Below are 68143 nucleotides of genomic sequence, written 5' to 3'. Positions count from 1 at the left end.
GTTTAACTGTCGGCAGTCTGTATTGTATGTGCGTCTCGAACACCCATAGTGAACACCACATGTATACGGCGCCGGGTTATTTCTGTTTGATGCTCATTTTATCAGAATTTTATCAGATCTGTTTTTTGCCGTAAAGCAATTCGTTACCTTGCGAGACCTGATATCACACGATACTTCCTAACAGTTGCAAGGGTGGTTTTGCGGCTCACAGGCACCAGGGGGGTGCGAGACGACCACCATTCAACACGAAATCAGTAATATAAACATAACAATGACTCCAAAGCTGTTCGGTTAAGGTAAAAAAGTTACTTAGTTCACCTTTAAGTTAAAAAAATCTGTTAAATGCGTCTATTTATGCTTGAATGTTCACGAATAACACAATACATTGTGATTGTATCATGAATAAGGCCAACAATAAATCCAGGTGTAAAAGGTTGGGTGGGGGGGGGGGGGGGGGGGGGGAAGAAATTGGGGGGGGGGGAAGAAATTGGGGGGGGGGAAGAAATTTGAAAGAAATTAATAATTTTATTTCGCTAAGACGCATTAAATTAATCAAAAGTGACAGTAAATATATGTTACAAAATATTTATTTCAAAGAAATACTGTTCTTTTAACTTTTCTATTCATCAAATACTGAAAACATTTTCAGTACAAGGATCTTGTCACTGAAGACTGGAGTAATGATGCTGAAAATTCAGCTTTGCATCACAGGAATAAATTTTTAAAATATAATCAAATAGAAAACAGTTGTTTTAAACAAGTTGTTTTTCACAATATTACTGTTTTACTGTATTTTTTAGTAAATAAATGGCTCACCAGCCTTGATGGGCATAAGAGATTTCTTTCGATGATATAAAAAAAAATCTTACAGACCCCAAACTTTAAATGTTAGGATATTTATTTACGACACTGGACAGATGTCTTCTTTATTCGTCTCACTTGCTTCTTTCTTCACAACAAGAATATAATACATTTTCATATTCTTCAACCATCATATGTCTTTAAAACATGACACATATCCAAGTTAATGAAGTTATAACTTGTGAAAGACAAACAAGCTCAAGCGGAGGAAGCTGCTTGGTGAGTCAGTTTTTCGCCCACAGAAAGGGAATAATTTGAATAACTTTTTGGTTAATAATAATAATAATAATGGTTATTGATGTCAAGTATAATATGAGTTAGAGGAAGCAGGTTTAAAGTCAGTGAAGGGGTACTTAACCTTTATGATGGGGGATACAAAAGACAAAAAGTTCGGGAATCACTGTTTTAATATTCCATGCTTCCTATAGTATCATGTGAGTTGTCCTTGATCCAGATGGTTATTCCTGAGATCATCACCCACCTTCCCCCATAACAAACACAAGCTTCACCTGAGTCATCCATCTATTGACATGTGGTGATGTACGGCATAGAGGACAGCTGTATGATAACTTCATGTTTCGTCTGTATCTGCCACTCACTAGGGGTGCACTGCAAACGTTTAAAAAACAGTCTCCTCTGGGGTTTTGTTCCATGTGTTGATCGCTCCAATGTGTCCTACTGTCAGTCTAATCTGACTCTCTAATAGTCTGTCTGTCTGTTTCACAGTCTGTCATGTCTGACAATTGATGAGGTGTCGACTTCACACCGTAACTCAAGGTGACTTTTCTGTTTCTCTGTTTTTTGTTGTTGTTGTTTTTTGTGGTATAATCATGAAATTGATGGCTAAATAAAGGCCGCTATTCACTGGGATGTGTCTTCAATGTCACATGATCCTTCAGAAATCATTCTAATATGCTGATTAGGAAGTAATACACATTTGTTCTTATTATCAATGTTGAAAACACTTTTTTTTTTTCAGGATTATTTTATGAATAAAGAGTTAAAAAGAAGATTATTCATTTGAAATGGAAAGCTTTTATAACATTGGTAACATTATACATGTCTATATATATATAAAAACTCTGACCCCAAAATTTTGAATGCTGTGTATTATGCACAAAAACTAACTAAAAAAATCCTCCTCAATCCAGAAAGACCTTTCTTTCTTCTTCTTTTTTAAATCATGCTGCAAATATGACTGAAATCTTGGTTCTGAAATCTCTCTATTTAACACTAGAACGGCCACGGCGGTCATTTTGACCGTTTTGAATTTTATATCTGCAATAACTTTGTTGAAAAAATAAATAAAATCCTTCTGGTACCTGACTTTTCCTAAAAGTGTCTGTATTTTCATTTAAAATGTTTTTAATATAAATGACTAAATGCAAAATGGATGAACACTTGCAGACATTGACCCAGCAACCTTTATTTGGTCGGACAACTATTTGGTGTTCAGGAACTTGGCTCACCATAGTCATACAATAAGATGAAGTAGGTTCATAATCTTACTTCAAAATAAGAAGATTCTGTTGTTCACGTGAGTATATGTAACTGTAAATAATGTTTGTGAACATATAGATGACTTCAAAGTCAACATGAAAATCAAAACTGACCATATTTGCTTTCTTACACATTCCTGCTCTTATTATGATCATCAGTGCACATTGAAAAATGAATACAAATAAAATGTTTGATCCAAGCAGTTCCAACATAACAAAGGCCCATCCAGATCACACTATACATTCTGTATCCACATTACAGAAGTAAAATGTGTTGTGAATCTCAGGCTGACTAAATATAAAAACAGCCTGTTTAATTCTAAGAGCTGGAAAGAGGGTGAGGAAAAAAGAGACAATGATATCTATAGAGCTCTGATTTAAAGGTATGAGTATTAACAGGATGCTCAGATGTTCAACCCACTGGGTTTTCCTCTAAATTCCTCAGGGAATCATTGAGAGGAGGGAACATTAATGCTGACTGTGTCTGATCTCCAGAGCACTTCAGAGTCTGATTAGAGCGCAGGATTCCAGCACAGAAGAGCTGATGCTGCTGCAGCCATCGCCCAGTTATAGTGAGAGTTTCATACACTGTAAGAAAATGACATGATCAATAAGTAATGACAACATATGTTTTTAACATTGCTTTAACTCATCAAAATAAGTTAAGCAATTTTCAACTTTTGTTGATTTTGTTTTCAAGTTAAATAAGGCAACTTTTTTTTACAGTGTTTGTGGGGTCCAAAAGTCCGATTTATCCTAAATTTTCAATTAGATATTACTGTATATTGATGGCATGTTTGTTTTAAAATTCTAAAACATTAATTTTATTTCCAGGTTTAAATTAGACTTTGAATTCTCGAAAGTTGTGCTGGCTGAATAATCAATCCATCAAATCTAGATGTTTCATGTAGTAAATTAAACACATTTATGCTCACTAAATGTGACATTAATTTCCATGACTTTTCTAGACCTTTTCTAGAAATTTTAGCAGTGGTCAACTGATATGGGTATGGCTGTTGTATACACACACACACTAAAGTTTGAGGTCAGAACCATTACTTCTCATATTTTATTCAGCAAGGATGAGAATAAGAGACAATAATGACTTTAAAATTGTCACACACACACAAATATATATATATATATATATTTCACATTAATGCTGTAGTTTGAACTTTCTATCATGGTTCCCACAAAAAAATATTAAGCAGCACAACTGTATGGAGCTAATAATATGACAAAATGATTTGAATTTGAATTGTGTAAATTTGAATTATTTGCAAGTGTAATCTAACAAAATTGAATTTTAGGTGGTAGTTTAAATAGTTCTGAATTTGATTTTTTTAAACGAATATTGAACATTTGAAATTTAACAAATTGAAAGGTTTTTATGGCTGAATTTTATAGACATGTATTTTCAAACAGCTAGTTTTTTTTGTTCTGAATTCAAATACTGCAAATATTCAGTTTAAAAAAATACAGATTCAAGTTTTCAAGATGAAGAAATTCGGAACTTCAAATTCAGTTTTCTAAAATTCAATCTCAAAAATTCAAACTCAAAAATTCAGGTCTTACAGAAAGTAGGTCACAGGTCATCCACAGGGAAGAGTAGATGATCTCAGAAAAGTCGAACAGAGCATTTTGGTCCATTAGGGACTGCAGAAGGTTTCTTAAACATGAATGATTTTGTGTTTGTTAGCGTTCTCATCACGTGAGACATTTGTCTAAGCAGTCTCTGGAGTTTGTTTTAAAGTATATTTTGTGTAAAATTGATTAGAACGCCACTGTGTCACCTACAAAGACAGGACGCGAGCGGCGCGGCGCGGCGCAACACAGTGCTTGAAGCGACTGTTGCAAAGAGCTGAGACTAGGTCACAAATAGGATGGGGAATCCGTGTGCTGTTGGGGATTTCACGGGTCGCGTCGCTGCGCTCGCGTCTGGTCTAGACTGCGTCGTACATGTAGCCTAGTAAGCATAAGGTACGAGTGTGAATTAGCCATTAAATGTCTTACAATAAGCCAACCTACCTAATGCAATTGTCCTTCAATATCTTCTCTACTGATTGATGACTGACTCAGTAATAAAGACGGTCTTTGCCGCCATCTAAAATTACAGGTGAAATATTTTAACTTATGCTGCTGTTCACGGCCAGGGACTATTTTTTTTTCAAGCGGAATGTAGGCTTTTGGTGATTTTATTCATGAAAGTTGCACTAATATATATATATATATATTTTAACTTTAATATGATCATTGAGTGGTAATCGCTTTAGAAAACAATAAGGTACTCAAGGCTAGTGCTGTCTCGTGAATAAGTCACGTCTGACGGCCGTTTCACACCGCATGCGTGAGCAGCGCGTATTTCTTTCGGCGTGCATGAGTGCATCCACACCGGGAGCAGAAGTATGGAAAGCCAAAAGGGTCAAATTTCGCCACTATCCAAACGCGTTTCATTCTCAGAACGCCGGTATTTACGGCGTTTAAGACGAAAAGACGCCGCAAATTACGGCGTCCTGTGGTACAAACGCCGCAAATTACGGCGTTTACAAAGCCAATTTGCCGTCATTTTCGGCGTTTTTTTTATCCAGGCAATGACGCCGTTTCTGACGCCGGAGGCCACCCACAGTGCGCCGTTATTTGCGGCGCTTCTGTCTGACAAAGACGGCGTAAAAAGCGGCGTTTTGTATAATATTATAAGCAGCCCCACCCTTTTCTTCAAAGTTCAGCCCATCTAATGGATGGAAAGACAAATGTAGTAGATTGTCGATCTGAATAGCGATCCGTCTTTAAGGTTCTGTTTTTGGAATGTTATCCTGTCAAATTTTTATTTCTTCATTGGGCATGTGTAGGCTATCGCTTTTTTCCTTTATCGTATGTAAATATATAGTATGATCCAAGCCTCTGTTTACATTCATGTCTGTGAAATACATTCTGCGTGCACGGCAGTCAATGTCGTTTTGCTCTTAGTGACAGAGGTTCGACTCCCAGGTTCGACCCTATTTTTATCTGCTTCGTTTCTTTTGTATTGGTCTGTTGTATGTCTTTTAAATTTCGAAAGACTACCCGATAGCTGACAACTGACTGAGTAAATGACAGCAGCAGCTGTTTTAAGCCCGCTTATAGTGGCTGCTGATGTGGGTCCCTTTATTGCACTGATTATAATGAGATGGGCAGATGCTTCACGATATAGTCCATTTCGCTTTTTAAGATCAATAAGACTTAAGATCATAAGAAGCAGTTCCCAGGATACACGAAAGGAGGTAGAGCCTTCCTAAACGATTCAACTATAAAACAAGAGATGACGCTCCAGCCCAAGCGCGGACTACCGCTGCTATCGACCATCATACAAGACAGGCTATTTCACATATAAATTATTTATTATCACGCTGCCCTTGTCTTAAAATAGACACTCATATTTGCTAACGGTGAATAATAGGCTATATTTTGAACTACCATTCATTCTGATGTGATATAACGATTATATGACGGGTTTTTTATTTTTATTTTAGTCTTTGCTGCCACATACATATTATTTTCTCGTAATAACGAGATCTTATTTTGTTAAAAACGAATTTTTTTCGCGTAATAACAAGATGTTATGTCGTTGAAACTGCATATTTTCTTGGCCTTGTGAGGACATGAGTCATGGCTACAAAATATGCCTTATCCACATTTTATTATCCACATAAAATGTATAGCCTATCACGCCTCTATCACACTTCTACGTTCAAAAAGCTTAAGCAAATAGTAGCAGCCCCAATCAGAGGCGAACACTGAATAGGAGCCCTAGGCAAAATTAATAAATGAGCCGCTTTTTAAAAATGTATATTTTATATGCTATACGTTTTCTACATGTGTATTATGTATGTGTATATATATATATATATATATATATATATATATATGTGTGTGTGTGTGTGTGTGTGTGTGTGTGTGTGTGTGTGTGAATAGACTATCTTCATTACCTGATATAATTAAACAAAAAATAGGCCTAGTCGAAACACACACAGCCTAAGTTGTTTATTTTTTACAACATTGTGTTCTTATTTTGTTAAACGAAATGTCAATCTTCGTCTTTATAACAGATCAATACAATTCAATATAAATAATCTTCAAGATACAGCCTACAATCTTACATGTAAAGAATTGTCGCCTTTGTCATTTGTGTGGTGGAATCAGCAATGCTACCTATATAGAAATGTATCTTAATTTAAACCTTATTTTATTAGTTCATATAACTATGTCAACTAGTAAAGAGCTGGAAATGTATTAAATAATGTCAAATATTAAATGTAGGATATTAAATTGTGCACCCCTTCTACAGATGTAGGCTTCATATTTGATTTGCTATTTGGTATGTATTGTTTTTTATCATGGTGTTGTTGAAGAAAATGAAACGTTTTTGTTCCTCGTTTTTACGAAGTTCTGCAGGCTAAGTTTGTATGATGTAGGCCTACTATACTTCTGTAATACGGGATCTTATTGTTTTGGTGAGAAGTCTGTTTCTGCAGGTTATGCAAAAAAAAAAAAAAAAAAAAATTAAAAATAAGTTTGTGGTATTCACACCCACTCGAGCGATTTATTTGCTAAAAAGAAGCTATTGAGTATCGTCGAGAATTGGATTCGATTAAACTCGCCAATAGCGCGCAAGGTGGATAAGCCGGTTTGTGATTGGTTCCCGCAAATCTGTAAAGGAAGCAGCAGATATAAATGTACAGGTTTCCAACCTGTCCCGAGATTTACTGTCTACGGTCTTGAGCGGCAGGGCGAAATCAAATGGCCGGCAGATAAGACTGGTTCTACCATTTTACTAATATGCTTATTAAAAAGAATCATTAGCCTATTAATAAATTAAATTGGCTTCTAATCTATTTCTAAAGCCGTTTTCACAATTTTTGTATCATGGCAATTAGCATTCCAATTTTGATACTGGTAGGTGGAATTAATTGTCAACAAAGCAAACTATTTGAGTAAAAGTGTGAACAGTGTACACTACTAACTGCTCAAAATATTCATTTATGGAGACAAAGATGGAGGATTTAATATTACAGCTTTGATAAGAGTTTGGTTAAATTATCCCAATAACAAACAAACAGTCTTTTCTTTTCCTCAGTTGCATACATTTATTTAACCAGCTGTAGCCTAGATGAAGTCTCTAATGCTTAATATAAGTAAAACAACATAAAATAAAAGTACGGACAAGCCAGGTTACAATTAAACACATTTATGGTCAAATAAACTGCAGAACAACAATTTTCTCCCAGAGAAACCATATGAAAAAAAAAAAAAAAAAAATACCTGAAAGGGACAACCACATGTCTTCATAGACATTGACACATTTTGCCATAGCCTCAGTAAAGCCAGAACTCTTTGGAGTATGGGTATTCCCAGCGAACCTCTGTCCTCACCAAGAGTTGCTGCAAACAATTTTGCTCTAGTTCAAACACTGTATCAGGAACATGCACTCTTTCCTGCCACTGGAACAGAGAAACCATATAAAAAATAAAAAATAAAGAATACCTGAAAGGACAACGACATGTCTTCATAGACATTATGACACATTTTGCCGTAGACTACATGCATTATTGCCTCGGGAAAGCTAATCAGACTTTTCCAAAGCCCACAGAACCTTTAATGGACATCTGCATTAAGTCTTTAAAAATGGCCTCTTCTGTAATGCCTCTTGGCAGATACAAAATGAGGGCACAGGTGGAAGAGAATGGAAATCGCTGGCTTCCAGGTTCTTGATCATAAAATTGTATTTCACAGTTGTGTGGAAAACCCAGTGGGGGCACAGAATCTGCTCCGGTAACAAAGATGAGTAGGTCCTCCAAAGTAACATCTAGCTCGTTATCTATATAAACAGAAAAATACAAATGTTACTTTGACCTGGGTTAGAATCGTGAAGGAAAATGAGTAGCTAAACTGGAGAGCATGTAGATGTGAATTTGAGAACTTGTTAACAGCAAATTAGTGTTTTATTGGTTGGCGCCTGGCCAATGAAATGGGACTTTTGTGCGGGATGGTGTCACGACACCCATGCCTCTGGGAAGTTCTAAAACGCTAACATGGCTTAGTGCATCAGTTATATTACACAAGATGTAAATGGTATTCTAAAGATCAGTAAACACCAAATTAAAACAGCATATGTACAGAAAAGCCGTATTTCACTTTCACACAGTTGCTAAAATATATTACTTTGCGCACTTCATATTGCGGTCCTGCAAAGATGACAAAGAATTTACTCACATTGGCCCTCATTTATCATTCTTGCGTAGAAACGGGCGTATATGTTGGCATAAGATTATGCTTACACTCCTCTCACCGCCTGATTTATGAAGCTGTACGTGCGTACCTTTGAAATCCAGGTGTGCGTTCAATTTCGAATCATGTCACATGTATTGGGATGTACAATAGTGATGATGATGATGTGATGTGGAGTACCATTCATTCACATTAATAATTGTATGACAATTTGTAATATTCTTATTATTATTATTTGTATTAATGACGCTTGTTATTATTTAGAAGAAAAATGTTGTTATTTTTATTTGTATTATTATTATTATTATTTAAAAGAAGAAGAATGTATTATTTATTTTTTTGTCAGTCTGAATTTTTTTTTGGTCATTGAAAGCCTTTCATTACCGAACCCAGTCCGTGCGCACCTGCCGGGGATAATCCTGAAACGCCAGTTAAAGCGCACAGGCTCGCAACTGAAGGAATAGGCAGCAGGCTACATATGGCTATAAATTAAAAATTGTTGGTGAAGGCACACAAATTAAACACTGATGTCCACGTTGCACAAAAATAAACACTGAAGTTTATAATTACTATGTTTGTGGGTTTTAGTGTGCTGTTTTAGTTTGGTGTTTATTGAGTTTTATAATATCATTTACTTCTTTTAAATCACTTTCTTAATGCATTAAGCAACATTAACATTTTAGAATGTACCTGAGGTGGGGTGTTGTGATACAAAAAAAGTCCCATTTCATTGGCTAGGTGCTAACCAATAAAACGACTCCTCTGAGCCTAGGTTTGTGACATTTTTCTGCAAGTGCGAATCTCAACACTTAACATTTCACATTGGAGCTAAGTTGTGTAAATTGTAGCGTACAAGTACGAATATCTACTGTAAAAGTTTTCAAATTCACATCTACATGCTCTCAAGTTAAGCTACCCATTTTCCTTCATAATTTAATAGTTTATTGCAACATTTGCATAATACATTTTACACAAATGACTTACTTTCAATTGACATCAACCACCACTCCCAAAGAAAGATGGTGTCCTCCTCTTGGTCTCTTTTGTTGCTGCCTTGCAAACTCCATTTAATGTCAAAGAGTCCTCGCACATCATTCCGTGACAGCTTTTTAGATGTGTGAGTGAAGAGTGGTGCAAACGTTTCCCAGTTTTTCTGCACAACTTGCCACATGTTGCCACAAGCATTCATTCCGGCGATGAACTGCTGTATCATGCTGGAAACCCTAAAATGAAAACCATTATCTGTAACACTTTATTTTACGGTGCCGTGATACAGAGTAATTACTTAATTAATTGCTTAGTAGTAAACATTGTAATAACATGTAACAAAATGTAATTAACATGTAACTAAGTTATGGAACAGCCTTTACTTACAGATTGTAATTACACTCATGTAATAGGCAGCTACTGTTACACATGTGTAACAGGCCGAGTCAGTTACATACGTGTTACCGACTTGGTACAATGTAACATGTACTTAAATATGTTACTAAGGTAAAACGCCTGCAGTTACACATGGTCATTCTGTACCTTCTAAAATAAAGTGTATCAAGTACTTAAGTGCACTTCATGAGTATCTACATACCTTATCCATCTGAATTAACCCACTAGTTCACAGCTTAAATACATACATTATCTTCTTAATTACATTCACTTTACATAATATTACACAGGTATAAGCTACATAAAATAAAGTGTATCAAGATTGTACTTAAGTGTACTTCATGTGTATCTACAAACCTAATCTATATGTAGTTTAGTATAAATTAGGCTTAACTCCCTCGTTCACAGCATAAATGCATGCGGTAGCTTCCTAATTACATTGCAATTACATAATATTACACAGGGATAAGCTACGTAAAATAAAGTGTATCAAGATTGTACTTAAGTGTAATACATGTGTATCTACATACCTTATACACATGAAGTACAATTAATACACTATTTTAGAAGGTACAAAATGAACATGTGGAACTGCAGGCTTTTTTCACACCTTAGTAACATATTCAAATACTTGTTGTTACATTGAGTAGTACAATATACTTTTTTATATAATTACATTGTACAGTACCAAGTCGGTAATACGTATGCAACCGACTCGGCCTGTTACACATGTGTAACAGTATCTGCCTATTAATTACAATCTGTAAGTACAGGCTGTTCCATAACTTTGTTACATGTTAATTACATTTCGTTACATTGTGTTACATGTTATTACAGCGTCTACTACTAAGTAATTAATTAAGTAATTACTCTGTATCACGGACACCGTAAAATAAAGTGTTACCCAATTATCTTTTAAGGTGTTGGTATTTAATTGCATTTCAAACATCTTTTTTTGTGATAATACCAGAAAATGTGTGTTCTTATAAAAAAAATTGTGGCTAATATGACATAATTAATGACATTTGAAGAACTCTTACCATTGGCAGTGACATGAAGTTGTCAAAATGCGCTTTTCTCAAAACTAGTATTTTTTAATAATTAGCGAACCGTATAAATAATTAAAATAATTAAAATGCATAACCTGTGGTACATGTAGTGGGTGATTATTTGTTGGTAGATAGCAGGGAAATCAGCAAGTGATGCAGAATATATGTTGGGGATCCCACATTCAGCAATCCAGTCCCCCAGTTCCATTTTGACCTCCAACATCTCCGCTGTGGTCTTGCATGGTAAAATCTAAATTTTGTTCAAATTGATAAACACATTGTTAAAATGCATAATTATGACAAAATAATCTACTCATTATGCATTCACTCTGTGTCTATGACAGTTATTTATTAATACCTTTTCCAGTCGATGTTGTATATCTGTGTCATGTAAAGTTTCTAGTTCAAATGTGCTTAGGTCTATGGTCTGACTCCGACCACACATCATTTCGAAAAGGTGATGATTAAGGCATTTAATCCCAGGTCCATTGTGAAGAATGGACCATGCAGTCAGCTTTCCTGCTGTGTAGAATTTATTCTGCTGCAGTGCGTCCTGATTGTATGAAAAGAGGACGTTTCCAGGTTTCCCCTCAAAAATGCCAAGGGAGGATTGTACTTCGCTCATGAGAATTCTAAAAAAAAAAAGGACAAAGATGTCACATTTCATGAAAACACTATACATCCTATTTTTTTGGGGTGTAAAAACTTAAAATCAGCAATCACCTGAAAAACTCACGACGTGGTCCACCATAATCTTCGGCCATTTCACCAACAAATTCAATATTTGGTGTTTTATGCCATTCAAAGTAGGATTTCTGAAGAGCAACACATGCACTATGTAAAACTCTTCTCCGGCGGGCCACGACAGTGACATGTGTGGTCAGGTCTATATTGTCCCCCCTGAATTCATTCAAAACATCCACAAGGTCTCTTTGCAACTGTAAAAACAAAGGATAAAAAAATATTATTTAAAGGGTAACTAAACCCCTGGTCAGAGCCTGACTCCACCCACTGGTAATAATTGAAAAATGCTGAAAAAGTGGGCAGACCCCAGCGGAGACAGAGGGGACAAAATAGATGCTAAAACACTCTATCCTGATCGTTTTCAATACTCGCAATTCCAACTCCTGACTCCCTACAGTGGTTTTGACGAAACAAGATGGTTTTTATACAGCTGCTCGTGCCAAGAGTGTGGTGAGCTGAAACCTGCGTACGTCACGAAGTGCGGAACATCCAAAAGGAAAATTCAACTGCAGTAGCCACCGTTCAACCTGAAGAGGGCAGCACTAAGACGTTTTTACACCATATATTGCAGAAATAAATCACACAAATGTCAAAAATGTTACTCGAATCAATGACTGGTATTAATAAAGATCCATTCTTACAGATCATTAACTAAAAAAAGTTGGTTTAGGGTTTAGTTACTCTTAAAGGAGCTGTATGTAAGAAATTTATTTCAAATAATCATAAAATGGCCCTGATATGTCACTAGACATTAAGAAATCATGTTCATTTCAAATACTTATATCACTGACAACAGCAGTCCGGCCAGGATATTATCATTTAAAAAGTGTTGTTGCAGCCCTCAACTGTCATGTTGTGTTTTGGTCTGATGCTCTGACCTCCACCGATCTACCAATCACGAAGTCAGTTGTGTTGCAGCATTCGGGTTGCCAGATCTGCTCTAGTTACCACAGCTGCAGCTACAAACGTGTGGGGTAAAAAAGTTTGATCCTGCAGCATATCTGGCAACCTCGAGTCAGGGGGGAGGGGATACACCGCTCTACAGAAATTTGAAACTGATTGCAGTACCAGTTTTGTCCACAATCTTACATACAGCTCCTTTAACATTCATTTAAGACATTCTTCAAGGTATGAGTTGCACTTACATCAGGACTGTAGCATCTTGGAGGTGAAGCCAGCATGTCATTATCTAAAGCCTCAGGATCACTGTCAGTCTCCCTGTAATCCATTCACAGCAAAATCAGTGTTATTGTCTCAAAACAATAAACCAGTTTAAACATATACATTGTATCATTAAATGTTGAATTGTTCATTCAGTAAATTAAAATTAGGTTTATATCACAAGAGATAATTGTCCATTAATCAAAGTTTATTTATTTTATTTTTTTTATGATATATTTTTTTTTAAATGTTATTAATGATGACACTTGCTGTTCATGAAGAACTGTTTATACACTTGATAAAAAGCAAGCACAAAAACAATACATCAGGGGTGGGCGATCCTGGTACTTGATGGCCACTGTCCTGCAGATTTTATCTCCAGCTGTAAAAACATATGATCCAGCTAATCAAGGTACAGGATTATAAACTACCAGGCAGGCAGGTGTGTTCTTGGAGATGGTTGGAGCTATATGTTGCAGGACATGGGCCCTCCAGGACCAGGATTCCAGTGTATATTCAATATAGATGATTTCCCTCACCAAAACAAATTGCAAAAGCACACTGATTAAGTAGTTTTCTCTTACAGACTATGATTATTAATAATTTGTAAAGCAATTGAGCAACCTTGATTCCTCGAAAAAACTGCCATGTCTTTGTTGATAATGCTGCAAAACAAAAAGTAGTTGTTATCTCTTGATCTAAAAGATAATGAAATAAAATCATAATGTCATATTCTACACTAACATCAACTTCAGAGGGGCTTCGAGTGTTTGAAGACATGTTTACTGTTGTGGAGGTTGAGGGGGTTGACACAGATGTATGGTTTTGCCCTGGAGATGCAGCTGTGTTTGGGGAAATAGGTGGAGATGACTCAGTTGCCTGGTTTGGTGTGGTTTGGCTTGGAATCTCCTAACAAACACAACAAAAAATTATTTTAAACATTATTTCAGCATACAAGCTAAACCTGTGAATGTTTATGGCCAGTGCTGGGCAGTTACTAGTTACTAGTAAGGGTAAGGGCTAGTTAGTAACCCTAACTCTGGTAGTTAGTAACTAGTTATAGTAATAATATTACTTTTCCTGGTAACTAGTAATGTAAGTAATACAGGGTTCCCACACCTTGGTTAACATCAAATTCAAGGACCTTTCAAGGACTTTCCAGGTCCAAAACCCTCAAATTCAAGGACTTAATGTGGGGACACATTTCAAGTGAGAGCAAGGTTACATCCATAGACAGTATAAGAAATGGACAGAGCCATCTCATTGGATCTCAATTGAGACAAGTGAAGCCCATTTTTAGCGATTTTTTAGCACTTCCGTCCCTGACGCGCAGACTCAAACGTCTCAAACTAAGCTTGATGACGTGAGCAACCTGTCTGACAGATGTACATCTTCTAGTAGCTGTGCGTGCAAACTGCCAACGTTAATCTTGCAGAGACGGCGAGCTTGAGCAAAGAGTTCTTTGGCGTGAGTGAGCAGGAGTAAGTATTCTGATTCATTATTCTGTATAGTATTTATTTTAAAATGTAACGCCAGTACGCCTCCTGTCTGTACCACAGACAGTATATAAGGGTCTGTACGGTAATGCGACAGAGTGTCGAGTGGTTATGACGCAATCTTTAGCCTATTTTTACAAAAACGGTTTCTACGGGGCCATAATGTAACATAGAAAGTAATGGAGCCCATTATACATTGTCGTGTTTCTTTAGAAATAAATAATGGACAAATGGAGTCTTTAAACGCCTCAGATGTAATGTTATTCGCTGTCAAAGTGACGCCAAAATGAATGGGAGTCAATGGCAATGCTAACGCATGTGAAGTTCTGCTACAAGATGGCGGCACCCGGCCGGCTTCAACTTCCGGTCGATGGATTACCCCCTTGGTTACATCGTGTATGTAAGATACATTGTTACAGTTTTCATCTGTCAAACAACTAGGCAAAAAAGTTTTTTTTTTTTGCATTTATTTTTGGCCATATGACAGTGATCTGATATTCCATTTGTCGTATTTATGTTTTGCATAAAATGGAAGAATATTTGGTAAATCCTAATCCTATCAAAAAAATAATGATAATCAAATAAAAAATAAAATGTGTCAAGGTCCTGGAACTGATTATGTAAACATGACAACTTGACAGCTCAACAATAAAACATGAGAAAACATGAGATCAAGTATATGAACTTGCAACAGAACAAATATTATTTTACATTTGATTAATTTATTTATTTCTACAAAGCTCTTCAGTATATGCTGGTGTAATAATAAAAAAGTGCATTACACCTGTTTACATTGCATGTTTTCAAGACTCTGTCGCTCTGGAAAAAAAAAGATGCAAACATGCATTAGCCTAACCACCAAATGAATGTCTGGGACCTGGGTCATGTAAGTTATGGGACAAATCCACTGTCTATGGACAAATCACATCCCGGATTGATTTGATACGGAACGCATCATTTTACATTTAAATAAGGGCCAAAAAAAGAAAAATTCTTTGTAATCTTCTTTGGTGAGCCAAATATATTGACACTTGAGTTTTCCAAGCATCACATTTCAGCGCTTTCAGGCTATTTTTGCAATGTTTCACAGTGTGTCTGCGAAATATTAAAGAACAACTCCAGCGCAAAATGAACCTTTGGTCTAATAACACATTGGTATCTAGTCAACCGTTCTCTGAGATTTGATTTCATGATGATCGAATGTAAAGAGTCCACTTCGCGGATACAGGTTGGAGCCATCTTTGGAAAAAGTCGAACCACGAACGATGTGCCAAGTGAGCTGAACTGTATGAAGTTCAGCAAACTTCTGAACTGTATGAACAGCGTTCGGGGATCGATTTATCGAGTCTGTTTTCCAAAGATGGCTCAGGCCTGTATACACAAAGTGAGCTGTCTTTATAAAGTATCTTCTTATTAAACGGTCTGTACTCTTACAATGTTCTCAATGCTTGTGTTTTGCATGTATGGACACTCATTATGTTATTGTGTTAGTGTGGGGCTATTTTGAGCCTTGTTAGTGGTATTAAGTAGCGATTTTTATTTTTCATTACTCTATGCCCTATATACTAGCGTTATACACTAAACAGTTTTTAGAGATAAAACTCTTTATATTCGATTATCATGAAATCAAATCTCAGAGAACGGTTGACTAGGTACCGATGTGTTATTTGACAACAGGTTCATTTTGCGCCGGAGTTCTCCTTTAAGGTACCATCGTAGTAGTTTTGTGCGCACATGAACGTTATGGCAACGTACAACACAAAGTGCCTTGTGCGGGAAACACCTGACTTAACCATTGGACTTAGTGTGTAAATGCGCGTAACTAACGTAAATCAAGCAAGCTAGTGTGCATAGGCCACGAAGTGTTGGCGAAATAACACATTATAAAGCGGACCCGAGAGATGTAATATGGAACCCAATAACTCATTACAAATACAAGTAATAGTATTAATAACATAATATAATTATATTAGTAATAATATTAGTTACCATCCCAAAAAATGTCTGCTTACTTTCTATTGTTATCGATTGTCAAGCTAGCTTCGTCATATAGAAGCTAGTCCACATCATATAGTGGCTGGAAATATAGCCATTATGCTAATTTTGTAGGGAGAAAGAAAGTAAGACAAAAACATCAATGTCACGTGTAAATTGTGAAGTGGTACTAAGACTTTGTCTACTGTCATCAACTCAACCTTAAATATCCTGAATCATCTTCATCGCAATAGGCGCACACACACACACACACACGCATACACACAAAAACGGTTTAAAATTAAACATGGATTCAAGTAGTAAGTATATCACCTATTGTAATAGAGTTTGCCTTAATTGTTGTGGGTGCCTACTGATTTATTTGTCTACTTTTATATTTTAAGGTCATATTTAAGTGAAAAATACAAAGGCCACATTCCACTATTTTTGGTTGCCAGATAAATACATAGCATACTCTATACATTTATTTCATCATCAGATTAAATTTGCTGGCATTTGTTGGTTTCTTTTTTGCTCTTCCAACATGTTTGGTTGGTTCTACCTGCTTGAGCCCTGTTGCAGATTTTACTATGTTGCTGTTAATATGTTATTAAATAACAGAAGTTTAAGAAAATACTCCTCATTTATCTGTAACTTACATAGATTCACAGGCTTCAAAAATGATGTAATTACCAATTTTTGGGGTGTAACGGAAAATTAATGTAAATAGTTGTGTAACTAATTACTGTTGAGTAATAAGTAAATTAATAAATTATTACTCTATAAATAATGACTAACAATATTACTTTTGAAAGGAGTAACTAGTAATGAGTAAAATAATTAATTTTTGAGTAACTAGCCCAGCACTGTTTATGGCAACATATATTTTCAGTGATTACAGAAATATAAACACGGAAAATGTACACATTTGTTATTTCTGATCTAAAAGATAATGAAATAAAATCATAATGTCATATTCTACACTAACATCAACTTCAGAGGGGCTTCGAGTGTTTGAAGACATGTTTACTGTTGTGGAGGTTGAGGGGGTTGACACAGATGTATGGTTTTGCCCTGGAGATGCAGCTGTGTTTGGGGAAATAGGTGGAGATGACTCAGTTGCCTGGTTTGGTGTGGTTTGGCTTGGAATCTCCTAACAAACACAACAAAAAATTATTTTAAACATTATTTCAGCATACAAGCTAAAGATGTGGTGGTTTATGACTATAACATATATTTCAGCACTTACAGAAATATGAGCAGGAAAATTTACATATCTGTTTGTAAAGCAAGGGTGAAAATATTGCCTACCAGTGGTCTAATATATAGAGCTGACCGGCCCAGCACATTACATGCTTTAATTTCTGCTGGCACTGACAGCTGAATTGGTATAACCTTTCGGTCTCCGGCTACCTTGCAAAATTCAAACCTTTCTGGGAGGTCTGGGAATTTTTCCCTCAGCACCTCCTTAAATTCAAATTCATTAAGGTGCAAAGGGACAATCACTTTGCATTGTGGAGTTCCATCTGGGAAAATATAAAAAACATGCATTTTCATTTAACAATATACAATATTCATCTGGTGATTCAAATTGATTTAATACTGTATTCATTGTAAACTGTAGTAAACTGTAATTTACCAGTGTGCGATGAATATCGCTCAATATGTTTTTTAAACATAATAATTCTGAAAGTCACGTTTCGTGTTTGCGTGACTTGTCTTCTCCTTCGTCTGGTAGGCCCGGCACTACTTCTGTTGCTTCTAAACATTTGGAATCTACAAAATATAAGAGATGTTCTAATAATATACTAACAATGTGCTCATATGTTAGTATTAAATAATTTTAACGTAATAATTTGCTTACATTTTTCATCACCACACTCAAACACTACTGTAGGCCTAATTTACACCGTATTGTCCCGAATAAAAAATTATCCCCATGAAGTGTAAAATTTGCAAAACATGATTTTAAGCGCATCTTGTGTCGTTTATAAAGAAAATTCTTCAATTTATCAAATGGCATACCGTATAACCTACTTCTGGATTTAGGCTGGCCATTGTAAAAAAATAAATAATAATAATACATAGCCCACCAATATTTTATTAACAGTAAGTTGACAAAAAAATTAGAAAAATAACAGACTTAATTGCATAACAGTGCAATTACAATTATTTACCAGGTTAACGTTAGTCCAGGGCAACTCGGTTAGCTTATTGACGCAGGCTATAGAGTGTTATTTCACATGTGACGAGATCGCTTAATGAGATAAATTTTCTATGAAAAAAAATAAAGGCTAGTCATATACATAGACTGTAAAAAATACAGGACAATACTGTGTAATATATATATATATATATATATATATATATATATATATATATATATATATATATATATATTGCACTATTACATCCTTGTAATAATAACAACAGTAAAACCAGTAACGTTACTCAACTGATCCACGAGATTTTCCCCGGATGGCTCCTCCATTTGATTAATCAGTTGGTCCACTTGAGCATTGAACCTTGCTCGTAAATCCGATAAACGGGAATGAACATGACGATCAGACATTTTGTTTAACTTAATGGCGCCACTGCAGCCTTAAAAGTGGCGGGCAGCCTTAAAAGTGGCGCCTTAATAAAAAAAAAAAAAAAAAAAAAAAAAAAAAAAAAATCTCTAGGTCACATTAACGATTGGTCAAATTGTAAGGCACGTGACGGCACTCAAATTTGCATACGTAATTTTAGTTGGTAGATTTCTATTCCAATAAATTTGTTCTACACTCGTACGCTGCAGTTAGTGCAATGGCACGTATGAATTTTCTTCTACACTGTAAGAGTGTGTTCAACGACTGTGTACAGATTATTCAAACTGGCAGTTTCGATAAGGATGTACAATTATCCAGGTGAGTGTTTTTAAATGTGTCAAAACGATGACTTTGCACTGTAGAAATACATGAAATATAAATCTTCAATAATGTCTTGACTATTAAATATCCACTTATTTAGTGATTTATGTGACTTTTTAAATGTTATTAAGACTACATATTTAAATGTATGTGTCAATTGCAGCGTATTTGGTAGGCCTATATACAAATTAGACATATGTAATTTTATTATTATTATTAGATATGTTGATGCTGCAATGCTAAAACATTGGTAGCCTATGTTTTTGCAGCATTGTCATATTGTTCCAGAAAAAAAACTTGAATGAAATTGCTAATAAAATAAATGAGCAAGGCTCACTGCTGTAAGTGCAAGTTTTAATTAATTTTTTTTTATTGTGCTAATGATTTCAGTTGAAGTGGCAGTGTTTTGCACCATTTTCACATTATGTTTTCAGATATTTGTATTTTTTATATAAGTGCATGCTTCTGTGTTATATTGTAATCACTATTTCTGATTGTTTTCTTTAGAATTGATGCCCTGAAAAGAAGTCTGACATGGGCCCAAGGTCATCTGTTAAGTCCACCCGCTACAGATGCATTGCAACAACTGCTTGCAGAACTTAGCCAAGTGGTCCATAGTTTGACCAGTGATGTTCAAGAAGGTAACCTAGTGATAATGTTACGTGATGAAAATGTCAAGTCAAGTCAAGTCACATTTATTTATATAGCGCTTTTCACAATACAGATTGTATCAAAGCAGCTTCACAGTGATAACATGAAAGTGAAACATGAAAGTAGTACAAAAACATCAATAATATTGTGAATATTAAATATTAAAAAACGAATCGGTTACCTAACGTAACCTCGGTTCTCTCTAGATGAGGGAACGAGTATTGCGTTCCCGGCCGTGCTTGTGCTACTAGCGTTCTCGCTTCATTCTATGAAAACCAGAGTTACAGCCTAAGACGCCAGTATTTATACTCTCTGACCTCGCCCGCTCAGGCGGGCTATGACGCAATGAGAGCATCACGACTCTCATTGGACGAGAGTTCAATCGCGTCTCCTCATAGGCTTGAGCAGTTCCCTGTGAGCGAGCCAATGAGCTGCTAGCTAGCCCGCTCATGCTCTGCTGCAGCTGAACTGCGTTGACAATAGATACAAAATTATAGGATAATTTTTTGGCTTCAATTTCTCAGAAAGATGAATCTTTCCCGTAGCGTAAGCTAGCTTTTGCAATACGACAGAACCTCTCGTAAGAGAACCCAACTAAGCAAGCCAAAAGCAAGGCAACAGTGGCAAGGAACCAAAACTCCATCAGATTGGATGGAGAAAAAACCAGGCTCAGTTGGGGCCAGTTCTCCTCTGGCTTACATTCATATAGTTTATATATAAATATTAAATATTTAAATATATAAAATGATGAAAACATTTAAGCAGATATTTTTATTTAAAGGGACACAGTGCATTCAGTCTATTCATATCTCTTGTCAGTATGTGACTTCCCTACGTTTAGAACATGACATTTGACTATTATCTCTGATTACTCTGAAATGTATTTCTGCCATGATTCTGCCCTCTTGTCATTTCCTTTCTGTAGTCTTGAGGCAGGATCATGACAGAACCATGTTTTGGGTGCGGGCACATGGCCTTGTTTTTAGGCTGTGTGCTTGTGTTGTCTCGTTATGTAGCTCCACCCCCTTGTTAACCTTGTCTTGTCATTATTGTCTAGTCAATTTCACCTGTCCTCGTCATTAGTGTTCCCTATTTTATCCCCTCATGTTTTCTGTCCTGTGTTGGATCATTGTCAATCAATGGGTAACCAGCCTGTGTGTTTGTACCTTTGCTGAGAGTTCCTTTTCAAGTAAGAGTTTTTTTGTAATTAGTCTAGGTATAGTTTGCTTGTTTGTCAACCATCCTTACCTCTGTTTTACCCACTCATGGGTTTTGTTTTCCCTGTTTTCTGTTAATAATAAACCTTGTGTGGTTGCATATTGTCTGCATTTGGGTTCATCTATCTCCTTCATGACAATTTCTTGATATTTTGTGTTTTATAGGGCCAGGCATCAATCAAGTCCCAAGAGCTAATTTTGGTTTAACGGGTGCTTCACCCACCGTGATTTCTCAAGACCAACTACAGTTTTTGGTATCCTGCAATTTTACTGTTGCAGAGATGGCAAGCATTCTGCACGTGTCTAGGTCAACAGTAAAACGACGTTTAAGGCAAGTGTGCATGCCATAATTAAAACAATCATAATATTTATTTTATTAATTTCATTTTTCGTTTGCTAGTTTATTGTGTTCAATTAATGCTTAATCAAATGTATTTTTATAGGAAATTCAACTTACAACGCTCAAATAGATATACACAACTAACAGAAACAGAACTTGATGACCTGGTAAAGGAGATTGTGGGACGTAACTGGCAGATTGGACCAGAATCCGTAAGAGCACGTTTATTTGGTCGAGGTGTCTTAGTGCAAAGACACAGAGTACGGGCAAGTGTTCTTCGCACTGATCCTGCTGCTGCTGCTCAGAGAACTCTGACACAAAGGCTGTACAGGCGGGCCTATCATGTTGCAGGTCCAAACTCACTTTGGCATGTAGATGGAAACCACAAACTCATAAGGTATGCAAACTAGTTTTTAAGTCTTTAAATTAATTTATTTCTTATTTTACCTTAATTGGGTCATATAGCTGTGCATCCAATAGTTTGTAGTTGTGTTTTTTTTTTTTTTTTTTTTTACTTCTTCTTAAAGAGCAGAATTGTAGTATTTTAAAACTCCTAATACAGGGTTTCCGCGGAGTCATAAAAAGTCATAAAACGTCTTAAATTTAATAATACGAATTTTAGGACAATAAAAAGTCATAAAAACGTCCGGATTTTCCATACAAGGTCATAAATTACATTTAGCCACTTAAATTGATATGCTCATTCATTCATTATCGCGATATAATTTTTTCTTTATAAAACGATATCAAGAGTTCGATAAATGTTCGATAATGTTTATGCGGCAAAAGCGGAACGAAAGTCATTTGAACCGCGCGCGCCTCACGGACCGTTTATCCGCTCGGCTCAAAGTCCAAACGGCAGCGCAGCGCGATCAAGCTCACTAGAGCAGACGCGTTTACTCTGATCGGCCTCGCTCACGAGATCCAGTGAGAAGCGCTTGAGTTCAGCGAAGAACACACATGTCTGAGTGATTTAAACCAGTTTAAAGGCAGATGAAACAGTGCTGACAAACAGGAGAAACACTGTGCGCAACGATACAGTCAGAAAGCTTTTCCGTCTACAAATTACCATCATTTACCATGGATTTACTGCAACGTTAGCCTAGTATATTAACTGCACCATGAAATGTGGGATACCGGTATATGTATTAAAGGACTAATGGATATAAATACAGTATTTAGGCTACTGTTTTTCATACATTTCATGAAGATATGTGCCGTCAAAGTCAGGCAACACAAACCTGTTTCAAGACTTGAAACAATATCCCCCATTAGCACATGCAGAAACCAAGAAATTCATTTTCCAATAAAGATATTAATTTTGTTAAGGATAAATGACAAATGTTTGAATGTTCTACCTCATATTTGTGAAATGTTCACCTGTTTGGTTAGTGATTATCATGCTATCTTCTGACAATAAAGAGTAGTTTAAAACCACAATTAACGCTCTGGTTTCTACAACTTTCACTTAGGAGCAAAAATCTGCCTTTAAACTTGAAAGAAATAAAGATTTGACATTTATCGTGATAATTATCGATATCGACTGGTATATTATTGTGATAATTGTTAAGTGTTGTTCCTGTGTTATTGATACTTAGGAAAAGGGAGCCTTCAGTTTGTTACTCTTAAGAAAATGGAACCTTTAAATAATGAAACTTATTAATTTAAATGAAAGTCAATAAAAAAAAAAGACTTTTTCTTTATTTTAAGTTATTTTTCGTAATTCGTGTAGGTCATAAATTTAAATCATAATGGTCATAAAAAGGTCTTAAAAAGTCTTAAATTTGACTGACTAAACCTTGCAGAAACCCTGTAATAAATATATACTAAAGACTAAGAAACTGTTCAACTTTTGGATAATTACATGCAATGTTATGTCATATAATTGCATTTATATGTTATTTATTATTTGAAAATCCAGGCAAAAGTCTAAAAATCTACTGAGATAATGAGCCTCAAAGTTGGATTTCAATAATTAATTTCACTTTGATTTAAATTTGACATGGTCTTAGTCAGTATTACAGATATCAATGTAATTTGCACAAAATGTTTACATTTATGTAGGGTGTTTTTATGTTGAAAACAGTAAATCACCAAGTAATGCTTTTAGCTGGGTTTAGCAGGGTCACACTTGGCTAACATTTGTAAAAGTATCTTAAAGGGTTAGTTCACCCAAAAATGAAAATTCTATCATCGTTTACTCACCCTCATGTTGTTCCAAACCTCTATGTGTTTATTTGTTCTGCTGAACACAAAGGAAGATATTTGGAAGAACGTTTTAATCAAACAGATCTCAATCCCCATTGACTACCATAGAATGTATTAATGATATCTGTTTGATTAAAACATTCTTCCAAATATCTTCCTTTGTGTTCAGCAGAACAAATAAACACATAGAGGTTTGGAACAACATGAGGGTGAGTAAATACTGACAGAATTTTCATTTTTGGGTGAACTAACCCTTTAAGGGCATTGTTAATAAGCATAGTAGTAGGCTCTTACAATTGGCTTTATGCCCAGCTGCACTACTTCCTGAACTTCAGCCAGCTCCTTGTTTCCTGTCTGCCATTATTGGCCAAATTGATTAATTCAGGTGTGCTTGACCTCAGTAGTCATGGCAACAATAAGCAGACACACCTGAATTAATCAATTTGGCCAATAATGGCAGACCGGAAACAAGGAGCTGGTTGAAGTTCAGGAAGTAGTGCAGCTGGGCATAAAGCCCATTTAATTCTAAAGTATGGTATTGCATGTCTGATGTATAACTGCATTCATACTTGTTTTAGGTGGAGAATTGTAATTCATGGAGGGATTGACGGTTTCAGTCGACTCATCGTGATGCTCCAGGCATCGACAAACAATCGCAGCGCAACAGTCATGGAACTCTTTTTGAAGGCTGTTCAAAAGTATGGCGTTCCCTCTCGTGTCCGATGTGACCATGGTGGTGAAAACAACTTCATCTGTGCATTTATGGAGCTCTACAGAGGTTTCAGAAGAGGCAGTGCAATAAGGGGAAGAAGTACACACAACCAAAGAATTGAGAGACTTTGGGGGGACGTTTGGAAAGGGATTACAAACACGTACTATGACTTGTTTTCATTCCTTGAGGAAGAGAACATTATCGACGTAAATAATGAGATGCACCTCTGGGCTTTACACTTTGTGTACATCCCCCGAATAAACAGAGACCTTCACCTGTTTGCTGCACAGTGGAACAACCATGGACTCAGAACAGAGAGACACCAAACCCCTTGTCAAATTTTTGTTCGAGGCTGCTTGAGTTTGCAGAACTCCTCACTGACTGCAATTCAGGATATTTTTGCAACCCCAGCTCAGCATTTGGCTTCAAGCACTGGCCCGGCCCCAGGTCAGTCATTTCGAGCTTTTCCAGAGGCACAGTCTCTGTTCCAGTGGCAGGAAAGAGTGCATGTTCCTGATACAGTGTTTGAACTAGAGCAAAATTGTTTGCAGCAACTTGTTGAACAATGTGACCCTCTTGGTGAAGACAGAGGTTCGCTGGGAATACCCATACTCCAAAGAGTTCTGGCTTTACTGAGGCTACGGCAAAATGTGTCATAATGTCTATGAAGACATGTCGTTGTCCTTTCAGGTATTCTTTATTTTTTATTTTTTATATGGTTTCTCTGTTCCAGTGGCAGGAAAGAGTGCATGTTCCTGATACAGTGTTTGAACTAGAGCAAAATTGTTTGCAGCAACTCTTGGTGAGGACAGAGGTTCGCTGGGAATACCCATACTCCAAAGAGTTCTGGCTTTACTGAGGCTATGGCAAAATGTGTCAATGTCTATGAAGACATGTGGTTGTCCCTTTCAGGTATTTTTTTTTTTTTTTTTTTTCATATGGTTTCTCTGGGAGAAAATTGTTGTTCTGCAGTTTATTTGACCATAAATGTGTTTAATTGTAACCTGGCTTGTCCGTACTTTTATTTTATGTTGTTTTACTTATATTAAGCATTAGAGACTTCATCTAGGCTACAGCTGGTTAAATAAATGTATGCAACTGAGGAAAAGAAAAGACTGTTTGTTTGTTATTGGGATAATTTAACCAAACTCTTATCAAAGCTGTAATATTAAATCCTCCATCTTTGTCTCCATAAATGAATATTTTGAGCAGTTAGTAGTGTACACTGTTCACACTTTTACTCAAATAGTTTGCTTTGTTGACAATTAATTCCACCTACCAGTATCAAAATTGGAATGCTAATTGCCATGATACAAAAATTGTGAAAACGGCTTTAGAAATAGATTAGAAGCCAATTTAATTTATTAATAGGCTAATGATTCTTTTTAATAAGCATATTAGTAAAATGGTAGAATAGGGCTGGGCGATATGGAGCAAAAAATATATCTCGATATATTTTGCTATATCTCGATATTCGATATATATCTCGATATCTTTACAGGAAAATGGATGTGAATACAACTCAAAATATAGGCCTACAATCAATAGAAAATTAATTTTCCATAACAGAATGTAACCAAATGAGAAAAATTAAACACAGGGCCTGAATTTCGTCATCATTATTATTTTTTTTTTTTTTTTTTTTTAGAAAAACAGGGACAGCGTACAATAAACATTAACCTCAAGGGGGAAGATGCATTGTACCGGGTTTTAGCTCAAGAGCTAATTTTCACCCGTAGTCCCTGGGCAGGCTGATGTTAAGCTAAGATACATAAAACACATACATGAATAATAAGATTTACAATGCCAGAATAAAAAAAGTACAAAAGGAAATGTTCACACCTTTCATATACAGACCTTAGAGCACACACTTATATACACACATACATACATCTGGTCACATATGGGAACAAAATTGATTTAATAAAAGCCATTTCTTTGCCTGGCGTGTGAACGTATAAGAACTTGTGCTTTTAAACAACTCTGTAGGTAACATATTCCACTGACGAGCGGCCACACCAGAAAAAGCAGAGTTTCCAAATACTGTCCTGCGTTTCGGGATCCTGCATTCCCCTCGCACTGTAGATCTAGTGGCTCGAGTTGTTGTTTCAGAACCCAAAGAGATAAATTCTTTTAGAGGAGGAGCAGCGTTGTCATAAAGGATCTTATACATCAAACACAGATTGGTGTGAATTATCAAATTTTCAAAGCTGAGAAATTGGTATTTTACAAGAATATGACAGTGATGAAATCGTCTGCTTTTCTGATCGTGAATCTTTAGAGAGGTTTTATATAATGACTCGAGTGGCTTGAGTGCAGTTTTAGTAGCCTGTGACCAACTTGTCATACAATATCGAAAATGAGGAACTATCATTGCATTCAGATAGACTCCTGAAGCCTCGATTGTAAGGGAATTTCGAATATATCTGAATTGTGCCATATTAAATTTTATTGTATTTGATAACTTTTTTATATGTTTTTTAAAACCTAAATTTGGTTCCAATATGACACCTAAATATTTTACCTGTTCTTGATTTGAAATGATTTGTCCTTCAATTAAAATATTAGGGTAGATTTGTATTTTAGAACGATTTCTGAAGAACATTGAAACAGTCTTATCTAAATTTAGAGTGAGGCATGATTTTTTCAGCCACAAAGAAACTTTCTTAATCTCTTTGGTCAGTTTTTGAGCGACTTCTTCCGCAGTTTTACCATGTGCATATAGCACTGTATCATCAGCATACATGATGATTTTACTCTTACACACAGTTGGTAGGTCATTTATGTAAAGGGTAAAAAGCAGGGGGCCCAGAATGGAACCTTGTGGCACTCCCATACTACAAGATCTTAATGGTGATTTTTTGTTGTCAACCACAACGCATTGTTGTCTGTCATTAAGGTAAGATTTAATCCATGCTATTGTATTTGTGTCAAAAGAAAAAAAGTCAGATAGTTTGCTGATGAGAAGCTGATGGTTAACTGTATCAAAGGCCTTTCTCAAGTCCAGAAAGACCGCCCCTACCACACCTCCACCATCAAGACTGGATTTAATATCTTCTATCAAGTAGCAGCACGCAAACTCTGTGGAGTATCTTTTCCTGAACCCAAACTGGCAAGGATGTAATGCATCAGTGTGGTCGAGATGCTCTACTAGTTGTTCTAGTTGCTCTACTAGTTGTAATCACGTGATTCATATACAGAAACTGAATAAAGTAATCAAATGGAAAATAACACTGAGTAGTATTTTAGTCCTGAATAAATTAAATACATAGGTTATTAATCCTGATTCCTTTAACTTAAAGCTATCTTTTGTTGCATTCAACAAAATGAATGACACACACATATGGCTGCCGTCACTTTAAGAGCTAGTGCACGGATCCTGTGTTCATTATACTGGCATGCGTTTTATGCTTATTAAAGACCAAACCGACTATGTTTAGAGTATAGCCTACTCACGACGACCGAAATTGACAATTTTGCGTGTTAAAGCAATATAATCCGCGAAAAATTACTTTTGTTACTGGCCAGCTGTTCTTAAGGCGGATTTTCTATGAATGTGCGCATAGAAAATAATCTCTCAGAGAGCGCGCGAGCACTGATTAGTTTAAAATCGCTTGAATGTTTAAACTGGTAAGACTTAAAAAGACGTGCAAATGGTAAATTTCAGTCACGATGCACTGCTGGCCCGATTGTGCGAGTGAATATCCATCATGTCCCGACTCCTAAACGCGAGTGTGTGTTATCGCCGCAGCGCTTGATGCTTGCCTTGCACAACACATTATGAGAGAAGAGAAAGAAGACGCGGCACCGCTGAACACACGCTGTTTGTGAAATTGCGTCTGGCAGATAGTTGTTAAAAGAATGATTTGATTTTATAATCTGTGTGGATTACGATTGCGGGAATTTCCCGCATTATAAATGGGAGACCTGCGGGAATGATTAGAATTATGCGCAATACCCGCGCCGAAATTCGAGCCCTGCAATAGTTTAAAACAAGACGTTTGTAGTAGCCTTCTGATTACTGGAGTCCATTAATCGAACTTCCATGCCTCTTATATAGTAATTATATATTGTAGTATGTAGGCTACCAATTTACTAATGCAATTAATGCTCACACTCGGTTTCTCTCGTGCTCTGTCGCTCGCGCGCAGACACACTCGGAGTTCTGTAGCCTCCGGGCTGGTTGCGGATGAGACAATTGTTGAATGAGACAACACGCGAGGTGAGGGGGAACAAAAGCAAGGAGGCGGGGGCGAGCACAGCACAGAGAAGGCAAACAAGCAAAGTGGCGAAATCAGGATTAAATATAAACAATATATCGATATATACGATATGTCAAAATCCATATCGTGTTTAAAAAATATCTCGATATATTTTAAATATCGAGATATCGCCCACCCCTATGGTAGAACCAGTCTTATCTGCCGGCCATTTGATTTCGCCCTGCCGCTCAAGACCGTAGACAGTAAATCTCGGGACAGGTTGGAAACCTGTACATTTATATCTGCTGCTTCCTTTACAGATTTGCGGGAACCAATCACAAACCGGCTTATCCACCTTGCGCGCTATTGGCGAGTTTAATCGAATCCAATTCTCGACGATACTCAATAGCTTCTTTTTAGCAAATAAATCGCTCGAGTGGGTGTGAATACCACAAACTTATTTTTAATTTTTTTTTTTTTTTTTTTTTGCATAACCTGCAGAAACAGACTTCTCACCAAAACAATAAGATCCCGTATTACAGAAGTATAGTAGGCCTACATCATACAAACTTAGCCTGCAGAACTTCGTAAAAACGAGGAACAAAAACGTTTCATTTTCTTCAACAACACCATGATAAAAAACAATACATACCAAATAGCAAATCAAATATGAAGCCTACATCTGTAGAAGGGGTGCACAATTTAATATCCTACATTTAATATTTGACATTATTTAATACATTTCCAGCTCTTTACTAGTTGACATAGTTATATGAACTAATAAAATAAGGTTTAAATTAAGATACATTTCTATATAGGTAGCATTGCTGATTCCACCACACAAATGACAAAGGCGACAATTCTTTACATGTAAGATTGTAGGCTGTATCTTGAAGATTATTTATATTGAATTGTATTGATCTGTTATAAAGACGAAGATTGACATTTCGTTTAACAAAATAAGAACACAATGTTGTAAAAAATAAACAACTTAGGCTGTGTGTGTTTCGACTAGGCCTATTTTTTGTTTAATTATATCAGGTAATGAAGATAGTCTATTCACACACACACACACACACACACACACACACACACACACACATATATATATATATATATATATATATATATATATATATATACACATACATAATACACATGTAGAAAACGTATAGCATATAAAATATACATTTTTAAAAAGCGGCTCATTTATTAATTTTGCCTAGGGCTCCTATTCAGTGTTCGCCTCTGATTGGGGCTGCTACTATTTGCTTAAGCTTTTTGAACGTAGAAGTGTGATAGAGGCGTGATAGGCTATACATTTTATGTGGATAATAAAATGTGGATAAGGCATATTTTGTAGCCATGACTCATGTCCTCACAAGGCCAAGAAAATATGCAGTTTCAACGACATAACATCTTGTTATTACGCGAAAAAAATTCGTTTTTAACAAAATAAGATCTCGTTATTACGAGAAAATAATATGTATGTGGCAGCAAAGACTAAAATAAAAATAAAAAACCCGTCATATAATCGTTATATCACATCAGAATGAATGGTAGTTCAAAATATAGCCTATTATTCACCGTTAGCAAATATGAGTGTCTATTTTAAGACAAGGGCAGCGTGATAATAAATAATTTATATGTGAAATAGCCTGTCTTGTATGATGGTCGATAGCAGCGGTAGTCCGCGCTTGGGCTGGAGCGTCATCTCTTGTTTTATAGTTGAATCGTTTAGGAAGGCTCTACCTCCTTTCGTGTATCCTGGGAACTGCTTCTTATGATCTTAAGTCTTATTGATCTTAAAAAGCGAAATGGACTATATCGTGAAGCATCTGCCCATCTCATTATAATCAGTGCAATAAAGGGACCCACATCAGCAGCCACTATAAGCGGGCTTAAAACAGCTGCTGCTGTCATTTACTCAGTCAGTTGTCAGCTATCGGGTAGTCTTTCGAAATTTAAAAGACATACAACAGACCAATACAAAAGAAACGAAGCAGATAAAAATAGGGTCGAACCTGGGAGTCGAACCTCTGTCACTAAGAGCAAAACGACATTGACTGCCGTGCACGCAGAATGTATTTCACAGACATGAATGTAAACAGAGGCTTGGATCATACTATATATTTACATACGATAAAGGAAAAAAGCGATAGCCTACACATGCCCAATGAAGAAATAAAAATTTGACAGGATAACATTCCAAAAACAGAACCTTAAAGACGGATCGCTATTCAGATCGACAATCTACTACATTTGTCTTTCCATCCATTAGATGGGCTGAACTTTGAAGAAAAGGGTGGGGCTGCTTATAATATTATACAAAACGCCGCTTTTTACGCCGTCTTTGTCAGACAGAAGCGCCGCAAATAACGGCGCACTGTGGGTGGCCTCCGGCGTCAGAAACGGCGTCATTGCCTGGATAAAAAAAACGCCGAAAATGACGGCAAATTGGCTTTGTAAACGCCGTAATTTGCGGCGTTTGTACCACAGGACGCCGTAATTTGCGGCGTCTTTTCGTCTTAAACGCCGTAAATACCGGCGTTCTGAGAATGAAACGCGTTTGGATAGTGGCGAAATTTGACCCTTTTGGCTTTCCATACTGAAGAAGCGCGTGAGCGTCGAGCAGGAGCGGCGCGTGAGCAGCAGTGAAGCGGGGGTTTCGCAGGGGGTTTCGGCGTCGAATCTGTTTTTGCTGCACTTCTCCACGCTCAATTAAAGTAAATACACTTTTGATGGACAAAATTTCACACAAAAAGTGCCCAAAATGCACAGAATAAGCACGTCTAGTGAGTTTTAACAAGAACTTGAGTAGGCAAAAAAAAGAAGAAAATGAAGACTAAAAAATAGTTAGGCCTATAGAAGATTAGGCTACCTGTTTAAACTTGTTTTTAATTATTCAGTTTGGGTGAATATATATTTTATAAATATATATTATATTTAAAATAAATATAATGGTGTATTATATTTATTTTAAATATATATATATATATATATATATATACACTCACCGGCCACTTTATTAGGTACCCCATGCTAGTAACGGGTTGGACCCCCTTTTGCCTTCAGAACTGCCTCAATTCTTCGTGGCATAGATTCAACAAGGTGCTGGAAGCATTCCTCAGGGAGTTTGGTCCATATTGACATGATGGCATCACACAGTTGCCGCAGATTTGTCGGCTGCACATCCATGATGCGAATCTCCCGTTCCACCACATCCCAAAGATGCTCTATTGGGTTGAGATCTGGTGACTGTGGAGGCCATTTTAGTACAGTGAACTCATTGTCATGTTCAAGAAACCAATTTGAAATGATTAGAGCTTTGTGACATGGTGGAAGTAGCCATCAGAGGATGGGTACATGGTGGCCATAAAGGGATGGACATGGTCAGAAACAATGCTCAGGTAGGCCGTGGCATTTAAACGATGCCCAATTGGCACTAAGGGGCCTAAAGTGTGCCAGGAAAACATCCCCCACACCATTACACCACCACCACCAGCCTGCACAGTGGTAACAAGGCATGATGGTTCCATGTTCTCATTCTGTTTACGCCAAATTCTGACTCTAACATCTGAATGTCTCAACAGAAATCGAGACTCATCAGACCAGGCAACATTTTTCCAGTCTTCAACTGTTCAATTTTGGTGAGCTCTTGCAAATTGTAGCCTCTTTTTCCTATTTGTAGTGGAGATGAGTGGTACCCGGTGGAGTCTTCTGCTGTTGTAGCCCATCCACCTCAAGGTTGTGCGTGTTGTGGCTTCACAAATGCTTTGCTGCATACCTCGGTTGTAACGAGTGGTTATTTCAGTCACTGTTGCCCTTCTATCAGCTCGAACCAGTCTGGCCATTCTCCTCTGACCTCTGGCATCAACAAGGCATTTCCGCCCACAGAACTGCCGCTCACTGGATGTTTTTTCTTTTTCGGACCATTCTCTGTAAACCCTAGAGATGGTTGTGCGTGAAAATCCCAGTAGATTAGCAGTTTCTGAAATACTCAGACCAGCCCTTCTGGCACCAACAATCATGCCACGTTCAAAGTCACTCAAATCAACTTTCTTCCCCATACTGATGCTCGGTTTGAACTGCAGGAGATTGTCTTGACCATGTCTACATGCCTAAATGCACTGAGTTGCCGCCATGTGATTGGCTGCTTAGAAATTAAGTGTTAACGAGCAGTTGGACAGGTGTACCTAATAAAGTGGCCGGTGAGTGTATATATATATATATATATATATATATTAATGGTGTATTATATATATAAAAAAACTAGTGTAAACTAGCCAGAAAATATTATATATAATTTAAACTTTCTTTTAGTTTATGTAACACAGACAGCTACAACCCAAATTAAACCCAAGTGTGCGGTTTTGTGTGTGTGTGTTTTGTAGTCTTGTAAACATATCGAAAGTATGACTGAAACGAATAGATTGGAGCTGTTTTCTGGGTTGCTTTGTTGTTTAACATTTATGTGAATGTTGTACACCTCCCCATAACAAACTTTCAAGACTATCAATTTTATAGGCTAAATTACCAACTTCTAAAACTTCGTTGTAAAGAATTGCTCGCTTATATATGTAGCTTTGGAGCCGAGCTGCTGTGACTGTACAAAAGCTTCAAGTGTGAATACTCTCGCGCGTCTGCAGCTGCAGTGGCGATGTAGTTACGCTGACGCGCTGCTCAAGTGCCGCTCACGGATGCGGTGTGAAACGGCCGTGAAGCACTCCGGTTCGCGTCGTATTCACGATACAGCACACCCTCTCGTACCTTATGCTTACTTGTACGAACGACACAGATCTAGACCGGACGCGAGCGGAGCGACGCGACCCGTGAAATCCCCAATAGCACACGGATTCCCCATCCTATTTGTGACCATTGCAACAGTCGCTTCAAGCACTGTGTTGCGTCGCGCCGCGCCGCTCGCGTCCTGTCTTTGTAGGTGACACAGTGGCGTTCTAATCAATTTTACACAAAATATACTTTAAAACAAACTCCAGAGACTGCTTAGACAAATGTCTCAAGTGATGAGAACGCTAACAAACACAAAATCATTCATGTTTAAGAAACCTTCTGCAGTCCCTAATGGACCAAAATGCTCTGTTCGACTTTTCTGAGATCATCTACTCTTCCCTGTGGATGACCTGTGACCTACTTTCTGTAAGACCTGAATTTTTGAGTTTGAATTTTTGTGATTGAATTTTAGAAAACTGAATTTGAAGTTCCGAATTTCTTCATCTTGAAAACTTGAATCTGTATTTTTTTAAACTGAATATTTGCAGTATTTGAATTCAGAACAAAAAAACTAGCTGTTTGAAAATACATGTCTATAAAATTCAGCCATAAAAACCTTTCAATTTGTTAAATTTCAAATGTTCAATATTCGTTTAAAAAAATCAAATTCAGAACTATTTAAACTACCACCTAAAATTCAATTTTGTTAGATTACACTTGCAAATAATTCAAATTTACACAATTCAAATTCAAATCATTTTGTCATATTATTAGCTCCATACAACTGTTGATAATAAGAAGAAATGTTTCTCGAGTTCCATATCAGCATATGAATGATTTCTGAAGGATCATGTAACACTGAAGACTGGAGTATTGATGCTGAAAATTCAGCTTTTAAAATGGAATAATGCTACATTCTAAAATACTTTAAAATGAATAACTGTTATTTTAAATTGTAATAATATTTCACAATATTGCTGTTTTACTGTGTTTTGATCAAATAAATGCACCCTTGTTAAACAAGAAACTTATTTTAAAAATCTTATTGACCCCAAACTTTTGAATGGTAGTGTATATACAATATGAAATGATTACATTAAAATGAACAGTTATTTAAAACTATTTTGATACACACACACACACACACACACACACACACACACACACACACACACACACACACACACAATTCAGCCTGACCAATCGATCTATGATTCATTTTCAGATTCAGTTTGACTGAACAATGGAAAAAATTATGAAACTCATTTGTGTAATACTGATATTTGCCCATGTATCATAATATTATAATTTGCTATAGAGAGATGGGGAACGTCTCTTTGGTTTCTCTGTGGGTGTAAGGAAGAAATTTGAACTGTCATGTACCATCAGTACTGCAGCCCATCTCAGAGCACTGCAGCGACCCACGCAGCTCACACACACAACAGATAACACAACCAACTCTTTTTTTGTGCCGGCCATGACCTCTCTCTGTCTGCACTCATGCAACAATCACAAACACGCACACAATGAGTAATGAGGACACTTGGGCTGCAGTTAAGTGTACATCACTGTTTATGTCTTCATGCATTATTCACATGTACAGTCAAAACATCTGCCAAAATGACTGTTCCACTCATTTGCACGGACTACTTCCATCTACTTATCTACTGTTAGCCTTTTAAATTTCCATTCATTTGCACACACACATGTACTGTAGCCTACATACGCACACACAGGTTGCTTCAAATGCCGCCTCAGCTGACAGGAAGACAAGTCATATTGACTTTAAAGAGCCCTTAAAGTCAACATAAAATCAAAATGATTTATTATTTACTTTCTTAATACATATTCCTATACTCTGTATTTTGAACGATTTATCAGGATGTTATTGCAGATAAAAAAGATAATTTGATCGACCTCTAAAATAACTTTCCTATGCAGTTGATGTCACCTATAGGTTGCACGGGTTGGACAAATAATGGTCAATTAACAGCTAAATAATATATGAATATTATTTCAGGCTACTGTTTGGCAGTTCAGCCTTTCTGAAACATGTAACTGTTTAATGTCTGATCATGCATATATAGTACCATTCAAAAGTTTTTTATTTTTTTAATGATATTTTTATTCAGCAAGGATGCATTCAATTGATCAAAAGGGATAGTAAATACATTTATAATGTTACTAAAAAAATAAATAATTTTAATGCTATAATATTAAGCAGCACAACTGTTTTCAACATTGATGTTTCTTGAGCACCAAATCATGAAGGATCATGTGACACTGACGAATGGAGTAATGATGCTGAAAATTCAGCTTTGCCATCACAGAATACATTTTTAAATGAATTACTTAAAAATAGAAAACTGTTATTTTGAATTATTGTAATGATATTTCTCAATATCATTGATTTTCTGTATTTTGGATCAAATAAATGCAGCCCTCAAAAAAAAATTTTTTTTTTACAGACTCCAAACTTTTGAGTAGTAGTCTAAATATGGATTGTGGCAATGATGTTGAATAATAATACATTAGAAGTGTTACAAATGGTCTTGTTGAATATTACATTCTTTGAATAGCATGCTAAATGTATTAAAGTATTATAAAAAACTTCATTCACCTCTGAAAGATTTTTTTTCTGCTAATTTAACCAAGGCCAGGAAAAATGATATTGTATTTTTCTTATTTGGACTTCAGTGTACATCAAAATATCTTCTTTTGTGTTCTGCGAAATGGAATGACATGAAAGGTGAGTAAATGATGACAGAATTTTTGGCTAAATCTATTCCTTTAAGACTTGCATTACGAAATGCAGAGACTGTGTCAGAGAATCAGACTGTACACTTGCATCTCATCACATTAACCAAAACGGTATAATAACAAAACAGGAAACGCAGCCTAATGTGCACTGTGACGGAGGGAAAGCTCTCCAGAGATAACAAATGAAATTGCATTCGTTTTGTCTTTCTGTGCCTATCCACTTATATCTGGTTTCATCTCTCTTCCCAGCATGTCATGCTCTCCATCAAATTGTGTCTTTCTCCTTCTGTCTCATACAATCTCTCCACACATTTCTTTCTGTCCAGCGCGGCTCTTTCCATTTCTCTCTTTAATAATTCAGAGTAGGAGAGGTGTGTGTGGCCAGCTCTTCATCTGCCCTGTTCTGAGAGGACAGTCCCACCTGCTCACTCCTCCAGCCACTGAGACGATCTCTTAAACGCTTATATGCTGCCTCACTACTCTGTAATATGCATACCATGTGATGTATCTATGTTTGGAACAGAATACTAATCTACTGTACATATGATGTATATATAAAAAACAAAACGACAATTATATCTGTTCATGTCTATAAATAGCTATATTTATCTATCTGTCTGTCTATATATATATACTTTACTTACTTACTTTATTTTATTTATAAAGCACTTTACAACTGCACCTGCAGACCAAAGTGCTGTACAATCAGCAGCATAAAAACAAACAACACATAAAAACAACATGCAACTTACTAATACAGATATTAGCCCAACCTCTCAAAGGCTAAAGACAAGTTATTTTTAACACTGGCTTTAAATAAAGAAGTGATCTCTCTTAGTTCAAGAGGCAGACTATTCCAAAGCCTCGGACCCGCAACAGCAAAGGCCTGATCACCTTTCAACTTTAAATGAGATTGAGGGACAGAAAGCAATGATTTATTATTTGATCTTAAAGATAAGTGCTTGATGAAGAGCAATAAGCTCAGATATAAGCTGGAGCTATCCCATGCACTGCTTTAAAAACATACAGCAGAGTTTTATATTTTATCCTGAAATCCACTGGTAGCCACCTGAGAGAAGCTAAAATGGGAGAAATGTGATGACTTTTCTTAGCACCCACCAGCAGCCGTGCCGCCGCATTCTGAACTAATTGCAAGCGTGATAAAGTGGTCTGACTGGACCCTACATACAAAACATTACAATAGTCAAGGCGGGACAGAACAAAGGCATTAATAACCTTTTCTAAATCTTTTCTCAACAGAATAGGCTTTAAACGTGCAATAGTCCTAATCTGGAAAAAGCAACTCTTAACCACGGCATTAATCTGCTTATCAAATTTCAGCTCTGGGTCAAACACAACACCTACGTTTTTTACTTGGTCATGGCAATAGTCTGACCATGTGCCAAAATATGTTGCAATATCGAAGCATCCTCTGGCAGGGCCAAAAAGAATAATCTCAGTTTTACTTTGGTTTAACGGAACCAAAATATGGGTCATCCAGCTCTTAACCTCCTCCAGACATGCCAACAGAACCACAATTCTCTCCTGATTTCAAAGGGAGATAGATTTGTGTATCGTCGGCGTACAAATGGTAAGACATGCCATATTTTATAAAAATCAAACCCAGGGGGAACATGTACAAAGAAAATAAAATTGGGCCTATAACAGAACCCTGAGGAACCCCACAAGTGACGGGCACTGTTGTTGAAACAAAGTTACCATACTTTACTGAGAAATGCTCTATCAGTAAGATAAGACTTGAACCACTTTAAAACTGCCCCACGTATTCCAACCAATTGGGATAACCGCTTTATGAGAATCACATGGTCTATTCTGTATCAAAAGCCACACTCAAGTCCAATAAAATCAGAGCTGCAGCATTACCTGCATCTCAGATTAAACAAAGGTCATTAACAACTCTCAAGAGTGCAGATTCTGTATAACCTGCCCTAAAACCGGACTGAAATTTATCTGATCTCATATTTACTTAAAAATGACATCAGATGTGCATAAACCACCTTCTCTAAAACCTTTGATAGGCATGGAAGTTTTGAGATGGGCCGGTAATTCTTTCATTCAAATGGGTCTAAGTTATGCTTTTTAAGAAGTGGCTGAATAACCGCTCGCTTGAGGGCCGTTGGAACAATCCCATTATGAAGACTGCTGTTAATAATAGAGGCAATACATCCACCAATTCCTTGAGAAGGCGTAAAGGAGTCACATTACAATCATCAGATGTAGGCTTCAAACGAATAATGATGTCCTTAACTTGCGCCACTGACACCTGCTCAAAGAGGTCAAAACTCTTGACACTAGCTGTCAACAACACAGTCTCAACTGGCAATGTAGGAAGACTAGATCTAATCTTCTCCAATTTTTCCATAAAAAAATGTCTGATACATTTCACATGTTTCCAACGAGGGAGTCAAAACCAAACAGGCAATTGGTTTTAGAAGTCTATTAATCGTTGCGAAAAGGGCTGTAGGGGCATTACATTTCTGTGCAATGACACTAGAGAAATCATTTGCCTCGCAGTTCTCACAGCAGCCTGATAGTCTGAAAAACACCTCATAATTTGAAGAGAAACCTGTAGCTTATCTTTTCTCCATTTTCGTTCAGCCTTTCTGCATTCCTGCCTCAAAGAACGAGTGTAATTATTAAGCCAGGGTATTGAATTAATCTTTGGTTTCCTAACTTTATATGGGGCCACAACATCCAAAATATCTGAGCAAACAGAATTAAAGAGTATGAACAGCTCATCTGGGCCCACAGAAAAAGAAGGAGACTCAATCACATTTACAACTGAAGAGGAGATATATACCTCCGAAAATTCAACAGCCGTTGATGACGTAATGAGACGAGAACAAATCACATCTGTCTCAGGCAAAATTGCTTTGCATGGCAAACAAGCATTAACAATAACAGGCATATGATCATTACAAACATCATAGATTTTTTTAATTGTTTTTGAAAGAAGTTTCTTATGCTCACCAAGGCTGCATTTATTTGACGACAAAAAATACAATAAAAACAGTAATATTGTGAAATATTATTAGTTTAAAATAACTGTTTTCTATTTGAATCTATTTTAAAATGTAATTTATTCCTATGATTAGATGGCAAAGGTGAATTTTCAGCATAATAACTCCGGTTTTTAGTGTCACATGATCTTTCAGAAATCAGTCTAATATGCAGATTAGGTGCTTAAAAAAATGTGTCAATTTTGATTTTATGTTGACTTGGTAATTAAAAAGAGCAGTAGTTGCATTTCATTCCGAACAGAATTCCACCATGCACACACACAAACTTCATCGGACTGGGATCCATAATCCAGTTCCCCAGCAACACATTAGCAATATCTGCTAGTCTTACTCTTATCTCTGCTGAGCTCAGGCTCAAAATAAAGCGCAATCTTTCTTGTCTCCCTTTCACCGCTCACTATATCTCACCTCTCTCCTCGTCTCTCCGTGGTCTGCTGTGTAAAGCAGGTCAGTCGAGGGGGAAGATGCTAACACAAGCTGAAGTGTGCTGTTACATAAACACTGTGGGAGAACCTCCGGACACCTTCCCACAGGCCTCTGCTCACTAACGCTAAGCTAACATTATTATCATGTAGCGCTCTGTCCTCACACACCCCCTCCACACACAGGCCGTCGGCCTGCTTAATTCAACTGATACACACAACCCCTGTCACTCAAGGGCTCTGCTCAATAATATGTGAAAGAACACCACTTACAGTACATTGAGTCACTTTAAGTCACTTCTGGGGCATATCTGAACTATAAAGAAAGCTTAAGAAATGATAGCAGAGAATAAAATGCATTCATGCAAGCAAATCCATACACAAACCCCTCGAAGGGGCTGTTCGGAGGTGACACGTGAATTTTACTGAGGGAATTCAGGATGCAGGAATTTTTTGCCTATGTCTGATACTTATTACGAATAGAAAAAAACATAAATATGTATGAATAAATAAAAGTATAGGCTAAATTCTCTCTCTATATATAGCCAAAGAGGTGGAGGGATGAATTAAAGACGAAGGCCCATAAATCTGTGGCGAAGTCAGAGCGACGACTGACCAAGTCAGGATTTATGGGCCTTCGTCGTTGATTCATCCCTCCACCTCTTTGGTTTCCTCGGGCTCCGCCTTCCCTCCGGCTCCACCTCCGTCCTCGATCACACCGCCTCCGCCTCAGTCCTCCGGCACCCCGGCTTCACCTTGGCTGCTCGTCCTCATGCCTCCGCCTTGGTCTCCAGGACCTTCAGCGTCGCCCGGTCTCATCGGCTCTTTGGCTCCGCCTGGGTCTCCACCCCCATCAGCTCCGCCTCAGTCACTCGTCCCCCTGGTTCCACCTGTCAAGGCTCCACCATGGCTCCTCCCGCCCTCGCCTCTGCCGTGGGCTTACGTCCTGGTATTCCGCCCTGGCTCCTCCTACCTCTAGCTCCTCCCTGGCTCTTCTTGTCTGCTCCGCCCTGGTTCCATGGTTCCTGGCTCAACCTAAGCCCCCTCCCGCACTCCTCTAGTTGGACTCTTTATTTTTAGGGATGTTAAAGGTTCTCTAAGCGATGTCGGGTGACGTCACTTCTTGTTGACGTTTAAAGTATTGTCAAACAAAACGGAGGCTAGCTAGACCCTCCCTCCTCCTCATCCGCGCACTAACCCCCCAAACCCCGCCCCCGAGTCCTTCTTGTCGGTGATTGGCTGGAACTGTTTGTCATGTTTCGGGGAGCGGGTCGCCGCAGTTTGTTTTTTTTGCCGTTTGTGGAGCCTGGGCTGTCTACAGAGATCGCGTTTCTTTACAGTGTGTTCAGGGGACAGGCAGCCAGCGGATAGTGAGGAGATGTTTGCTGTATGTGACAAAAAATTTAAAAGCATTTAAAAGACAACTGAAAACTCATCTCTTCCGTGAGCACTTAACTTAAAGTGAACTTAAACTTAAAAAAAAAAAAAAAAAAAAAAAAAACTTTAAATCCTCACTTGTCTGGTTTATGCTACTCTGAGCAATGTTTGAACTTTGTATTTTGAGCACTTCTTGGGTTGCTATTGTCTCTTCACGATGACTCGTTTGGTTAGTCCTCAGATGTAAGTCGCTTTGGATAAAAGCGTCTGCTAAATGACTAAATGTAAATGTAAAATGTAAATGTAAAAAATGTTTTGGCCTAAAAAACGTGTGACATGGCTTAGAGCACCTTTAAGTGCAAGGATGCGCCTTCTTGATGAGGGGGATGTGTAATGCGTTACCTGTGTTTGTTTCTGTTTTGGGTGGGTTTTAGTTCAGTTTTGTGTTTCAGTTAGTTTCAATGGTTTTTCATTGATTTGATTATCATGTGCACCTTTCATTCATTTCCTTGATTGGTTTGTTTGTATTTAAGCTCTGTGTTTTCAGTTCATTGTCTGTTCTCATCGGGTCATCCCGGTTGTTCTGTTCCTGGTTTATATTGTGTTGAGTATTTGTCAATAAAATCTAAACTGCTCCAAATAGATCCGTTCTTCTCGTATTTATTTGCAACCGAAGCTGACAATTGTTTACTTATGTCTATTTTTATTACCACAAAAAAATTAAATGATCAGATTACTCGATTAGTCATCAAAATATTCGACCGATTGCTCGATCACCAAAATAATCATTAGTGACATCCCTAAAATAGTTAAAACATTTTAAAATGCAAATGCATTGTTTTGCCTTTTGTAACTTCCAGTCGAATAAAAGAACATTTTCAGTCATATTTTGTCATCTTGTATATATACACTCACCGGCCACTTTATTAGGTACCCCATGCTAGTAACGGGTTGGCCCCCCTTTTGCCTTCAGAACTGCCTCAATTCTTCGTGGCATAGATTCAACAAGGTGCTGGAAGCATTCCTCAGGGAGTTTGGTCCATATTGACATGATGGCATCACAGTTGCCGCAGATTTGTCGGCTGCACATCCATGATGCGAATCTCCCGTTCCACCACATCCCAAAGATGCTCTATTGGGTTGAGATCTGGTGACTGTGGAGGCCATTTTAGTACAGTGAACTCATTGTCATGTTCAAGAAACCAATTTGAAATGATTAGAGCTTTGTGACATGTAGACGGTGGGCCGAGGCCCCGTATCTGCTTTACTTTTCGAAATGAATGATCCCCATGGAGGGAGAACCTGAATTTGTAAAGTTGGGACGGTTGTTTTATCCTCAACGATATGAAAAGTGTTGCCACTCCCATTTGTTGCACATTTTCCCCCGAAATCATAATGCACGACCGTAAATATGCAGGCAAACGCGGTTGCCTACTATATCAGTCGAGCCAATAGCGTGGCAAGATACTGACATAGGATTATTATTAACCAATCAGATGTAGCTTATTTAGAACAGTTGTTACGCGGATGATTCAGCTGTCAGACACGAACAGCATCTGCGGCGGCAGCACAGTGACAATCGCCAAGGACATTGTTTTTGTGATTGTAAGTATTCATTTAATTAGAATATGATATCTATGACAAATGTTTGTTTTGTACACTGTGTTGTTCAAACGTATGTAAGCGTCTCGTTAGTGTCGTTTTAAGTAGGGTAGTTTCAGCTGGCTAACTGACATAGTAGCTAGCATGTCTAACGTTAGGTCACAGCTCTGAACCAAAACTACAACATTACTAGTAGATTAATGCATCCTTCATTTTAATTCCAAAATCTAAACCAAGCTAATCTCCTGCATACGATCTCTTGCGATCGTATGCATGAGATTAGCTTGGTTTAGATTTTGGAATTAAAATGGATGTAAGCGTCTCGTTAGTGTCTTTTTAAGTAGGGTAGTTTCAGCTGGCTAACTAGCAGTAGCTAGCATCATGCGATTACATATTTGATTTGGTGTAAAGTTTTTAAGTACTTAATTCTAACGGTAACACTTCGTCCAACTCACATAGGCTACAGCTCCACTGTATGTCCCCGGATAATTACCTCAGACTGTTTTGCAAACGTTCGCCAAAAACTCAAGGTAAACATGAACCTCTTGATATATAAAACATATTTAATTATCAGTTATATCTGACATAACATTAAAGGGTCAGCAAGCAGCCAATATTATAACCAGAGAGCTAAGAGCTCAAGAAGAACGGCATGTAATAGAAATAAGATTAGACTATCAAAGAACATATGCTATCAAACAGAGCAGAGTTATAATGTACATAAACATCGTACAGATTTACTTCTGACTCTGTTCTCTCATTTTTTTGTGTGGTCAGGTACCGGGTATAATCTCGATAGCAGGTGAAGTGATACCGTGCTTCACTAGCCACCAAGTCCCTGCCTTGGATATGGAGAAGGAGAGACTCATCCCTTCTCCCTTCAGCGGCGAGAAGCAATTTCCCGGCATGGAGTGTTTCACACTGTGTTAGTTTTTCTTTTACCCTTTTCCTGGTGTGTTTCTGAACCTTGTACTTCTCATGTTTGCAAATAATGCATTGTACTGGAAGGAGGTGTGGGGCTTGCTTGGATGTGTAGAGATCACGGGCATTAGACCTCAGAGCCCGTGTTTTTACTGGAGTTGCCTCACCATCCTCTGCCTCTACCACTAAAAAAAGTGTAAAACAATAGATTGAGGTTCTGCACCCTTCCCCACATCACTGAATTAAGAAATGGTTTGAAACTTTAGGCAGGGGAAAACTCATCCTTCATATATTGGTTTCACCTGTTCCCTTAACATGGTTAATAAACCAGTTTCACAGCGTTCAGGTGTCTGGCCTTGTTGATGTTAATAATGCCATAATTGGAAGGGTACATTTTTGCAGGATGTTTTTATTATATACAGTGTATTAACAATAATATATTTATATTATTTGTACTATTATACTGTTACTGCTATTACACTGCACATAACTGTATGTGTTTGATCGTACTGGAAATCCATATCTATTACACTCTTATAAGGCTACTGCTAATACATTGCACATTTATATTTAATTAATATTACTGTAAAACATACTACTTTCTTAAATGTATACTACTGTACCGAATGTCTTATACTGCGCCACCTATCTATACAATATAATACTGCACTGTAATATACTGCGCCACCTGTCTATACAATATAATACTGCACTGTATGTCTTTTACTGCACCTCCTGTCTGTACAATATAATACCAACCTTCATTTGCAGTTTCTTCAACTAATACTGCCTTCTCTCTTCTCCTTTGTGCTCGTTCTATCTTCGTGATATTTGTGAAATGGCTGTAGCACTCCCTGTGGTAGCCAATGTTAGCTGGTTTGACTAACTGGTTTGTAGGTTCCTGGCTTTGTAATTTGTATGCCTGTACTGCCTCTTCTGCTATAATACTTTCTCTGCATTCAAGGTCTTTCCACAGAAACACAGATTTAATAAATTTCTCCCAACTTATGTCTGTGAAGGGAATGGTGGGTCTATTTCCCTCACATATATGCATGCAGCACTTCATGTTTTTGCGATTTCATCCATAGTAAAAATGTGCGGGAAAAAGAGAAATGTGCGTTTTTATCATAGACATAATCAATACATAGACGCCCAATTGCCCGCTGGAGCGTACGTCAACGGTGCGGCCATATTGCGGAGGGCAACTTTCCCATAGATTTCATACCGGGAATTGAGAAAAATGTGTTTCGTGTGCTGCTTGGGGCTGTACAAATCGCCACACAATTGAAAACAGGTCTCGAGCAATTACTTTTCACAAGCAAGACTGAAAATTTGTTTCTGGTTGTATTTGGCCATTATATAATTAGAAATTTCAAAATACTACTGTTATTGTGTCACGAAATGTAGTTTTAATAGTTTTTCAGTCGACAATGTAGTTGTCTAAAGCTCAAATCTATGGTTTATTCGCAAAGATAGAGCCTATTTAAAATTTTTATCTGACGTTTTTGGAGTGAGAGATCCGGGCGCTCATGTACCCCACCTGGAACAGCCTTACCTCGGCTATAGTGCTTCTGACGTTTGCCGCTGGCTCTGATGTCTAGTGGTTAAACATGATATATAATTCGACTTGTGTATATCTAACAGGTAATCTTTGGTCTCATTAATCTATAATTTGTTCCTTGGCAAATCGTTTTGGCTGAGGGCAAAGTAAAGTTTCATAACTTTATATTTAGGCTATTTTAACGTTGTATCCTGCTGTAGATGTCTATGGTTTTCATGATGTTGTGTTTCCAAGCAATACCATGGATTAAATGTGTGAAATCAGAACGGTATATTTATTAAAGATTACAACGAAATGACAGGACATCGTATGACAAAAGATGGTTATATAAAATAAAAACAGTGACAATGCATAACGTTACCTCTACATTCACATTTTGTGTCAAACTGAATACGTAGCATAAGTGGGCAAAATTAGTTAACAAGTTCAATCTTTCCTGGGCTAAAATCACTTCTCGAAAAGATGTGCACAGAGCATAGACTGTAGGTCAGACAGCAACTTCATATCAGCGCGCCCGTGTGTTGACAAACGCGTCACCAACACCGACACTTTCCCACGCACGCTATTGGATGAAGGCAACAAATACGTCACGCATGTCGGACCCAACACGTAGCCGCCTGCTCTATTCGCCGGGAAAATAACCTGGACAAAGTTACCGATATTATAGTAATGTGCAAAGTATGTGAGTGGCAACAATTTTTATTTGCTTTGTTGAAAAGTGTAGTGGTTATATATAAAAAACTGGGTTATCCATCCCCAGAGATCGTCTGAAAACACGAAATCCCCCCTCGGCCCACCGTCTAATGGTGGAAGTAGCCATCAGAGGATGGGTACATGGTGGCCATAAAGGGATGGACATGGTCAGAAACAATGCTCAGGTAGGCCGTGGCATTTAAACGATGCCCAATTGGCACTAAGGGGCCTAAAGTGTGCCAGGAAAACATCCCCCACACCATTACACCACCACCACCAGCCTGCACAGTGGTAACAAGGCATGATGGTTCCATGTTCTCATTCTGTTTACGCCAAATTCTGACTCTAACATCTGAATGTCTCAACAGAAATCGAGACTCATCAGACCAGGCAACATTTTTCCAGTCTTCAACTGTTCAATTTTGGTGAGCTCTTGCAAATTGTAGCCTCTTTTTCCTATTTGTAGTGGAGATGAGTGGTACCCGGTGGAGTCTTCTGCTGTTGTAGCCCATCCGCCTCAAGGTTGTGCGTGTTGTGGCTTCACAAATGCTTTGCTGCATACCTCGGTTGTAACGAGTGGTTATTTCAGTCACTGTTGCCCTTCTATCAGCTCGAACCAGTCTGGCCATTCTCCTCTGACCTCTGGCATCAACAAGGCATTTCCGCCCACAGAACTGCCGCTCACTGGATGTTTTTTCTTTTTCGGACCATTCTCTGTAAACCCTAGAGATGGTTGTGCGTGAAAATCCCAGTAGATTAGCAGTTTCTGAAATACTCAGACCAGCCCTTCTGGCACCAACAATCATGCCACGTTCAAAGTCACTCAAATCACCTTTCTTCCCCATACTGATGCTCGGTTTGAACTGCAGGAGATTGTCTTGACCATGTCTACATGCCTAAATGCACTGAGTTGCCGCCATGTGATTGGCTGCTTAGAAATTAAGTGTTAACGAGCAGTTGGACAGGTGTACCTAATAAAGTGGCCGGTGAGTGTATATATACATACAGTATACGTGTAGTCGATAGTAACTGATACAAGATCAGTAACAACCGTAACAACAGTTGTGACTTGTGATACACTGAGCATATGATAATGGACAGCACTCCATGCTAAATGTGATAATGTGCTGCACTTGTGAGCGTACAGTACTGTAGGTGCAAGAAGTGACAGGGATTCTGCAGGGACCGTGTGGAGACTCCAGTGTCTTCACCAATGACAGGTCAGAAAATTAGAGCCAGTGACATTAACAGCTGAGAAAAGCTCATTCTCCTGTTGTTTCCACCTGTTAACATCTCTTTCTCTCTTACTGTCACTTTCAATCTCTTTTACACTCTGTTTCCCTCTCACTCACTCTAGCCCTCTCGCTGAAAACATGTAGTCACATACCAAGTATCCTTGACATTTAACTTAAGACACAACATCTGCCAACATGTTTGCAACACTAACTGATGCAGTGTTTAAATATTTAGGCCTGAGTGACTGGTCTTTAAAATGATCCAAATGATCTTTATTCATATGTGAAGTAAGATGTAGTGTAGTGTAGATGGACTGTGCATTCTCAATTGTATATTTTTCATCTTAGACCACATTGGAACTGGAGTATTGTGAAGATTTAAAGAAACATTCTGAAATAAAATTAAGTGGCGTACGAAATTATTAAAAAAATTAAAAAATGTAAATAAAATTGTTATTGTTAATATAAATTGTTAATAATAAATAGTTTATTTAATTCATGTTTAAAATGTAGTTAAACATAAGAAATAAAATACAGCAAAAATGAAGAATTCAGGATTTCAAGAAGTTTGAAAAATTATGAAGTGGTTTCTGACTTTTATAAACAAAAAATGTAAATAAATAAATTATTTTTCCAATTGAAAACAAATAAAAGTATTTAAAATCGATTATTTAATTACATTTTAATTAAATTTGACATTTAAATTAAATAAAGTAGGGATATATATAACAATCAACTTGAAAAATTCAAATGAATTTCAGAAATCTTAAATGTTTCTTACTAATTTTGTCATAATATGATATATATAAAGTCTCTGACTTTGAGATTAAATTGTTTTTATAATTCAAAAATAAACAATGAAAATAAATATTTTTTTCAATTGAAAAATAAATATACTTAAATTGTTTTTTCAATTCATGTTTAAAATGTATAATATAATAAATAAAATACAGCAAAACCCATGAATTCGTTTTTTAAAAGCATTTATAGACATAGATGTGATGACATTTGATGCCTGATTTTATAAACTGACTCACAAGTAAATCATTCAACCCATACATTGGAATTGTTGAATGTTTCATAGAGCCATCGCTCACTGTTTATCCTTTGCAGTTTATGAATTCATATGGAGCGAATAGCATGTGCTTTTCCTCAGTTTGCCCATGTGTTTAGACCTCTCTCCGTTGCACGGACAAGAGCTAAACTCTGTACACCTAATTTCAGCCTGGTGAAAATAAGCCCATTGATCTCTATTGACTGATGACTAATTTATGTGCCTCCATCCAGAGTGTTATGTCTTGCAGCATGAGTTGCAATGTCCGGAGTTTACTTCATTTGGCTGCCATAAAGCCTTTGCAGAAAGTCAACTGCATGCAGTGGTTTCAGACCAACATCAGAACTGCAAACACTGTTGTCGTCATGAAAGCAGAGTTTGGTGATTTCCTTAATAAATCATCTATAAAATGGAATAATGTGGGTGCTGGAAGAAGGTTAAATCTTGATCTCGTTTGCATGTGATGTTGAGTTCTGCCTCTGATATCATTGGCTGAGTGATGTCATGTGCATACCTGCACATATTCTACAAATGTGTTATGATATTAAATAATCAAATGATGTGCATGTTTTGCATGTTCAGGTCAAGCTTGCATTGGTTGGATATTTTCTGCGTGTGATATCTGTGCAGTTATGCATATATTCTGATAAGGCAAGCAAGTACTGTAAGGTGGAAGAGATGGACCACTTACAGTTCAGTTCAGTTTTGAAACAAAATACATTTTGTGTGTGATTTGAAGTAAAATCGATGAAAGCATTGTTGTCAGAATTAATTGTTAATTTGAAATATATTGAAATTAAACCCTAACCACAGTTCTGGTATTCCTGTTCCCTTTTGAATGAACTGGAGGCATTTTCATGGACCAGAACGGATTTATGTTTATGACTGAGGGACTAATGGATGAAAGTGCTGAATATTTCAGATGAACATTAAAACGGCATCAATTATGAATGGCTTGTATTTAGTGATTACACAGGCCAATAATTGTGAGCTAAGGAACATCAACAATAGACTATAACTCATAGATGCCCACAACAGCATTTCTGATCAGTTTTTGGAAAATAAGCTTCATTTAGTAGGCTGTAACTATAAACTACTATAAACTGACATGGGCTCAATGATGTAAAGTGACTTCATCATTGTGGAAATCAATCATAAGAACGGATCTTCGGCATGCCAAACCCAAAATGTAAAGTGTAAAATTTTGAATCATACCCGGCAAAAGAATGTTTAAGAATAAGATTTAGTGTTGGGGATTCAAATATATGTCAAATATGCAAGTTATAGAGATTGAAACGGAAACCGTTGAACATTTGTTTTTTCAGTGTAATTTAAATGCATTCTGGAATAATGCATTTAGCTGGATGCAACAAAAAATAAGACTGATACTGTCATGGGAAATTGTTAAATTCGGTTTGTTAATTAAGGATAAAAAGGTATCTTATGTAGTAATAATTAATCTGTTGCTTTTACTGAAATTTTACATACACAAATGTACATTTTTCAAAATTCTTCCACGATTAATGTTTTTAAAAGAGGAATTTCTAATATATTTGGAGACACTGAGAGGGATGAAAAGTACCAAAGCAATGTATTTGTACTCTTTATTGGAAGACTTTGGTTTTATAATATTACATTTTTTTTAAACTCCTACTCCCCTACTTTTCTTTTCTTTCTTTTTTTCTTTCTTTTTTTGTCTTGTGATGTAGCCTATTGGTCCTCTCTCATTTGTTTTTATTATGAAACTCGTTGCCTGACACTTTAAACGGAGTCCATCTTTGCAATCTGGCACGAGAGTGAGAGAGCACACTGTCCCTTGAGTGAAGGAATAGAAGCACTTACAAGGTGAGATAACCTAACAAGCAAAGTCTTTTTGAAAGTGCAATGGGATTTATAGGAGCTTTATGGCCAGACGAGACGATGAAGTAAAGTATTCTGATATTTGAATGGGAGCAAAAGCAATGTAATCTGCGATGAACAATTGTTTGTAAAATGAACTTTGTAAAATATAATTAAATGGGGTTCATTTGAGTTTTCAAGCTTAATCAGTGTCCTGTGGTCTGATACTATTATTCATCTAAAACTATTTTGCACAAAATCTTTCTGATTATTCTATAATTACTAAATATGCTTTTATGACTTCATATTCATTAAGAGACAATTGAAAGTGGCAAAAGGACCAGTTAGTAAAGGCAAAGGGTTTGTTAAAATAATGACATTTTTTAAAAATAAATTGTCACCAGCAGCTACAAATTCTTATGCATAAGTTAATGTTGAATAAAACAAGTTTATGGACATGACAGCCCACTAACCTTTGCTTATTTTTATGTTATCCAGAGGACACTCATCACTTTAAAAACAAATTAAAGCTGGAACTGTAAAACGTTTCCGGACTATTCATAAAAAATTAACACAAAGTACATAACTTCAAAAAACGTCAGAGAGAGAGAGAGAGAGAGAGAGAGAGAGAGAGAGAGAGAGAGAGAGAGAGGGACACTTGAAAGGATGAAATACCAATGTTGTTTTATTATAGCTACTCTATAATATTTTTTTTATTATACTGTGGCACCCTTTTTATTGTACTATCTATACAATTTATTCAATGAAATGTTTTCGTTGCCATTACTCTCGCCATGCCATATATGTATAAATGAAAAGGAACTGACTGACTGTCACCCTACCCGTGACTTTGCTGATTGCATGGAAGTCTCGCGTTGTCTCGCGTTATGTTCTCTCCACCCCCACCACCATCAGCCCCTCCCCTCCACTCTTTCCGTCGTCTGTATCTCCCTTCTTTCTCTCTCTGGAACACATGAGATTCTCCTCCCGAAACCTGAACCGCAGCAGCAGAGGCATCGACCCCCCTCCCCACACGCACACACAACATGGCTACAATCGTAACCTCGACCAGGTTTACGGACGAGTATCAGCTTTACGAAGAGCTGGGAAAGTAAGTGCGCGCAACATTGTAGCAGTGTGACGTCATCGGCGCAAGTTACTCTTGTTTGTTTCGTTCCATTCTTTTCTTTGGATGTTGACAGCAGGGGAAATGACTTGCTAAGAGACTCGTAAACCTATCTGAAAGCCACGCACAGGGGGCTTGATCGGATCAAGACAGCACTACGGTACAGCACTCGGTTCTGGACTTGATCCGATCAAGCCCCCTGTGCGGATCTAAGCTTTAGGCGTTTTAAATGTCAGGTTTGAAGGGCTGTAGTGGTTTTGAGTAATGTATATGTAAGCGTAGAATGTTGAATATAGCATGCACTGTGTTTTGTGTTCACGCCTTGTTTTATTTTAAGGGCTTGCTGATGGGCAGGAAGGTTTCCTCGTCACTTTGGGTATTTGGCTGCCACTTTTCGTGGCATTAACATTGTGGATTGTGTTATGCTTGTAAACAGAGGTTTAATAATTTTCTTCTGCAGCTGCTTAAAATTATTGCAGAGAAGTGCACTATGTAGCGCACTAAAGAATATGTAGCCGTATACACTTGATATTACAATAAAATATTGAATGTGTGGCCACACACTGTTAATCACACTTAAATATCTTAGGAGGGGAGCGATAAAGAGGGATTATAAAATCAATAAATGAGCAGTGACGCCTTTCTGAGAATTCAATCTCACTTTTGGAAAGAGCATTACAGCCTTCTAACATGCAGATGCGAAGTGCTCTTCACGCCGCCCGTTTTTCCAGAGGCAAATGTCATAATTGTAGTAGATCGTGTTATGTTAAGGAATTTTTTTTTCAGACATGAGCCAATTTGCTAATTCACACTTCTTCTTTTTTTCATACGTATCGTTATGTCCGAATGACTCGTGTCGAATCTTTTCAATGAATCGGTCGAACCGGTTCACAAAATTGGTCTGAATGATTCGTTCACTAATCAGAGTGAATCGGTCCGAGCAACACTCGAGTCACTATAATGATTTTTAATATAATTAATTTCACGTAAATGTAAATCATATTTAGATTGTAAATATAAACGCATTACAATAAATTTATAACAGGGAAAGTTCACCCCAAAATTTAAATTCTGTCATCATTTACTCACCCCTCAAGTTGTTCCAAACCTGTATAAATGTCTTCGTTCTGCTGAACACAAAGGAAGATATTTTGAAGAATATGGGTAACCAAACAGTTGTGGCCTCCATTGACATCCATTGTGTGGAAAAACATTATGCGAGTCCATGGTGCCCCGCAACTGTTTGGTTACAAACATCCTTCAAAATATCTTTCTTTGTGTTCAGCAGAACAAAGACATTTATACAGGTTTGGAACAACTTGAGAGCGGGTAAATTGCAAGTAAACTATCCCTTTAATAAACAGCAATATGTTTAACATAAAACATAAAATACGCCACGCCAGGATCTATGCTGAAACCGGTTCAATAAAATGAAGTATCGGACTTCTCATCAATAAATTATAATGGAACTGCTGTTACGTCATCTGTGACTGACAGCTCTTCCTCGTTTGCAAGAGTCAGGTGCATCTTTTACTTTCAAGGGAAATCAAACTCTGTTCTTCTGTGTATTTGCAGGGGTGCCTTCTCCGTGGTGCGGAGATGTGTGAAAAAATCCACTGGCCAGGAATATGCTGCTAAAATAATTAACACAAAGAAACTGTCAGCAAGAGGTAAGCTTTCGATTCAGCACTCTTCCAGTGTGTACAGTACTATGGGATAAAGGTGCTTTGTGTTTTATTTCGCTCTGCATTCACTGAAGGGAAGAGAAAAGACATCGTCCTCGGAAGTTGTTCAAATCAAAATGGGAGTTTTGTGGCTTTTATTCCATGTCTGTTTATTTCAGGGCGTCTTTTTGGTTGCGTACTCGTAAAAGTTGACATACAGTAATTAACTTTAATGCAGATATACTCATTTAAGTAATCTGGTAAAACAGACCAGAAATATTGATGAATCATCCTGCATTCACAGGCGTACTATCCAAAAAAATATGTGTGTCTTCTGTTCTGACCAGCACTAGACAAATATAGTAATCATCTGTTATCATTTCACCAATTGTCAGTTCCAAAATCTACTGACAACCTTGTCAGTGGACCGGATACAAGTGTTTTAGTGAATTTTGAGTAAAATAAAAAATGTTGTATATATTTTATTTGTGGTCAATAAATTGTATTATATTTGACTCCATTTAACTGGCAATCAGCCACATTGCTTGGTGAATATCGGTATTGTCTTTTAACAACTTAGTCGACCACTACTTCTGACTGCCAACTGAGTGTTATTACTTATTATAGTATCATTATTTATATATATATATATATATAGCTTTATTTCAGTTTTTAGTAATTTTAGTACTTTAACTTGTTTTTTTTGTTGTCACCAAAGGCAACATTTTTCATTTTCAATTAAGTTTTAAGTTTAGTTTTTTCATGTAATATAAATATTTTAATGTATTTCAGCTTCATTTCAAATGCCAAAAATTGTTTTAGATAACACTGTTGAAATAACAAGCAGTAAATCAAAATTCATGACTGACGTGAACTAAAGGCTGTTGGCTATTCAAAAAAAGGACAAGCTCATTGGTATGCATGTCCTATCCTAACTTCCTGTTTCAATAGGAAATAGTCGAAATAGAAAAGAAAACTGAACTCAATAGCTGTGTGTTGAACCCTGGCCTGCTGGGATGGTCGTAGTCCTTCAGATAGAGCTCAGTGTGCTCATGTTTTTGTAGAGGTAAAGCATGCAGAAGAGTTTGCCTCTGTCCAGCCCTGTTTTTCTCAGAACTTGAAGAGACGCATGAGAATACGTGCTGTGCCCTGCAGCACAAATCTGGCAAATGGTCCCACCTGCAGTTTTGCAATAACTTTTGTGAACCTTTTTGTGCAAGCATGTGTTTATCAGTACCATGTGGTGACACAGAACTTACATGCTTTGTTGTGCAGCTCCTGAAGACGAAAGCTGCTTTTGATTAGAGAGAAAAAAAAGAGATGGCGCTTAAAAGGGAAAAAAAAAAATTCTCTCATTTGAATGTTCAGTTGCTGCCCTGATAAACGGGAAAATGTGCGGTATTATGGGAATGTCAGAAAGGCCTATAAGCTGAGTCATACACAAGAAAGATTCTGAGTCAATTCAGCTGATAGTAAACTTTTTTTTTTTACCGTCGAGTAAAATGATGACTGTGTTAGAGCCAGGGTGAAGCTGTTCTGAGCCATTGATGATGAATCAACATGTTCAGTGATTAGAATTTTGTAATAAAATAAGTACTTTTCTGCTTTAGCTGGTTGAGGTTTGGTCTGCTGCGTTAATTCTAATTGTACCTGCCTCGGCAGGTTGGAGAAGCTTGTTTGTCATAACGGCGGAAGGTTAGTAAGTGAAGTGTCTTGTGCAGTACGTCTTTCTGCCTTCCTCAATTTGCTGATTTGCAGTTTTCCATGAAGCTAATGTGAATTTAAGTGGAGAGCATGGACGGTGAGGGTCTTGTTTATAGCACAGCCATTTTCTTTGTTGAGTGCTCGTCTCTAGCAACCCGGCCAATTAAGACTGGACCGTGCTTCAGCCGTCCGGGTAGCAGAGGAAGAGGGCCGTGACGGCTAATATGGAGATTCTGGAAGATGCCCAGGGAAAGGTGTGGTTCAACTCTATATTCAATTCATCCATGTCTCATTTGAGATGGATGACCAGTTTAATGTTCCCTCAACTTTCGCTGATGTGTGTGCATTTAATTCTAGTTCAATTTGAATAGATTTGTTCGCAAGGGATGAGAATCTAATGATTCAATTTAATGCATTGATTCAGTTTGCACTTAATGAAGTTTGTTCCTTAGTGATTCCATTAATGATTCCTTTTACTTTTGAGGAAGTGCCAGCTAAGTAATTGATCCTTTAAAGCATTTACTACATTTGTTGTTATATATTTATAGACAAAAATTCCAAGTATACAATACTGTTTTTGTGCTCACTGTACTGTGAATGATTTCTAAAGGATGGTGACTGACTGGAGACTGGAATAAATGGCTGCTGAAAATTCTGCTTTGCCACCACAGGAATACATTACATTTTAAAATGTATTCAAATGGTAAATCAGTTATTTAAAATTGTTATAATGTTTTACAATATTAGTGTTTTTATTGTATTTTGGATCAAATACATGCAGCCTTAGTGAGCATAAGATACTTTTTTCACAAGCATTAAAAATCTTCAGACTACACAATATCAGCCTGATTTTCATTCGATCTGCTTGTCGTTGGGTGTCATGGTGATTCGTATACGACAATGGCCGCCAGGACACAAGAATCAATAGTTTTATCTAGTGTGTCATAGTGGATGACAACAGACACAGTGTTTGTGACGCTTCACAATGTCACGACAGAAAGACAAGCACGGCTGAAGGGATACTCCACTTTTTTTGGAAATAGGCTCATTTTACAACTCCCCCAGAGGTAAACTGTTGAGTTTTACCGTTTTTGAATCCATTCAGCCGATCTCCGGTTCTGGCGGTACCACTTTTAGCATAGCTTAGCATACATCATTGAAGTGGACAAGACCATTAGCATTTCTCAAAAAAAAAATGACCAAAGAGTTTCGATATTTTTCCTATTTAAAACTCGACTCTTCTGTAGTTACATCGACTCTTCTAAGACCGACGGAAAATGTAAAGTTGCGATTTTCTAGGCTGATATGGCTAGGAACTATACTCTCATTCCTGCGTAGTAATCAAGAAACTTTACTGCCGTACCATGAGTGCAGCAGGCGCAGGCACTTAGTCCCGGTCACGTTGGAAGTTACCGAGCTGGGGACTATTTTCAGGCGCTGCGTCATATCATTACGCCTGCTGCACTCATGGTACGGCAGTAAAGTTTCTTGATTACTACGCAGGAATGAGAGTATAGTTCCTAGCCATATCAGCCTAGAAAATCGCAACTTTACATTTTCCGTCGGTCTTAGTGCACAATGTAACTACAGAAGAGTCAAGTTTTAAATAGGAAAAATATCGAAACTCTTTGGTCATTTTTTTTTTGAGAAATGCTAATGGTCTTGTCCACTTCAATGATGTATGCTAAAAGTGGTACCGCCAGAACCGGAGATCGGCTGAATGGATTCAAAAACGGTAAAACTCAACAGTTTAACTCTGGGGGAGTTGTAAAATAAGCCTATTTCCAAAAAAAGTGGAGTATCCCTTTAATGTTTTTCCCGGCCCTCCACGACGGGTTCCGTCACATCTGTGATATTGACCAATAGGAGCACAGAAGCTCTTCCGCACAAAGCTTTCAAACATGGCGACACGAAAGAGAGACGATGGTATTGATCACTCTAAACAGATCACTCTAAATTGTAATGTAGACATGCATTTTTTTGTAAAGCTGCTTTGAAACGATATGTATTGTGTACTGTTTTAGCCTAAGAGTTCATCTGTGATTGACTTGTTCTTTAAAAAAAGAACTAACTAAGAGTCAGGATAGAATCGTACAACTCTGCTTGAATGTTTGTTGTTGCATTCAACGGTTTGGACGAAACGATAGAGAGATTGCAAAGCAGTGTTATTTATTTACTGGCAGCCTGTCTGTCCCTCTAATTCGAACTGTTAGCGCACAACTACAGCATTAAGCATCATTTAGTTTACTGTGACACTGAAGGAAATAAGAGAATGCAGACATTTAAAAAAACGCTAACAGAACCAAACATCATGAAAATCATTCAACTCTAGTATTTTTCCAAAAATTAACCTTCTTATTTTTGCACTCTCCTAAAAGATATATTAAAGTTGTGTTGCTGTAATGCTTCACTCATTGGCTGTTTTGACCAAGAGCTTGTTGCAGTAGCTAGGCAACCGCTTTGCTTGGGGTGTATTTGGTTGGTTGCCTCAAACGAGGAGCTCAAGACTTGTGTTGATGGTCTGAGTTGAGGATGAGAACGAATAAGAAGGGACAAAAATCTCTCATAATCCCTTACTGCCTGGTGCCCTGACGCGCACCACACGTCTGCAGAGAAGCAACACGTCAGCCTGACAGGGGCTTAGAGTAGACGAGTCTCACTCCGCACACCTACTGCCCAGATACGCGAGACAACCTGACAGCTTTTCAAAAACTGGGGTTATTTTGGTTCATTTGTTTCTAGTGACCTCGGCACACAGAGACCCTGTGTCATATGCAGGAATCCCTCTCTTATTTGCCCAGATACATTTTTGTGTGATTAGCGCTCTGGCCAGGTCATATGACGACCTTATTATCGGGTGGGGGAGGGTTTTCCGAGCCAAGGAAATGTATGCTGTAATGACAGCAGCTGTGTGCGCAATGCTTGCAGCTTGGCTTGTTCGGAAACACGAAGGTTGAATTGCTATAGAAATGGCAACAGAGGTCTGGTAGACACGTGTACCCCCCTCACTGGGGTGGAAACGCTTTCCAAAGGGTCTTCACTGACTCCTCTATAAAGAGGCGGCGTCATAGTGCACAAATGTATACGGCCAAATGATATCCGTTCATTTGAGAATTGGTAAAAAAATTTAGGATTTTTTTTCTGCTTGGCTGTGTTATCTGGTTTTGTAATGTATTATATAATAATTCATAATAATAACAGTTATTATTATTATAGATGAAACAAAAATAAGTGTCACTTATAGAGACGAAATGAAAATGTTATATATATAGATAAAAAAAATACACAAGTTCAAAAGCTTGGGGTCAGTAAGATATATATATATACAATATTTATATATATTTTAGGGCTGTCAAATGATTAATCGTGATTAATCACATCCAAAATAAAAGTTTTTTTTACATAATATATGTGGGTGCACTGTGTATAATTATTTTATATATATAAATACACACACATGCTTGTATATATTTAAGAAATATTTTCATGTATATACTGTATATAGATTTATATATAATTTATATTATATATAAATATAAATATTTTATATTTAAATAATATTTTTTTCTTAAATATACATGCATGTGTGTGTATTTATATATATACAAAATAATTATACACAGTGCACCCACATATATTATGTAAAAAAAACTTTTATTTTGGATGTGATTAATCATGATTAATCATTTGACAGCCCTAATATATTTATATATATCTTTTCTTTTTTTTAAAATGTTTTTTTTTAACGAAGTCTCTTTTGTTCACCAAAGCTTTTATTTATTTGATGATATTTATTTTTGGGTGAAATATTACAATTGAAAATAACTTTTCTAATTTAATAGATTGTAATTTATAAAAAAAATTAAAGCTGAATTTTCAGCATCATTACTCCTGTCTTCAGTGACGCACGATCCTTCAGAAATCATTCTAATATGCTGATTTGCTGCCCAAGAAACATTTCATATTATCATCAATGTTGAAAGCGGTTGTGTTGCTTAATAGTTTTGGTGGAAACCATGATAAAAGTTTAAAAGAACAGCCATTTATTTAAAACCGAAATCTCTTTTAACATTATTATAAATGTCATTACTATTGTGTTATCAGTTCAATGTCTCTTTGCTGAGGATTCATTTCTATAAAAAAGTAGTGTAGATTATTTATATTACGGAAAATAAAATGAATTTAACAGATTCAAAATGACCAGAAATCAGGCGAAGGTAATGTGTTTACCCTAGCATTTATAAAATTATACAAAGACGAGAATATTTGACTAAATTCAAAGTGCTTTAGAGATTTTCAATTTGTAGTTTGATGTGCTGTGTGCTTTCTGTTGCTGAATTTCATAAAAAAAATATGAAATTATTGGTTAATCTAAGAAAATTAGTCTGTTTTTTCCCCCTGGCTTTGGCATGTATGTGTCCTCTTCTCTCTTACCTTGCAAGGGGGATTGCTTTTGTATTGAGGTTAATCCACTTATTTAATTGTATTTCATGGGCTCAGACCAGAGGCGCTTGCCATAACCATATCTTACATTGTGCTTGTTTTTTTTGTCCACCATGTGGTCATAATTTCTCTGTCTTTGCAGACATATGTTATTTTAACTTAACCTTAAACGGCTACGAAAGCTGCACAGGTGATTCAAACAGCTCCTCGGATCCAGTGGATTCAGTTTAAGCTGCTATTGAGAGGACGTAACCTCCCTAAGGCCGACTTGAGCCCAATGACTAGTTGCTTGTTTTGCTTGACGAAAACCCGACATGGAGTCTGAATTACATCCAAATTTTGTTGTGATACTCAGGATCAAAATGTCACAGTTCAGTTGTCCAAAGGGCCGAACGATTCCTGTCCTAGTGTTTGCACACACAAACATACACCCACTATGCATATATGTTGTGTGTACACATGCATTATTCCTCTGAAATGGCTTAAAAGGGTGTGATCCTGCAGTAAAATGATCAAATAGTCCTGTCTGAAGACTTGTCCTCTACTATGTGAATTGCTTTGCCTGCCCTCCAACATCATACTCTCCCTCTGACTGATCTGACTAGAAGCGTTATAACGCATTTTCATGTCGTGGGTCATTAAGATCACTGTCACTTATCGTGCATGCATCTTCCCGACTGCTCTCTCTCTAGCGCTTCATCATTGGCATAGTCATTTCCAGCTGCCCTGTTCACATTTTTGCCATGCCGCTAGTTCCCCTGGACGAGAACGTTGCGTAAAACACAAATGAGGCTTGAAGTAGCACATGTACATTGCAGATAAAGCTTCTTTGTCTTCAGTAATTTGGTTCAGCGAATCTAATCTCAAGATTTTTGAGATTTTCTCTTTTTTTTTTAAATCTACTGACGGGACAACAAATGGATAACAAACCATTTTTAAATGTGAAATAAATGTTGTGCATTCACTATCATTGTAGTGTGTATAGGATTGGGATCCAAGAACCATTTCTTATTCATATACTGGAACTGAATGATTTTTATGAGCCGGTTGTTTCTGTGAATTTGAAACGTGCAGTACAACGTGTGTATTCGGATTCCAGAATGAAACATTCGGTTCTTTTTAGTGAATCAAACATACATTGTACAGCTAATTGTGAGACTCAGTGTAGATTATATGACATGTAGTTGAAGATATACGTTGTTGGTTTTTTTCAGTAGTTTAAAAAAGTATTTTTGAATGAAATCCACTACCATTCAAAGGTTTGGGGTCAGTATGATTTTTTTTTAGAATGTTTTATTCAGCAAGGACGCATTAAATTGATCAAAAGCGTTTACATTACTGACTTCTGTTCTGATTGCTACATTTCATATATTTTTTTGTACAGTTTTTCTAATAAACGTTTGCATTGAGTTCAGCTTCCTTGTGCGTCCCATTTTTGTTGCATCCCTTTTGAGCCATGGGTCGTAACAAATGGGGGCTTTTCCGTTGCCATAACAAATGAAGGGCTTGAAAATGAGGATGACTTGAAATATTTGATAAATTTGTTTGTTTGATCCCGTTTTGTTTTTGTATTTTGTCGTGATTTTGATATTTAATTAGATTTGAATAGAATGTTTTATTGTGGCAGTTTTGAGGGAAATCCCGTTCGATTTTTGTTGTTGTTGTTGTGGTGAAAACGGTAGTAGCATATACAAAATTATTTGTTGGTTTAGTGTCGTAGTTCAAGCCCAAAGTATACTTCAGTATATACAGAAAGCTCTCGGATTTCATCAAAAATAACTTCATTTGTGTTCCGAAGATGAACGGAGGTCTTACAGGTTTGGAACAACATGAGGGTGAGTAATTAATTACAGAAATTTCTTTTTTGGGTGAACTACTAACCTTTTAATTTCTCCAGAAATTTAATCCTTAAGAGTACTAAAAGAATCGTACATGTAACCAGAATTGCAACCAGAACCAGAAAATAAATTCTTTACGATTCCCATCCCTAATCGTGTATACCAACATTATATCAGCCATTTGCCTCTAGAAATCGGCATCAGCCATTGAAAAAACCAAACTGGTCTTCCAGAGTGCACAAACACACACAGAGCGTATTCAACAATTGGTTGTTATCAGGCAGTGTATTACATGAGAGGAATGAATCGGAACACAGAGTGCGTGTTTGAATTCAATTTTCCTAGTGTGTCGAGCATGTATATACAGCCCAAATCTTAATCCCCTTTCCTCCGGGATCATTGGCCTCTTTGTTCTGCCTCATTTTAAACCCCATTGTGTGACAGAAGCATAGAGTATGGAGGTACTAAACGGACTGATAGAAAGATGTCCTCACTACAGGGAACGGAGTGGCATTGTTCAACTCTTCTCTTCCATCCATCTCTCTCTGTGATGGGAGCTGCGATGTTCCAGCCACACTCATTTTGCAGTCTTTGTTCTGAGCTGCTGCGCACTGTGCCTTTAGTAGAACTTCCATCGATTGCTCTCCCTCCTGTTCCTTCCTGCTCTCTTTCCCATTTTGTTTTGCTCCGCATCCCTTCTGTTCCTCTTTTCTTCGGCTGTGATAGCCTTATTAAAATCAGGTTATTGTGCAATCACTTTGCTGTTTCCCCGACAATAAGGTTTGCTCAATTTTCACACACCATATTTGGAAAAAGAGGGGCAGTAAAATGAATTGGATTTAAGTCTTTAAGGTAGAATAAAAATCTCACCTTTGAAAGGCTTGGGTGTGGGAATAGTTCTTTCTGGTACATATAGTGTCCGAAATTAACTTCTAGTAAGAGGCAACTTTTACTTCCTGGACATGATTTCTTTAAAAAAAAAATATATATTTTAATTATTAGGTTACGTTTTACAACACAATTTATTTCAGTGGTTCTCAACCTTTTTTTCAAGAAAATATTCAAAGGAATTCCTATCTGACATATGTACCACTTATGTTGTAGGCTAATTTAAAAAAACAACAACTCAACAATCTAATGTCAGTTTAATGTTGTAAATCTTTATTTTCAGTTTTTTAGCAATTTCATTAAAATTGATATTAGAACTAAATATTAATTGAATCAAATCTCAATCTGAATGATTATGTTGGTTAGGTTTATTGTTATTGTTGCATGCAATTATTTATATTTTAGCAATAAGATAACATCAAATAAAATGCTAATGCACACAAGAAATCCTAACTAAACACTAGTTTTGATATCCTGTGCATTATCTCGTTCTCATCTAAATTGTACTATATTTCAATTAAACTATGTAACTGCAATATAAACGGATTGTCAATTTAACATTTAACTTTCATTTAGTTAACTATATGTATTAAACATGTAAAAATGAAAGTATGTAATTGCGTTCTTTAAAAAAAAGTTCTTTCAAAACATTGCTGTGTTTGCTTGAGAATCCCACCCGTCTGACACAACAATATTTGCTCAACCAATGGTGTGAGATTGGGGCGGATACATCGGTCTCACCGACCAATGGCATGTTTTTGGCCTTCGCCGTAGAAATATCTGGGACATTTTTGTTCGCGTTTTTGCCATGGGCACTGGTTAATTTCTGACCCTCGTCTATCACCTACTTCATAAATCCTTCTAGGGAGAGAGACAGGAAAGAGGGAATGAGACGGAAAGAGCAAGAGAGCGATTGCAGGCAGAAACCTTTGCCAAGTTGTTCTAAAAGTGAATAGAACCTGCGAGAGTGAGTCAGGAAACTTAAAGTGAGTCAATTTATCTTTTGAAATGTTGACTACCATGCAAATGGCTCTTTCTAATCAGGTGAAGACGTGGGCTGTAATAAAATGTTAATGGACGGTGTAGCTGCCAAGCTGATTGCGTACGATTGTCTCTAAGTGTGATATGATTCCGCTTTAATGAGAAGTGTTCATTCCACAATTAATGGATGACGTGCTCTGACCCACAACCACGAGGAACCAAAACCGAGAAGGTTACTTCCTGTCCAGATAGTGGTCGGAATAGTTAAATTAGCCAAAGATGATCACGTACACACTATCTTCTGTTCTCTTCCCTTTCTTACAGTTTTGGAAATGTGTGAAAACATTTATTCAGAGGTGAGGCTGGGAAAAGAGTGGGTGGTATGAGAAAATATGACATCACTGTATGAGTAATTTTACATTACGATGGTGGTATTTATCACAATTTACTTGTTTTTCCTGAACCTCCAGATATTTTGTATCTTACAAATCTGTCATATCGAGATCAGCCAATGAAAAACCCAAAATAATGAAGTTTATATGAAAAAGTTCAAACGGTTTTTGTTTTGTTTTTGGAACTTTTGGAACCAAAAGATTATTCATAATGGTATGTCTGTAGTATATAACCGCTGCATGTGCAGTTAGCTAATATCAGTTGAATTCCATGATGCAGCCATAAAATCCTGCCACTTTATAAGAAGTATTGTTTTGTAATTTGCTGACAGTTGCGTTCAGGACCTTGGCTGTATTTCATGTTATCCAGATAAAACTGTTGCTAGTGAGTTGGCGCTCTGGGTGGCATTGAGTCATTGATCTTTTCTTCCAGCGAGGTTGAGTTAAGCCAGGGTCCTCGGAGATCCGCACAGGTCCTGGCACGCCGCATCGGAGAGCTCTGGATACCCACTTACTCAGACGCAATGGAAATGCTAAATTAGTCAGCTTGCTAGTTCAGCAGAGAGTGAGGGACCCAGTAGAGAATGACTTGTGACACACTTTAGCTGCTTGAAGCGAACTTGGAATAACAGAAATGACAGCAATGCTGAGGGAATATTTGAATACATCTCGTAATGTTGAATCTGGTGTGATCCAGTGCCTTTTGGGATTGTGAAGTTGTTGCACTGCCCGATACTAATGTTAGCTTTATTTCTCTCTCTCTCTCTCCCTCTCCCTCTCTTTCTCAAGTGTTTGTTATGTAATCCTCACATACTCCTCTGACACTCCAACCTCCTGTGGATAAATATTTGCCTACTTTTGTATTTACTTGTAATGGGCCCTTACTTTTTACTGTGTGTGTACTGAAGTGTATGTCATGTGAGTTAACTTACTGCTCATCTGGCACTGCTCTTTCTCTGTCTCTCTTTGTCTTTGTCAAATTTTTAAAACTGTAGGTCTGGGCAGAATATATCATGTAATGGTAGAAACTGTAATTTTGATTTGCATCCTTTAAGTTCCTAAAATGTATAAAAAATAATAATATATAGAATATACACTGCTGTTTTTTCAAAATTGTTTTTGAACATTGTACTCACCAAAGTTAGACTATATTTATTTGCTCAAACCAGTAATATTCTTATAATTTAAAATAACTGCTCACAAAAAGGCAAAGCTGAATTTTCAGCATCATTGCTCCAGTCTCCAGCCTTCAGAAATCATTCTAATATGCTGAATTGCTACTCAAGAAACATTACTTATTATTAGAAATAAATGTCTGATACTTTTACAATGATATAAAATGACTCGTACTGTGATATACGATTTTGGTCACACTGCCCACAACTTGTTAGGTGTTCAAGCACGAAGTGCTGAAAACCTATTGTAATTGTAAGGATTTTTATTATTATTATTAGGTGTTCAAGCACGAAGTGCTGAAAACCTATTGTATTTGTAAGGATTTTTATTATTATTATTATTATTATTCTGCCGTAAAACGCGTCGTGCAGCCCAAACCGTAAGTGCTGGAGCTCTGAAACTTTGTCAGATGGTAGTACAAAAATCGAGGAGAGGTTATCAAATTATGAGCCCGATTGGCCCATAGGTGGCGCTATAGCAACCAATTGCGCAAAACGGATCATAACTCTTAGACCGTAAGTCGTAGACTCAAGTGTCTTATATCATTGGAAAGCTGGTCACCTGACGAAAAAAACGTATATCTCCGATTTCATTTCCGCCATGATGGATTTTCCGCCATTTTGAATTTTGTCAAAAAACTACTTTTGCAAACTAGTCCCTGGTTTTTTGCCCGATCGGAACCAAACCAGTGCAGAAATATTCTCTGGAGTCTGAATATTAATAATTATTGAAAAAAAGTAGAATTTTCGATTCAGGGTCGCTAGTAGGCGCAAAATGAAGGTTGTGGGAGGAGCCTATTTTACTAAAACGGCTATAACTCCAGAAGTAAATTAGATAGGTTGACCAAACTTGACACACATGTGTATAAGGACAGTCTGGGGTCACAGTAAAAAAATCGCGACGATCGAACACTAGGTGGTGCTATAACATTAAAAAAACATAAAAAGGGGTGTGGCCACCTGACCGTTAGTCCGATTGACTTGAAAATTGGTATGCAGTGGCTTGGTCCAAGGCCCCATGTATGTGTATGAGGAAATTGGCGTAACTCAAAAAACATGGCCGCCATTGGCCAATGAATTTGAGCACCTATTAGACGAGGTTAACGAAGGCCAATCGGAACGAAACTCGATGGGCATGTTCGACTCATGGCCCAAGAGGTCTGTAAGAGTTTTGAAAGAAATCGGCCACTAGTTGGCGCTAACGAGTTTTACGGCTCTGTAATCACGTGGTGTTGCACACATCCCCACAAAACGCATATCATCTGATAGATCTCCTCATGCTGAACAACTTTGCCTCTAGAACCATTGCTGTCAATCAAATCGTTCATTAAATATTCACGAATATGTTAAAAACCTTCTTTTGCGAACTAGTCCCTGGTTTTTTGCCCGATCGGAACCAGACCAGTCTAGGACAATTCTCTGGACTCTCTAGATCAATAATTATTAAAAAAAAGTTGAACTTTGCCCTTTGGTTTGCTATAACAGGGTCATTTAGAAAAGGGGGCGTGTCAAAATGCACTCAAAAGCCTGTAAATCCTAAACAAAAACTCAGAACTTGACAAAAATTGATGAGGATATGTGTCATAACATGCTGATGAAGCATGCAAAGTGTCATGGAGATCGGACCATAGGTGGCGCTATAACTGTTAAAAAGCTTTAAAACCATACATTTCCTATGGTAAATTGCCTGTATTGGCTGTAAATGGTCTTTTCCATCTATGATCATATAAAGTTCATATCATAATGTTCTAAACCAGTGCAGTACAATTCTCTGGACTCTCTAGATCAATAAATATCAGAAAAGGTATAACTTCTTCATTTGGATGGCTTTAATAGGGTCACTTCAATATGTAGCTTTGACCAAGTGTCCCCAAACGCCTATATCTCTTCAATGAATGCTCAGATCTTATTCAAATCAAGTCAGAACATGTGACACGTGACTCTAAACAAGCATGAAAAATTTCAGACAAATCGGACAAAATATGCCTCTATAACAATTAAAAAGGTGAAAATGATATGAACACTGGCATATTAAGCCAATAAGTGGTATTTTACTGCCCCCTGCTGTTTAAAATAGTCATTGTGTCATGCTACTAACTAATATTATTCTATAATTCATATTTAGACTTTATAAAATCACTATTTTAACATTTACACTCACATTTAGTCAAAATTCATTGTCACATTGACAAATGTGAACCCTGAATGAGACAGTTTAATCTACAATAGAATGTGTGTGTGTGTGTGTAGTCCCATGTTTATGAATAAATTCTGAATAATCTGATTAATAGCTTGCAAAGACATGAAATGCTTATAGACCATTAAAATATATTTTCATAATGACTTTGTGTGTGTGTGTGTGTGTGTGTGAGCAAATGTCTACATATGAGTGCAAAAGCACCCGTGAAAACACTTTATTAATAAGTAGAGTGGCCAGCAGAGGGCAGTAGAAGACCACTTATTGGCTTACTCTCATTTTGACACACTTGATTTTCACCATTATTCTGCAAACCAGTTTTTCCATGTTAACTATTATAACACAATCATTTTTTGTCAGAGTTTATCACTTCATTTTTATTGGCACTTCACATCAATGCAGCAATGTGGGCAATCATGGTAAATCACGATAGAAACATGGTAAATCATAGTAAAAAATACTATTACATGGTGTATCATGGCAAATCATGCTAGCAATGTGATGAATCATGGTAAATGATGCTACGATCCTGGTAAATCATTCTACAATGTGGTATATCATGGTAAATCATCCTATAACATGGTAAAACCTGGTAAACTGTGGTAAATCATGCTAGATTCATGGTAAATCATACTGGAACATGGTAGATCATGAAAAATCACACTAAATTTGGTATATCATAGTAAATCATGCTAAAACATGGTCTATTTCATCTATGATGTCAATGGTTAAACGCTTGCTACATAAAACTTAATGTCTTTTGATGCTTTTGTGCTTAACGGCCTTAAAGGCCTTAACTGCTTGAACACCGCTAAATGCTGCTAGCAGCTTTAATTAGGTGTTCAAGCACGAAGTGCTGAAAACCTATTGTAATTGTGCCGATTTTTATTATTATTATTATTATTCCGCCCTAAAACGCATCGTGCAGCCCAAACCGTAAGTGCTAGAGACTTGATATTTGGGATTAAGGTAGCACAGAAATCGAGGAGAGGTTATCAAAGTATGAGCCCGATTGGCCCATAGGTGGCGCTATAGCGCAAAAAACAAAAAAATTGCACTATTTTGCTTAAATCTCAATAACCCTTTGTCGCAGCCTCAAGTGTCTTATATCATTGGAATCCTTGGCTCAAGCCGAACAAAAAAGGCCTCAAGGATTTCATTTCCGGTATGCAAATTTTTTCGCTATTTCCGGTTTTGTCCAAAACCTACTTTTGCGAACTAGTCCCTGGTTTTTCGCCCGATTGGAACCAAACCAGTGCAGAAAGATTCTCTGGACACTGAATATCAATAATTATCGAAAAAAAGTTGAAATTTCGATTCACGGTCGCTAGGGGGTGCCCAAACGTTCGAAGGAGGCGGAGCTAATTTTACTTAAATGGGTATAACTCGTGAACGAAATGAAATATTTTCACCAAACTTGGTACACATATGTATGAGCTCAATTTGAGGTCACAGTAAAAAAACCGCGTCGATCTAACACTAGGTGGCGCTATAACATTAAAAAAACATAAAAGGGGGTGTGGCCACCTGACCGTTAGTCCGATTGACTTGAAAATTGGTATGCAGTGTCTTGGTCCAAGGTGCCATGTATGTGTAAAAGGATATTGGCGTATCTCAAAAAACATGGCCGCCATCGGCCAATGAAGTTTGAGCACCTGTGAGACGAGGTTAACGGAGGCCGATCGGAACGAAACTCTATGGGCATGTTCGACTCATGGCCCAAGAGGTCTGTAAGAGTTTTGAAAGAAATCGGCCACTAGTTGGCGCTAACGAGTTTTACGGCTCTGTAATCACGTGGTGTTGCACATATCCCCACAATATGCATA

At 37.2% G+C, this 68143-nt stretch overlaps 3 protein-coding genes across 17 annotated transcripts in view; 1 reads left to right on the top strand and 2 right to left on the bottom strand.

Moving 5' to 3' along the window:
• Positions 1–7458: 7458 nt before the first annotated feature.
• LOC130069683 (G2/M phase-specific E3 ubiquitin-protein ligase-like) lies at positions 7459–13000 on the bottom strand. The gene is made up of 6 exons (XM_056233733.1): positions 12946–13000; positions 11780–11994; positions 11415–11688; positions 11152–11306; positions 9609–9847; positions 7459–8214 (listed from the first exon to the last, which is right to left on the bottom strand). Exons 1-6 carry the CDS (start codon positions 12979–12981, stop codon positions 7964–7966), a joined length of 1170 nt encoding a protein of 389 aa, XP_056089708.1. The 5' UTR covers positions 12982–13000; the 3' UTR covers positions 7459–7963.
• A 353-nt stretch (positions 13001–13353) lies between these two features.
• On the bottom strand, positions 13354–18990 carry LOC130069705 (uncharacterized protein F26C11.3-like). Its single transcript, XM_056233765.1, has 5 exons — positions 18957–18990; positions 17743–17957; positions 17420–17584; positions 13706–13870; positions 13354–13626 (listed from the first exon to the last, which is right to left on the bottom strand). Exons 1-5 carry the CDS (start codon positions 18988–18990, stop codon positions 13558–13560), a joined length of 648 nt encoding a protein of 215 aa, XP_056089740.1. The 3' UTR covers positions 13354–13557.
• Positions 18991–50818: 31828 nt separating this feature from the next.
• Positions 50819–68143, top strand: part of camk2g1 (calcium/calmodulin-dependent protein kinase (CaM kinase) II gamma 1) — a 112317-nt gene continuing 94992 nt past the window's right edge. For 8 of the 15 annotated variants that reach the window (XM_056233713.1, XM_056233710.1, XM_056233707.1 and 5 more), the window contains exons 1-2: positions 50821–51020; positions 52611–52705. In XM_056233713.1, the coding sequence (XP_056089688.1) occupies positions 50956–51020; positions 52611–52705 (160 nt within the window). In that variant the 5' untranslated portion in view covers positions 50821–50955. Of the gene's footprint in view, positions 51021–52610; positions 52706–68143 lie in introns of all 15 variants that reach the window. The other 7 variants (XM_056233703.1, XM_056233699.1, XM_056233701.1 and 4 more) reach the window with 2 other exon arrangements.

This window comes from Rhinichthys klamathensis, unplaced genomic scaffold, assembly GCF_029890125.1.
Source record: "Rhinichthys klamathensis goyatoka isolate OS25496 unplaced genomic scaffold, OSU_Roscu_1.1 h1tg000376l_1, whole genome shotgun sequence".
Lineage (NCBI taxonomy): Eukaryota > Metazoa > Chordata > Actinopteri > Cypriniformes > Leuciscidae > Rhinichthys > Rhinichthys klamathensis.
Note: the sequence above shows the minus strand (reverse complement) of the source record. Positions and strands in the feature narration are given on the sequence as shown.

Bases quoted from the DNA above. Each gene is read 5' to 3' on its own strand.
- LOC130069683 (XM_056233733.1), bottom strand. From the start codon at position 12,981: ATGCTGGCTTCACCTCCAAGATGCTACAGTCCTGAT. The intron at 11,689-11,779 runs GTGATTGCTGAT...TTTTTTTTTTAG, and splicing joins CCACGTCGTGAGTTTTTCAG to AATTCTCATGAGCGAAGTAC. The intron at 8,215-9,608 runs GTAAGTCATTTG...CTGTTTATATAG, and splicing joins GTGGTTGATGTCAATTGAAA to ATAACGAGCTAGATGTTACT.
- LOC130069705 (XM_056233765.1), bottom strand. From the start codon at position 18,990: ATGTTCATTCCCGTTTATCGGATTTACGAGCAAG. The intron at 17,585-17,742 runs GTAGGCAATATT...TGTGTTTGTTAG, and splicing joins CTCTATATATTAGACCACTG to GAGATTCCAAGCCAAACCAC. The intron at 13,627-13,705 runs GTTAGTGTAGAA...TTTGTTTTGCAG, and splicing joins GAAGCCCCTCTGAAGTTGAT to CATTATCAACAAAGACATGG.